General features: G+C 48.5%; 1 protein-coding gene and 1 long non-coding RNA gene across 3 annotated transcripts in view; both read right to left on the reverse strand.

The window, feature by feature from the left end:
- Nucleotides 1-6,423: 6,423 nt before the first annotated feature.
- Nucleotides 6,424-58,900, reverse strand: Arfgap3 (ADP ribosylation factor GTPase activating protein 3). The gene is made up of 16 exons (XM_036208799.1): nt 58,731-58,900; nt 51,728-51,846; nt 46,277-46,349; nt 43,817-43,948; nt 41,529-41,612; nt 35,614-35,701; nt 32,907-32,966; nt 29,222-29,268; nt 28,330-28,469; nt 20,951-21,079; nt 20,098-20,220; nt 16,431-16,562; nt 15,351-15,474; nt 14,307-14,397; nt 10,725-10,846; nt 6,424-8,971 (listed from the first exon to the last, which is right to left on the reverse strand). Exons 1-16 carry the CDS (start codon nt 58,797-58,799, stop codon nt 8,954-8,956), a joined length of 1,551 nt encoding a protein of 516 aa, XP_036064692.1. The 5' UTR covers nt 58,800-58,900; the 3' UTR covers nt 6,424-8,953.
- Nucleotides 58,901-63,413: 4,513 nt separating this feature from the next.
- The window catches only part of LOC118597057, a 16,168-nt gene continuing 7,806 nt past the window's right edge, over nt 63,414-71,775 (reverse strand). Inside the window, exons 3-4 of one of the 2 annotated variants that reach the window (XR_004946776.1) lie at nt 67,542-70,057; nt 63,414-66,985 (exon numbers count right to left, since the gene is read on the reverse strand). This is a non-coding gene — a long non-coding RNA (uncharacterized LOC118597057). Of the gene's footprint in view, nt 70,058-71,775 lie in introns of both variants that reach the window. The other variant, XR_004946775.1, reaches the window with a different exon arrangement.

The raw sequence follows: 71,775 nt of genomic DNA on the forward strand, positions 1-71,775 counted from the left end.
AGCCATTTGGAGCCATATCAGTCACACTATGAAATGCACCTTCGTTCTGGAGGACATCTTTGCCTCCTTTCCTTCCTTCCCACTTTCCTTTCTTCCTTTCCACTTTCCTTTCTTCCTTTCCACTTCCTTCCCACTTCCTTTTCTTCCTACCTTTCTTCTTCTTCTCCTTCTCCTTCTCCTCCTCCTTCTCCCCCTCTTCCTCCTCCTCCTCTTCCTTTCTTCTTCTTCTTCTTCTTGAGACAGGGTTTCTCTGTGTAGTCCTGGCTGTCCTGGAACTCGCTTTATAGACTAGGCTGGCCTCAAACTCAGAAGTCTGCCTACCTCTGCCCCCCATGTGCTGGGATTAAAGGTGTGCCCCATCATCACCCAGATTTCTTCCTTTTCTTAAATGTGTTTGATCTGCAAGAAGCGTGGAGAGCACACAGCGAGCGCTCTCGTGTTTCCCCAGGTGCCTCTGTCTGAACTGCCCCCATTTCCTACTCGGCTGGTTCTAGGCTCTATCCCTATCTCAGTTACTGCCCTATTGCTGTGAAAAGACACCATGGACAAGACAACTCACAGAAGAAAGAGTTTATTGGAGCTTATCATTCCAGAAGGCTAGAGTCTATGGTCATCTTGTCAGTGAATACGGCAGCAGGCAGGCAGGACATTGCAGCAGGGCTGAGAGCTTACCGCTCTATCTGCAAGCAGAATATAGATAGATAGATAGATAGATAGATAGATAGATAGATAGATAGATATAGAGTGATACATAGATAGATGATAGATAAATCAAATTAAATAGATGATAGATATAGATAGATAGATGATAAATATAGATGGGTGACAGATACAGATAGTTGATAGATGATAGATAAATATAGATAAATAGAAGATAGATATAGATAGATGATAGAATAGATAAATAGAAGATTGATGTGATAGGTAGATAAATATAGGTAGATGATGGATATAGATAGATGATAGATAGATATAGATATGATAGACATTGATAGATGATAGATTAGATAGAAAGATAGATGATAAAGGAGATAGATAGATAGATAGATAGATAGATAGATAGATAGAGGAGATAGAGACAGACAGACACTGGGAATGGCGTGGGCTTTTGAAACCTCAAAGCCTACCCCCAGTGACACACATACTTCAACAAGGCCACACCTCCTAATCCTTCCCAGTTTCCTCAACTGGGGACCAAACATATGAGCCTATGGGGGCATCCTCACTCAGACCCCACAATCCCCCTCCAGCTGTGCAGGGAGTCAGGCAGATGTGGGTCCTATCTGTGGGATGTCACAAACCACAGTGAAGTTCACACTGCTGTCTCTCTGGAGGGCCACTGGGCTTAGTCCCCATTGAGCACCCATGTCCTAAGCCTCAGGGCAGCTTTGTCCTCTGTGCACACAGAGATGAGCCCTAAGAGGCAGCTGTGTCTACTCTGCCTGCCGTGTGTGTGTGTGTGTGTGTGTGTGTGTGTGTGTGTGTGTGTGTGTGTGTGCGCGCTCTCTCTCTCTCTCTCTCTCTCTCTCTCTCTCTCTCTCTCTCTCCCACTCTGCCGAACACCACAGTCTGTATCTGAGGCTTTACCACAGACTCAGAGCACCTCTGCTCATGTTCGGAATTACACAGGGCAGGCCTGAATCATGGGCCTGAGCACGTCTCCTCTGACCTCCTTTCTTTTTTTCAAGTCTGATCAACACTTGTCAGGCATAACCTCTGCCCACAGTTCCACAGGAAAGTTTTAGGACTTCCTGACCAAGTGCCGTGATACCACCACTGAGCGGGGCTGGGGGTGAGCTTGTAAAGTTCCCAGACTTGAATTTTGAAACATCAGAGGCATCAGCACTGTGTGTGCGTGCTTGCATGCACACATGTGGGAGACCACACACCAGGCTTTTAAACTATGCAGTTTCTTTCGATTTTATTTTTAGGATGTATTATTATTTTACATTTGTGTGTGTGTGTGTGTGTGTGTGTTGAGGGGGGATACACATGGATCGCAGCCTGAGTGTGAAGGCCAGAGGACTTCTGGGAGTTGCTTTCCACCATGTAGGTCCTGGGGATTACATTTGGGCCATCAGGCTTGAGGGCAAGTGCCTTTCCCCCCTGAATTCTGTGCTCTTGACAGTTCTGTTTGTATCCAATTTTATGCTTCGAGTTCTACTTTTTGGTTTTTTCCTACGGTCTCAGAATGCCTTCCTGGGGAATGTCAGTACCAGTATTATCCACACCCAGGGTACTTTCCCTTTTGGGGTCGTGGGGTCCGTCACCATCTGGAAGAAGTCACAGGAAGCCTTTGCTTTGATTGAACCCAGTGGGATGCTATCCAAGGGCTGAAAATTGGCTTAGCCACGAACCCGAGTTAACCAGCCCTGGCAGCCTTGGCCTGGCAGCCCCACCTGGCTACAGACTCACTTCCTAGAACCAATGATGCTGGCTGTCCTTGGTTGCTGTCTGTCTACTGCTGTGTAAACATCAGGGCCAAAAGCAACCCGGGGAGGGAAGGGCTTATTTCAGCTTGAGTCCATCATGAAGGGCAGGGCAGGGCAGGAACTGAAGCAGAGGCTACGAAAAAATGCCGCTTAGTGACATGATCCTTATGATGTACTCAGCTTATTCTCTCTCTCTTTTTTTTCTATTTAAAGTCTTTGTTATCATCATCATTATTATCTTATGTGTATGGTATTTTGCCTACGGGAAGCCTACATGAATGTCTGGGCATCATAAGTGTGCGGTGCCTGTGGAGGTCAGAAAAGGGTGTTGGATCCCCTGAAACTGAAGTTACAGATGGTTGTGAGGTACCATGTGGTTGCTGGGAATTGAACCTGGGTCCTCTGGAAGAGCAGCCAGTGCTCTTAACCATTGAGCCATCGCTCCAGCCCTTGGTTACAACCCAGGACTACCTGTCCATGGCAGGCACTGCCCACAATTGACTGGGTCGTCCCACATCAATCATTTGTCAAGAACCCCCCCCCCAGACTTGCCTACACATTTTCCCACATGAAGTTCCCTCTTCCCAGATGACTCTAGTTAGTGACAAGTTGACAAAAACCTAGCTAGCACAGGGACCCGGAGGTTACTGCTTGGTCAGGTTCCACTGTGTTCCAGCTGCTTGTCCTTGGATGGATTGATGAGAAACTGACCCATCGATGTTCTGTAAAGCCAAAGGGGGACTTTCCAGCATGCTCTGCTGGCAGCGAGGAAGGTCATTTTAAGAAATATATTTCCTGTTTATTGAAAGTCTAACACATGCATAGAATGTATTCCAATTTTATTCACCCCTTTAACTCCTTCTGGACTTTTCCCAACTTCATGTCCTCTTAGGGAGATGGTATTATACAGAATGCAGCCACCTGCTCCTTCCAGTTCCTCCAGGCCTCAGCACCCAGCTGCCTTTCACTGGCCTCCACCTCTGCATCATCACCTCTCAGAATCCGTCTGCCATCTGCCAATTTCTGACCCTTCTGCTCCAGGGCCAGGGGGTCTGGGTTTTCGTATCCCCTACTGTGTGGGCTCCAGACCAGTTTACCCAGTCTGGGCTAGGTGAAGCCCAGGAAACAGACTTTGCTCCTGCAAAGCCTGCAGACCTGGCTCATTTGGGGCCTGGCCAAGCCCTTTCTTCTCCAAGGTCTGTTCCAGATCATGTGGTGGGGTAAGGCACAGAGACTACCCGGTTCCAGGCCAAAAGGAAAGGGCCATCAAAGTTCCTGCAGATCAGAGCCCACCGGGCTGGCCTTTGAGGCCCTGGGCACAATGGTTTGTGGCCGGGAGCCAATACATCTTGGCTCAAGTCTAGGAGATGGGGGAGGGGAACCAGGGAGGTCTCTGAGGCTTCTGGGTCTGTCAAAACTGATCTGGTCAGCTGGGTGACCATGAAGAAGCATCCTAGTAGCTGGCTACCTCAGTTTCCTCAACCATAAGACACAGTTATCTGCACTGTCTCCTCAGAACTGCTGCAGGCAGTGGGACTACAGGAATCCATTCCTAATACCTGTTTGGCTGGTATGCATGTATGTGTGCATTTGCCTGTGCGTGTGTGTGTGTGTGTGTGTGTGTGTGTGTGTGTGTGTGTGTGGTATATGAAGGTGTGTGAGGGGGTGTGTGCCTGTGCATTTGGGTGTGGAGACTAGCAGGTGTTTTTCTCTTTTGCTGTCCACCTTATTTATTTATTTATTTATTTATTTATTTATTTATTTATTTATTTAGCTAGCTATCTATCTATCTATCTATCTATCTATCTATCTATTTATTATCTATCAAGACAGGGTGCCTATCCTGGATCTCACTCTGTAGACCAGGCTGGCCTTGAACTCACAGATATCTGCCTGGCTCTGCCTCCAGAGTGCTGGGATTCAAGGCATATGCCGCCGCCGCTGCCGCCCGGCTCCCACCTTATTTTTTAAGGCTTTATTTATTTACTTACTTGTGTGTACATATGGGCATATGCATACCTTGGTGCACCCGTGGCGCTATGTTAGAGGACAGCCTGCAGCAGCAGCCAGTTCTCCCCTTGTACCCTCTGGGTCCCAGGGATTGAACTTCTCAGGTTTGGTGGAAAAAGCCTTTACTCACTGAGCAACCTTCCTGGGCCTCTATTTGTTTAGATTTATTTCTGTGTATGGGTGTTTTGCTTGCATGTGTGTCCATACACCATGTGTATGCCTGGTGCTCTTGGAGGCCAGAAGGAGATGTGAGGTCCCCTGGAACTGGAGTTGGAGACCATTGTGAGCCTCCGTGTGGGTGCTGGGACTGAAACCCAGGTCCTCTGCAAGAGTAGATGCTCTTAGCCGCTGAGCCATCTCTCCAGCCACCACCTTATTTTTTGAGGCTGCCACTTGTTGAACCTGGAGCTCACTGATTGGTCTAGACTGGCAGCTAGTGAGCCCCTGGGATCCATCTCTATGCCCGAGGCTGGGGTTGCAGATGCCACGCCGCTCTGTCCTCCCCTGCATTTGTCTGCTCTAGGCTGGGAGCTGAACTCAGGTTGTCATGTCTCTCAGTCCCCTGTTCCAGAAGAACTTTATGTCTGCAGAGGGGCAAGGCAGGCAGAGTTTCCTTCCTCCTTAGAAGCTCAAAGTGGCAAATTGTGGCCACTGAGAGGCAAAGGTGGAGGCAGGACATCTCATGCAGGCTCTTTTCTCCCTTCTTCCTGTCCACATTTGCAAACTCCATGGCTGAAATTAGGGAAGCCATTTTGAGAGCATGTGAATCAAAGTCACACCATGCTATTGGCTGAGATGGCGAGCCTGATTAGGGACCCGATCAGGAGTCTGATCTCTGATACCATTGTGGTACCATGTTTGCTGTGAAACAGAACCCCAAGCATATCTCTATCTTGATGGCTGCTTCGTGCTGTTACAGCAATTGAACACAAAATTACTTTGTTTTTGAGACAGGGTCTCATGTAGCCCATGCTCTCAAATGGACTATGTAGTGGAGGGTGACCCTAGTCTTCTGATCCTCCTGCCTCCACCTCCTGAGTGTTTGGATCATGGTATTCTCAGGTGTGCACCACCAATGCCCAGTTTATGCTGTGCTGGGGATCAAACCCAGAGTGGTATGTGGGGAGGAAGCATCATTGGATATGGTGAGCTGAGGGCCCATTTGGGGGGTAGTGTCTCTAACAGGAACAACCCAGTTTGGTGTCAATGGCTGGGTGCCCAAACAAGTAGGACTCTGCAGAAATGGCTATGTCTACTGAGGTGCAGGAAATGCCTGCCAGCTTCCAGTGGTGCAGATGAAGGCTGCTGGAGACAGAAAGAACTGGAGTCCTGTGGTGCAGGGGTTCCTCAGATGAAGTTTGTGTTCAGTGGCTAAGGATGTGGCTCAGTTGGGGGAAGAAAATCATATTGGGTACAGGGCCAGGAAAGGCTCCAGAGCCCAGACTCAGCCCCAGGGCTCAGTTCAACTAGGCCAGACCCATCCTTTCTAGACAGTGCCCCTGTATCACCCTAGCTGCCTCAGTAGGACCAGCACAGACACTGAGCACAGGGGACCAGAGAAGAGCCATTGGATGTCCTTCACTGGAGGTCTAGTCCCTAGAGTTACATCATCATTTCCCTCCTTCTGGGCCCTTTGTATCTCAGTGGAGCCAAAGTTCACAGTGCTCTCTCTTCCTGGCTGGCACTGACCTTTTTGTGTTGTTTGGATATGTGGTCCTGACTGTCATGGAACTCATATAGACCAGGATGGCCTCGGACTCACAGAGACCCACCTGCTTTTGCCTCTGCCCTGTTGGAATTAAAGGCATGTGCCACCACACCAAGCATATCCACCTTTATTTGTATCCATACATACTCACTCTCAGCAGACTTGTGGGTTTATTCTTATTAGTGTGTGTGTGTGTCACGTGCATGAGGGTGTCTGAGGTGGCCAGAAGGGGGCACTAGATGCTTTGGAGCTGGAGTTGCAGGTGGTTGGGAGCCAACGTAAGTGGGTGCTGGGAACAGAACTCTCCAAGAGCAGCAAGCCTCTCACTAGCTGAATTGTCTCAGTCCTCCAGGATTTACTTTAAAATGCTGCATTTTCACTCTGAATTTGTCTGGAGAAGGTGTTGCTCAGCAAAGGCCCTGTCCCCGGGGCTTTATCTACCAGCTCCCTCTGCACAAAGGCTCCAAGAGGACTCCCCAGACTTTCCTGGCTTCACACTCAGAAACTCCTCCCACAGCCCCAGGCCCTACCTGTGTGTTCTGGCAGCTCCTGACATGGGTTTCTTCTGTCTTTTCTAGGCCCTGTGTATCCCAGCAAGTGCTCTGCTGCTGAGCTACACTACCATTCTATTTTACTTTAACACCTTTGGGTGTTTTGCCTGCGTGTATGTCTGTGTACCACGAGTGTGCAGTGCCCGAAGAAGACAGAAGACGGTGTTGGATCCCTTGCAGCTAACAGGTGCGTACTAGGAATTGAACCCAAGACTCCTGAGTGCTCTTAACCCTTGAGCTGTCGTTCCAGCTGCTCTGCCCCCTTTAAAAAGTAAAGACCCCAAATGTGTTTCACTCAGCCAACATGAACAGCTAGCTTTCGGTACTGGTGGTGAGGTCTAAGGGGGCACGCCGCACGGCCACACCCTCTCGCGTCCTCTCCCTCTTCCCTTCCCACAGCAGAGACCTCAGACAGGGACTCTGGACAGGCAGTGCTGGCCACCAGCCGAGTGGACTAGTCCTGCACACATAGCACTCAGCCCTGTGTCCTCACTGAAATATCTGGAAACACTGACTAGAAGGTTCCAGAAGACACCAGCAAGCCTGCTGTCCAGTAGGGAGGCCCTATGGTCAGGGAGCAGATGAAAAGAGCGAGGTGGGACAGGGGCCCAGCTGCCCGGGGATGAAACAGGCAGAGAGCTCATGTGGCACATGGGGATGAGCACAGGGCTCACCGTGGGCTGGGGTGGACGGAGCTGTCCCCACTACTGAATGCCCTTGTGGGCTGTTATTGTTTGATGTTCCACATGAATGTTCAGAATGTGAACAGCTGCAGTATTCCTCATGGACGGCTGGTCCTCGGAGCATCCCTGTCAAACGATGGGCTGAGTTCTCAGTACACTGTGTATTCAAGGCCCAGGTTCCCACCCCAAGACGGAAACAATCAGTAGAAAAGGGGGCAGCACCCCTTCCCAGCACGTCAGTAATCAAGGCCGCTGGGAAAAGCCACCCTGAGGGTGCCTTGACCCTGTCATTCAGCCTACAGTACGATCCATGGGCTGCAGCTGCAGGCGTGTGCTACTGCGCCACACTCCCATGTGTGGAAGCCTGTCTGTCTGCCAGTTGTGTCGTGGAAGCCTGTTCCTCTCCCAGAGGCACCCACTGGCCACTGTGCTGTGACGATGACATCTGCCAGCCCCAGCCATCACAGGGGGCATGACGGGAGCTGGAGCCATCCGATGCCCAGTTTACACTGAGTCATTCAAGCTCTGGTGAAGAGATAGCCCAGGAACAGAGTCTGCTGAGCTGTCCGCTACATTTAGAAGTCTACAAATTGGATCTTTTAAGAACGATTCACCGAATAGTCATCTGAAATCCCAGTTTTGGTTCATCAAATTTCAAATATATTTTACTGTGCTGAACAATATATTCTGGTGCCGTCTAAAACACAGCCAAACAACTTTATCGATTTACATCTATCCTATGACTTTTGGAACATCAAGGTCAAGATAAAAAATATTAACAAAACCACCCAATTATAATTGCCATTTCCCCGAATCTGAGTTTCATCCAGAAGCCACACCGCCGCCTCACTCAGCTGGAGCTCCTGCACGCTGCTGATTTCTAGGTGCACTTGGGAGCCCTCAGCTGGCCCTGCAACACCTGTTACCAAATCCAAATGAACTCCCCTGGCACCATGGAAGCTCAGGTTGGTTAAAAGAACCGACTGGGGAACGTTTTTCAGTGTAGAGAATGTACAAAATAATGTACAAAGTGACAGATGGCTGGAAATGCTGTTTGAAATCTCCTCACTGTGTGGGGGCACCCAGGAAGCAATCTGTCAGGGAGAGGCCAGGCACTTCTGATCTTGTTTTGGTTGTTTGCACCTTTGCAGAGAGAAGTGTGTGCTGTGGCTTTATTTCCCTGGCCCATCCAGCACCAGCTAGCTCTGGCAGCCCAAGCCCACAGTCCATGGAGACTCTCCTGTGCCCCAGGTGAAGGCTCCCAGTCCAAGGAGAGGTGGTGGGAGGAGCTGGCAGCTCAGGTTACCAGCTCTCAGAACAAAAGATTCCACAAAGATAAAGCAAGGACATGCTGACTGACACAGGGCACTAATCAGAAATGAAAGCAAAGCTCCACTACATAGAAATGGGAGGCCTCGAAGGAAACGTGAAGAATCAGAAGGGTGCAGGGGGCCTTGCCAACTAGTAGAACCTGCCTGCACAGCAGCTGAGGCTCCGGTGCAGCCAGATGTGGTCCCAGGTCCATCTGAAGTGGAGTTGTACCAGGTTGGACACAGCCCGGCACCCAGATTAAGAGCCATAGCGATCCTAGAGAGAAGCAGAGCAATGCTTATTCCAGTACACTCCATTTATCTCCTCCTGGGCACATGGCGCGATCGCTGTTGACGGGCATCCAGCTCTGGGCACTGGCCGTGTCTCGGCATGAAGAGCAGAGGAGCGCTGCCCACACTGCTGCACCTCTCTATGGCCAGGATGGGGAACGGGGTTTGGAGACCTGCCTGGGATTACACCTTATGTGAGGTGCACAAGGCCTAGAGCTCCCAGGCTGTACTAAGAATTGCAAGGCAGGGGCCAGAGCCATGTCCTGAGCTGTCCAGGGAGCAAGTGGGAAGCACCGAGGGATTGTCTGAAGTTGGAAACCTAGATTTCGGTCCCTGCTCATCTTACAGAGGTTTAGTCTCTGTCTCTGCTTCTTCACTTTAAGATGGGAGTATTCTAAAAACAAGATGGCTACCCACAAAACAGGGATACTGCCTGTCAGCAGGAGAGCAGTAAGCCTCTGCAGCCTTAGGCTTCCTTCGGGGGGGGTGGGGGGGGCTTCCCCACATTTCCATCGAGGCCATAGCAGGGTCTGTCTGCAGATGAAGAGCCTCCACAGATCAATAAGAGGTAATGCCAATCTAGTTGACTCCTCAGGGCCTCATTTCACCCAATAAGATGCTTCTCAAATGACTTCACATAAGCAAGAGGATTCCAGAAGCAAGCCATTCCCATACTCTGAGAAGGCCTCACTGTCATAACAAACAGGGTCCACCTTTGCCTAAGTAAGTGAATTAAGTCCAACACAGATAAATACTTCTATAATACAGAAAAGCACGTATGTGCACACAGTGTAAAGCCAAAGCAAAACTGTCTAGAGCCCACGAGGACCAAGTTGAGGGGCAGAAGCGAAAGGTAGAGGTGTGGAGGAAATACGCATCCAGTCAATCCTATACATTTTGAAAATGTTCTTGGGGCCAGAGCACACACTAATAAAAATAAGACTCAGAAAGAGGTCAGAGTACAGTGCATTGCCAGTGTGTGGAACAGGCAAATGCGTGTTTTCAGCCTGCAGAAGACGGCTTCTGGAGAATTTGTAGTTCCAGAGAGCCGCTCAGAACATGCCACTGAGAAAAGAAGATACAGACACACAGTAATAGGGTTCCCTGTCATTTAAAAGATACCCAGCCACCAGTGTGGCTGAGCACGCCTTTAAACCCGGTGCTCGGGAGGCAGAGGCAGGTGGATCTCTGAGTTTGAGGCCAGCCTGGTCTACATAGTGCCAGGACTACATAGTCTAGAAGTAAACAGAACACTACATGTGTTATCTCAGAACAGGAAGATGGTGGATGGTTTTCATCTTAAGAATTCTCTCTTCTGTGGGGCTGGGAGATGCTCAGCAGTTTATAGCACTTGTTGCTCATGCAGGAGAGCTGGGTTCAATTCCCAGCACCCATATGGCAGCTCATAACCATCTGTAGGGCCAGGCATGCATACATATGTACAGACATGCAGGCAAAGCATTCATACCTATAAAATAAAATAATCTAAATAAAAAGAATTCCATGGAACTGGGGAATTATGTGACTCCCCAGTAAGAACTTAGAAAACGTTGTCTTGAGGCAGGGTCTCAGCCCAGGCAGGCCTTGAACTCAACACCTTTCTGCCTCAGCCCCCAGGGGCTGAGATTACAGCAAAAGTACAATACGCTTAGCCGCCCCAGGCTTTCATGTTGGGGCTATTCTGTGGCACAGCCACAGCCACAGCCCAGTCCCCTGGGAGCTCTAACAGCTTTACTCACCTGAATGGACGTCATGACCCCATTGGCAAAGACAGAGAGTTTTCCAGCAACGGATCGCACGCCTTGCTTGAACTGTGCCATGTCCGGGGCATTGGGCAGCACGTTTGAGAGGTTGTAGTTTCCTGCACACAGAGAAATGCCAGCTTGCCCATCTACCAAGGACAGGTGTAGCTCCGTGAACCCACTCCGCCTCTCGGGCCTCCTCCCACGCAACAGCTGTGTCCAGAGTCACGGTCACGCAGTGGGGCAGGGCTTGGTGGGATGTACTGGTCCCACCGCACAGTCCCTTCAGTCACCACAGCAAGGGGGACACAGCACTCTGTACAGCGGCTCTCAAGGCTCAAACTGGAATCAGAGATATTATCATGGCCAGCACTGGCCGTGGGGTACTGGAGGTACTGGGAAGGGCTGTGGGTCCTGTGCTGGGCAGCAATCAGGCTCCAGGCTTGGAGGGTACCGTGTTCATTCATCAACAAACCTGCAACAAGGGCTTTGTCAAGGACCAGGGGCACAGAAAAGAGAAGATAGGGCCCGCTGAGGTCAGCTCATCAGGTGGCCATGAGGTGGTAGAGGCACAAGCATTCGAGGCCTGAGGAGTCCCCACAGGCCCAGGACAGCTGGAGGGAGGGAGAGCTGGGGAGGCCACAGGAGCCAGGCTGAAAGCCGGTGACCAGGCAGGAGTGTAACACATCAGCCGAAGGGCGAGGGCTCCAGGGTGTGCTGAGTCTGCTCCGGCAGAGAAGAGACGGCACGGGGCAGCCAGACGAGGGATGGGCAGAATGCATGTAGACAGAAAGGCCTGCACCATGGACCTCTGCAGACAGAGGAACCTGGGGGACACCCAGAACACAGGGCTCTGTCCCTCCCAACCTCCAGGGGAGCCATGGATCTTCTTTAATGAGATATTATGAACCAAATTCTCAGAAATGGAGACAAATCAAGAAAAAAGTCCAAGATTTCAAGACTATCGAATCTAACAGCTACTTCTCTGAGGCTGGCGCTGTAACCACCGTGTTGACACCAGAGGCTACTAAGAGGAGCCGGGTCTCAGGGTAGTGCGGCCTGAGGGATGTGGGCTACAACTGTGCAGGCAAAGGCCTGGGAGCACATTTGGTCCAGGTTTGCAGGCCTGCATGGCCGTGTAGGCTGTGCTCCTGGCCCCGGAGCCAACTTTACAAGGAGGCAGCTCAGCACTAGGGTGGTTAGGGTGTAGAGCTTAGGAGCCATGGGCTACACTGAGGGGCTGCAGACACGGCTCTGTGGGTGAAGTGTTCATCAAGTGTGAGGGCCGCAATCAGAGCCCCAGAACCCATACAAATGTGACAGGTGTGGCCGCCCTTCTGTAATTCCAGTGCTTCAAGGGTGGAGCTAGGGGTTCCCCAGAGCAAGCTGCTGATTAGACCAGTCTGCTCTGTGAGCTCTGGGTTCAGTTAAGAGACCCTGCCTCACAGAACAGAGTGATGAGAGATTTCCATTAGTGTCCATCCTCCACACGCATGCATGATGCATGCACAAGTAGGTGCACGCCTTCACACACACACACACACACACACACACACACACACACACACACACGCTTCTCCCTCAGTCCCTCAACCTTCTCTAGTGGGGATCAGCCTTGAGTACCATCCATGGATGTTCAGTCACAGCCCATAGAGGACCTAGTTCACAAGAGGGCTATGGACCATCACTTCCAGATGGCTTGACCTGACACACGGGAGTGATCAGGATAAGGCACAGGTTTGCTTCTCACACTAGCTTAGCCTCTTTGCTGAAGCACATACCTAAGAATGAGCCCTTTGAAAGGCTGGCCAGCCAGCTCAGGGTGGTGGCTGCAGGTGTCCCCAGGGGAGTGGTGGTGAGGTCCAGGTGGGCAGCCACAACGTAGCAGGGGCAAGCTCTGCTCAAGACAGACCACCAGCTATAGTCAGGGGGTGGCCTGGCACCCTAGGGAGCATCTCATAAAGGCCCCCCGAAATTGCTATGGCCCCAGTATCAGAGTTCAATGGACCTTTGTTTTTTGTGGTGGGACAGGAGGCAAGCTGGAGCCAGTCAGAGCTCTGTAAATGTGAAGGGCGTGTTCGCTTCAAAGAGTTTTCTTTTTTCTTTCTTTCTTTGTGTGTATGCGTGTGAGTGTTTGTGTGTGTGTGTGTGTGTGTGTGTGTGTGTGTGTTTAACAAACAATAATGTTTCAGAGTAAATGTTCCAGGAAATTGAATTTAGAAAGCATGCAGATATTTCAACAACCTGGGTCTTGGGACTGACCTGCCCAATAGTCTCGGGACTGGCTCCAACATGCAGAGCCAGTACCATTGGGGAATGATCCCTGCTGGGAGACGTCAGGGAAGGCTGGGGGCCTTTGTGCCAGGGGTGTGGTATATCACAACAGGAAGCCAGGCTGGCAGCCTGACAAAAGGCCAGGGTGTGGAGATCAGATGGGAAAAAGCAGCAGATTGCTGGCTGAAGCCTCACTGGGCAGTGACTGACCATTAACAACAGCCTCTGTATCTGTGGGCAGGAAGGATGGGCACAGGAGCCATGGTTCTACCCAGCCTGTCAGGCCACAGACATTTCTCTCTGAACACAGTTGTCTACCTGACAGCCCGTGCCAGCACATGCCATCCTAGAACAGCCCTCCCCATGTAAGCCAGCAAGCTGGCAATGCCACTGTTATCTCAGGGCCATAATGACCACACATGCCCAAATGCACAAAGAATGTTCCAGACAGCTGAGACTACCCTACACCTTCTCTGTTGGGGCTGCATCCACTCCATATGTCTAAAAGGCAGTGTGGCTGCCAGGATGGTCACCCTACACAGTCTGGCTGTGAAGTAAATGCTGCAAACCGAGGTACAGAGCACTCAGCCTGCAGCATTGGCTCCTGGGACCTCTCTCTTCCCCTTGGTTCTTTTCCTGAAGTGACCTCAGAGGCTGCTGCATTTCACACTCACACTGTGGTGGAGGCCATGTGGGATGCTCACACAGGCCTTCTGGGACAGGGAGTGCACAGGAAAACGCAACAGGCATAGTTCTGTGTGGGCAATGAAGGGCCTGCTCTGGGACTTGCCTCATAGACTGCAGCCCTGGGATGAACAGACACCGGATGTAGGATGTACATGGGGCAGCAGAGATGGACACCTGCCCATTTCCAAGCTGCATTGGATCTTCCCTAGAGTCACTCAATCCTTAGTGCCTCTGTGTGTCCTCAGGGCTGAGGGGCCGAAGTGACTCTTGGGTGCTGGAACCTGACTGGTTGGTACCTTACACTTTATCTCAGGTCCAACTACCCCACAGGCAGGAGATGGAGGCTAACCATGCCATGACCCCAGCTAGAGAGTGGCTGGCACCTCCCAGGAGCCTCTTGCCTCCTGTATGAACCAGGTTCTGGATACTAAACTGCCAGGTGACAGGGTGCGTGGCATACTCTTCATGTCTTGGTCTCCTCTCCCAGGTCATCTGGAATGTCAGCTTCAGTTCTCACTCTCACACAGGGACAAGGGTGTATGGTGACAGGGCATGGAATCTTGGGAAGGGAAAGGTCCTGTGGAGACGCACGTGCCGGGGAGCCTCATGAGCCCTCACCTGCTGCCTGCTTCCTCTGCTCATCGAAAAGGTCCGCGGAGCTTATGGAGGAGCTGGTGGAGAGCCTCTCTAACCGCGCCCGGGTCTCAAACTAGACAGAAAAAGGCTGAGTTAGACTCTGAGAACTGCTGAAGAGAGACTGGGATGGGTTTGCTCCCCTGGGCTCTCTACCTCCCATGTCACCCCCAGCCAGGCCCTGGAGATGGAATAAAGGGCGTGTTCTGCAATGCTATAGGCCTCGGGTGGGCAGGGCAGTCTCCCACATCACTGTCAATGTGGTCAGTAGGAGGGGCAGCCAGAGCTCATGTACTGCTCTCAGCCGCTCTAGGAAAACCCCTCGGTGCTTGGCACCCCACTTAGTCCATCAACTTGAAGTCTTCAAATTTCTCCGCGCACGCACGCACATGCATGGGTGTGTGTGGTACTGGAAATAGAACCTAGGCCCACAAGTAGGCCAGGCAAGGGCTCTTCCAGGAGCTGTACTCCAGACCATCATGAAATTTAAAGTAAAACCAAGTTGAAGGGCTGGCGTCCCCTCTGGCAATGAGGCCTCGGCTATGAGACAAATTAACACTCTGGGAATGACTCCTCAGATCTGCCCCCACCAGCCAAGCCCTCTGCACTTGAGCACTAGAAAGAAGCGGGCTTAGCCCCAGCTTAGCCACTCCCGGATGAATGTGCTCATTTGTGAGGCAGGAGACTGCTGGCTAATGAAGATTCCACCCACAGACATTTCCAGGCTTCATTTAACATTGTTAAACTGATCAAAAGCAATCGCTGCTGCATAAAAACCTGAATTTGCTCAAAAGCTACTGACTGGTGGCCTCTCCCCAGAGAGGTGGGAGAGCAATGAGACTGGGTTCCTGACTCCACAGCTGCCCAGGGTGCTCAGGCAGGCCTGGGCTCTGGTCCTGCCTCCAGTGTTATCGTCTGGGGGCTTCTGGCCAGATCCCTCCTCCCTCAGCAGCCCATCCTCTCATGGTCCCCACAGCTAAGCTTCCTTCCTGGTTCTCGGGGCCCCTTAGGAGCTCTCAACACCCTTACATCCGCCTGGGCTTGTCTGCCAAAGTACATGTCTGAAGAAATGGCCTTGACGTTGCCAAACTTCTTCTGGGCTTCATCCGTATTGCCAACAGGCTCATAATCTGGCTTCCGGCGAGCACTGGGTCTACAGGGAAAACAGCCAGAGTTGGTCACACCATGGGTGGTGAAGCAGACTGGTTCACACCTCCACTTACGTGGAGTCTCCCATCTCAGCCGAGTCAGACAGCACCGCCCACATTGTCACACAGTGTATAAATTGCATGGGGTACAGGACACCCCGGTTACTAGGGCAACCTTGGGTTACGCGTGTAGAGTTCCTTGGTGGGGACAATAAATATGAGCTCCTCTTCCAACTGTAGAGGAAGCGCTTCAACAGGGGAGCTGTGGAGCGGAGGCCACCTCAGCCTGAACCGCGATAGTCAGGCGACTGTGGAGCTCAGAGTTCAGGGCAAGGTTACAGGACGACCAGTCCACACTGTATCTTCCCACATGGGAAGATTAAAAAACAAACAAACAAACAAAAAAAACAGGATAGCAGGGGCCAGGGGCTGAGGACAGAGCAAGGGACTTGGGAGAACAGAACGTCCTGAACTTGTTCTTAGTGGTCATTATATGACTGCGTGTTAGTCAAGATGATGAGACTGTCCCAGGTGTAATCTGAGACAGAGGCAGGAGAATCTCGAGTTTGAGGCTAGCCTGGGTAACTCAGTGAAACACTGCCTCAAAATAAAACAATAAAATTAAATTCGAAAGGGCGTATATTGTAGTTCAGTGTAGTCTGCTTGCCAAGCATGCTTCAGGTGCTGGGTTTAATCCCCAGCACCACACTCCCCACCCTACAAACAGGGACTCATACAGTTTGCAAATAGTCTTCAAATGGGGGAAGGTGACTCATTCATGACTCATTCATTGTTGAGAATCCCCAGGGAATCGCCTCACACCTGCTTTCTATCAACCACAGGTTTCTGGCATGCACCCCCAATGCACAGCCACTTCCTACAGCAGCAGGACACTGGTGACCCAGCTGTCACCCGCTGGTCCTCTGACAGAGGACCTGGCTCCCTAGGCTGCAGCTCCCACCTGTCTGAAGAGCCTGTGCTTTTCATGGCAGGCTCAGGCTCTCTGCTGCTGTCTTTCTTCCAGTAGGAATCGGCACTGTCGTCCCAGCTAGAAAAGGAACTACCTCTTAACTCCATGGGGTCGTCAAAGTACCTGTTGGAACAGGAGGAAAAGGTGACCAGGGAGTTCTTAGGGCACTCGCTCCTTTTGAGGGAACCTGACCTCCCTGCCCGGTCTTGTTCTGAGATCAAAGACAGGCATGACCCCAGCTGTGGCCAATGAACATGAGCTGATGTGAGGGTCCAAGGTCTTCCCAGCAACTTTGTCCCAGCTGACCTTGCTCTCTGAGGGCTTCCAGGAAGAGGTAGGCCCTTTCCTCTGTTGTAGCCTCAGGCTGCTGAGACTGCCACCCCCCTGGACAGTTACCAGGTCATAGGGCAGAGCCCAGAGGCTGGCTGGGCCCCTCAGAAGCACATGGGGGTAGTGGTGTCAGTACTAGATGGGGAGGGGCCAGGATACTCAGGTTCTTCTCAACAACGGTGCTCAGTGTTCTGGAGATCACACTCCAAGATATGGGCATTCTTCACAACCTTATCTGGACTGGAGAGGCATTGGGGCGCCTTTAAATTATAAAAGTAGATGCCGCCTGCATGGGTGCCCCGAGCAGTCTACACATGGGGACCTTCTACTTCTCATTCACTCACAAGAGCCTCTCTGTGCCCTGGCACCCTGTAGGGGATACCTAGTCACTCACAGGCAACACTATGCCAGCTAGCCTGCACAGCCATCAGTCCCATGCCAGGACTCAGCAGCTCTCCCCATCACTGACCTTCACCTAGCGTGGGCTCTGATTTCTGGGTCCCATTTCTCCATGAGCTTTCCTTCATGCTAGCCCTCATACTGCACCTTCCTCACCTCTGAACATATCCCTGCAGGTCCCTGGGGAAAGCCTTCAATAGCACACTGTCCTGTTGTCAGTCACTGCCCCCCCCCCACCAATGGCCATTTGGACTCCATGGGGCTCAGCAAACAGTCCAGTTTCATTATTCTGAATGCACTGTTATAATAATGCATCATTTATAATTTGGAAATAATGGAATTCACTATAAAAAGCCATGCAAGGATATGTCCCCTGGCTTAATAGAAACAGCATTCTTCCATAATTCATAATACGCAAGTCCTAATGGCTGATGAATAATTTGGAAGCAGTAAAAGCACTCTGTGGTACTGACATGTGGCTTTCAGGGTGTGTTCACCTCACCTGCCAAAGCACCTACCCCAACCCTGCTCTGTCACTGTGGTCATCAAATGAACTAGAGGGATGTTTCTGTCCCCAGATAACCTGCGGGTCACCATCTACATGGCACCAAAATCTTGCTGCTCTACATCTAAACAAGTGAAATTGGTCCCCGTCACAGTGGCATTTGGGACTCAACCTTCTGATTGAGAGAGATTCCTGGAGGCTCCAGGCACATATAAAGGTTGATCCTGACTGTAGACAGTACCAGGTTATGAGGCCCTGTACAGAAAGTCAGTCTGGTGCCTATCCACTCCAGGTCACCATCCACATGGCATCAAAGTTTTCTCTGCTCTATATCTAAACACCATTTGCCCCCAGGTTTCAGACTAAGTAACTGGTCCCTGGCATAGTAGTCTTTGAGCCTTCAGAACTGATTCTTCTGACTGAGCCAAGGAAGAGGTGTTTCTGAAAGTTCTAAGGCACATATAAGCCCCACATGAGTTCCTCCATGAGCTGCCTGAGGCTGTGGGAATGGGAAGGGTCCTACTTAGCAGGCGACCTTACCCAGAACCCTTTCTCTCTACCCGAGCACAGAACTGGTGCTCCACGGAAGTGATTCTGTCTTTTCCTACACCACCCTCCATGGGCATCACTAAGGAACAGGGAAGTCAGCAGCAAGTTGGGAGAACGCAAGGGTCCTCAGACCTCAGCCCAGCCCTCATCAAAACTGTATGTGAAACGACCTGATGTGTGCTTTCCAGGGCCAGTCACAAACTTGACTTTCTCCTGCGTAACAAGTATTTTGGTTTTCTCAAATGGTACAGTATGGACAGACCCGAGTACACTACTGAAGCCTATGGAGGCTGGAGACGGGGAGGCAGGGAAGCAGGCAGTCTCTGACTGTGCCAGCAAGGAGCCACAACCAGCTCTTTCCAAAGTACTGGGACTAGGGTAACTTGGAGCTGTGCTTAAAAAGAGCTGTTTGCACAATTCCTTACCTAGGAGCTTAGACAGGAAAGGCAACAATTAGTTGACTCTAAATAACATAACCTCTGCCTGTTCTACCTACAACAGCCATGTCTTTGGCCACGTGACACCACATGACATCACTGACAGATGTGTCCCATCCTCACCAACTCCAGATGTGAAAGGGTCCTTGGTGTGGGCTAAGGCAGCTGCCCAACTGGCCACTCACTGAGCACATGTCTCTGGATGAGTTCCTAGGCTACAGTAGAAACTAGTCACAGTAGAGCTATGCACTCTGTCCGTAGTGCCTCCTATGGGCCCTGCAGGGCAGCCGCCCCCAGGACCCTTCACTGACCAATGAGGAGGCTGCAGCGTGGGCATTTTAATAACATGGCCATTTCCATGCAGTTCTTATGTGGTACAGCCAGCATTCAACCCAGGTTACTGGGTCTCCGAACTTACATGTTATGTCAAAGCCATCCCAAGTTCCTGTGAACCCGACAACATGACCCTATTCAAGATGACACTAGTCCTCACCACATTCAGCCTGTTTTGCCCCAGCAGACAGCAGACACAAAAGAACAGAACCAGGCTGTCCTAGTACCATGGGATCCCTTCAGAGAACAGTCATGGCCTTCATGAATAAATACATACACAAATACGATTTAATACTGGATTCTTCTGGAAGCTGTCAGAAGCCAGTGTTCCAACACAGAAGCCGCTCAAGGTCTGGGCATGCTCCAGTCCTTGCCTTGAAGACAGGACTCTGCCTCTCTCCACTCTTCAGTACAGAAACATCTCATCTACCTCTGACTTTAATCCTTAGTTGCTGACTGTATCAACAAACACTTTCCTAGTTGTAAACACTGCCCCTTACACTGTTTCCCAGCCTTTGGTCCTACACAGACTTGCATCAGCCAAAGCTTTCAAACTGTGCCAGGCACTGATCTGTACTGGCTCTTAAGTGTTGTAGAATATTATTTTAAGATGTGTTACTTTGGTTTATGTTGCATTTGTTAAATTCTGTGAAGCTGTGTTACTTTGCCTGTCTAAAACACCTGATGGTTTAATAAAGAGCTGAATGGTCAATAGCGAGGCAGGAGAAAGGATAGGTGGGGCTGGCAGACATAAATAAATGATAGAAGGAGCTATCTGGGAGGAGAGGAAGAAGTAGCCAGAGAAGGAGGAGGACATCAGGGACCAGCCATCCAGCTACACAGCTAGCCATGGAGTAAGATCATAAGAAAAGGAAAAAGCCCAGAGGCAAAAGGTAGAAGGGTAATTTAAGGTTAAGAAAAGCTGGCTAGAAACAAGCCAAACTAAGGCTGGGCATTTATAATTAAGAATAAGCCTCATGTGTGATTTATTTGGGAGCTGGGTGGTAGGCCCTCCCAAAAAGTAAAGGAAAAAAACCCCAAAACAACCAACAACATTTAAGGCCAGCCCCTAATGCACCCATGGCCGCAGCTAGGCTCAGCCCACCTGGAGCTGGAGGTGAAGTATGACTCCTCAGGGTCCTCTTGGTACTTCCTCCTTGGCTTTGCCAGTGTAGGGGACTCCTGCTCGATGGTCTGCATGTCTGAAGTCACAGAATGGGAGATGCCACTTGGGGACAGAATAAAAGAGGAAATATTACATCATTGGCCTTCTAAAGGCTTTTGTCTTACCAAACAAAAGAATGCTTTAAGCTGATCAGGAGGGCTGGGAAACCCATTGTGAACTAGAAGTCATTCTGAGGGTAGGACCGGAAAGAAGACAGCCATAAGCATGGGGTGTGCTGGGGGCATCCACTCCAGTGTATACTTCATGGAAACTCAGATCCATTTCCTTCTCCTTCTCTTCAAGAACCATGTGTGCCATCACACACACACACACACACACACACACACACACACACACACACACAATCTCATGTAGCCTAGGCTAGTCTTAAACTAGCTATCTAGCCCAGGCTGGTCTTGATGTTGCTGATCTTTCTGTCTTTACCCCTGAGGGCTAGGATTAGAGGCACACACCACTATACTTAGCTTTACCCCCAACTAGTTTGTATTTGTTGTTTGTTTTGAGACAGACAGGGACTCTTGCAGCTCAGAACGACCTTGGGTGAACCCCCAATCTTGGTTTCTATGGTGCTGGGGATTCAACCCAGGGCTCTGTGCACATCCGCCCATGAAGCCCAGCCCCAGCCATAATATACCAAATACTAAGGCAAAGACAGACAACTAGGAGGAAAGGCACCCAAGAAATGCCTCTGAGGCTGAACCGGCCTTAGACCCCTTCACTGTGAGCAAAGTGCACCAGGCTGAACCGGGCTGAACCGGCCAAGCGGACCTACCTCCTGCAGCTTCCAAAGCCCATGCCCAGCCTCTCAGCTTCCGCCTTCTTCTGGCCGCTCAGGTTCAGTTTTTCATCCTTCTTCATGTGAATGTCGAGATCCTTGTAGGCCAATCGTAATGACGAGACGCTGCTGGGAAAAGCACAGGCTCGTAGTTCAGCTTTAAAAGCACAATCCAAGCTTAAAACCACAGGCAGAGCGGAGACACAAAACTTCTCCTTCAGCTCCAGGTGTCACCTGTCTTCCCCCAGGCAGCACACTTGACAGAATGCTGCCTTCAAGTCTTTCTCAAATACAAGTTCAGGACTTTCTGGCTGCTCGTCTGATTGTCTGGTACCATGCCGAGTGTCTCGGTTACTTCCCAGGATTCTTCCTTTGACTGACATCTGATTACATTTCCCTGAGACATCTCAGTGTGTGAGGTTAGGAAACTTGTCTACTGTGTCATTTAAAATGAAAATATGGTCACTCCAGGCGATCTGATGCCCTCTTCTGACCTCTATAGGTACCTAAACAAACATGCAAACTTCTACATAAAGACAGCACATATGCAATTAATTTTTTTAATTTAAAAAGATAAATATATCTAAAATTGATTTCACAAATATATAAATCATTAACCATAGTTCAAATAATTTCCTGTAGTGTCTCTTTATTTATCAGGCTACTGAGAACATTTGAAATGAACAGTCATTACCCATCCAGCCACTGTCTCTAGCTTTAAAACCATTTTTTTTATTGTGTGCACACATGTCGTGTATGGGATAGGGGACATATATATGGTGTGTGTGTGGAGGTCAGAGGACAACTTACAGAGTCAGTTATCTCTTCCCACCAAGGGTTCCGGAGATTGAACTCAAGTCATCTGTGAGCCATACCCCGATTTCTATTAAAGAGGGTACCACTGGGCCTGGTACCACTGGGCCTGGAACTTGTGTGCACACTGCCCTTGCTCCCAGGCTTCCACGAGCATAAGCTGTACCTAAGCTCATATAGAAAGTTATGCCCCACCAGCAGGACATTTGGTGCCATGAGAAGTGACATGCCTACCATCTGCCTCCCAAAGTCCTGGTCAGCGCCCGGGACCGCTCGCCAGCGAGCCATCAGAACCCTGTGCAAAGGTGACTCCTGTGACGTGGCAGGAGACACACCAGGGAAACTCTACTCCTGTTTTTGCTCTTTTCTTCTTGTAACGAGACGTGGGGGTTTCTCGGGTCAGCTCTGACCTGGCAGGTGTCTCTTCTTTAACTTGCTCACTATCATCTTCCTTAGCAAACCAACAGGGAAACACCAGTTTTCTTTCAAGTCACAATCTCAGAAACTGCAGTGGCAGCAGGGCCTGGAGATGAACGGAAGAACTAGGAAGACCCTGGGAGGGGCTCTCTGAGGACTCCTGACAAGGGACTCCCCTCACTCCCAAGCCAGCAGCCTAGCCTGCCAGGATGAGGCGCTACAAAGGGCCTTAGCTTCACATCCTGACAGTGCAGGACATGCCGACACTCTCCACTGATTCACAATCACTAGAAACATCAGCTTCCAGGCTTCATCTTCACTTTTCCCTGGTGAACACAGAGCTAGGACAGGGTGAGACAGGTCTGCACAGCAGTGATAGGCAGTCAGTTGCATGATGTCCTGGAGAAAGGCAACAAAGCTGCCAAACTGGGTTCCCGAGTCAATCATTCTTTCCCTCCCCACCATGCACCTCTGCACAGAGGCTTTCTGCATGTCTGGCCAAGGCTCTACCCACACATTGTGGGATAGTTGTACACTGTGTGAAGACATGTTGCTGTGATTGGTGTAATAAAAAGCTGAATGGCCAATGGTGAAGCAGGAGAGTATAGGTGGGACTTCTGGGCAGAGAGAACTCTGGGAAGAAGAAAAGGCAGAGTCACCAGTGAGACACAGAGGAAGCAGGATGTGCAGTATGGAGATGAGGTAATGAGCTACATGGAAGATCATAGATTGAAAAAAAAAAAAGTTATAAGAGCTAGTTGGTAACAGGCCTAAGCTAAGGCTGAGCTTCCATAATTAACAATGAGTCTCTGTGTTGTTATTGCAGGCTGGAAGCCCAACAAGAAAGTACTATCGCACCCACAAGCTGCAAGCCAAGCCCTTATTGATGTGTTTTCAATGAATCCTAAGGACAGCCTCGTGGAAGGTGTGGCCAGTAGCCCATGCTAATCTCCCTGTGTTCTGCTTCTCCAGCCTCCTGAGCACACAAAGGAGGGTGTGGGTGTGTCCCACAGCTCTTATCTCACCAGGCTTTTGAGTTTACTTCAAGGCCCAGCAGCACAAGCGGAGTCACTTCCAAAGAGCTGCGCTAACCTGTTTCTGCCCTGGTCAGGAAGCAATGAAAAGAGAAACTCAAGTCTGACACTCCATACCTGTCACAGAGAAAGTGTGTCTACACAGGTCAGTGCTGCCCCTGGCGTTCTGAGAGCTCAACAGGGAAATAACAATCTCAAACCATCTGGGCTTAGCTGAGTTTCACTCAGCAAACCAACATCAGCACGAATAGGAACAAGTTGCACTGGCCAAGCACCTACTGTGTGCCAGTTGACTGACTGAACTCCTACTGTGCTCCAGGTACTGTGGTCAGGATTTTAATAAATGTCATCTGTCATCTAAAGTGTACCTTGAAAGAACCTCACAAAACAGGGTCATTTATTTTGCTCACTATACAATGGACTGCAATTCCAGCTAAAACAGATAAAAAACACAGGAAGACAAGAGACCCCACAGAAGACAGTCCACATAGAAATAAGACTCCATGGAAGACAGTCCACACAGAAACAAGACTCCACAGGAGGTAGTCAACACAGAAACAGGACACCACAGAAGACAGTCCACACAGAAATAAAACATCACTGGAGACAGTCCACACATAAACAAACACCACAGAAGACAGTTCACACAGAAATAGGACATCACAGAAGATGGTCTCCACAGAAATAAAACATAACAGGAGACAGTCCACACAGAAACAAGCACCACAGAAGACAGCCCACTCAGAAACAGAACACCACAGGAGATGGTCCACACAAGACCAGGATATCACAGGAGATAGTCCACAGAGAAACAAGTACCACAGAAGAGAGTCCACACAGAGAAAAGATTCCACAGAAGACAGTCCACACAGAAAAAAGACTCCACAGAATATATTCCACACAGAAAGAATCACCACAGAAGACAGACCACACAAAACTAGGACATCATATGAGACAGTCCACACAGAATCAAGAACCACAGAAGACAGTCCACACAGAAAAGAGACTCCACAGAAGACTTTCCACACAGAAACAAGCTGTCAGAGAATATATTCCACACAGAAACAATCACCACAAAAGACAGCCTACTCAGAAACAGAACACCACAGGAAATGGTCCACACAAAACCAGGATATCACAGGAGACAGTCCACACAGAAACAAGTTCCACAGAAGAGAGTCCACACAGAAAAAAGATTCCACAGAAGACAGTTCACACAGAAAGAAGACTCCACAGAATATATTCCACACAGAAACAATCACCACAGAGGACAGTCCACATAAAACCAGGACATCACAGAAGATGGTCCACACAGAAACCATCACTGCAGAAGACAGTCCACACAAAACCAAGACTCCACAGAAGACAGTCCACACAGAAAAGAGACTCCACAGAAGATACTCCACACAGAAACAAGACTTCAGAGAATATATTCCACACAGAAACAAGACATCACAGGAGAAAGTCTACACAGATACAAGTACCACAGAAGATGGTCCACACAGAAACAAGACATCACAGGAAACAGTCCACACAGAAACAAGATTCCACAGAAGACACTTCACACAGAGACAAAACATCACAGGACACAGTCCACACAGAAGCAAAACATCACGGCAGACAGTCCACAAAGAAACAACCACCACAGAAGACAATACACACAAAAACAGGGTATCACCAGAGACAGTCTACACAGAAACAAGTACCACAGAAGAGAGTCCACACAGAAATAAGAATCCACAGAAGACAGTCCACACAAAAACAAGACTCCACAGAAGACACTCCAAACAGAAACAATCACCACAGAAGACAGTCCACACAGAAACAAGCACAAAAGAAGACAGTCCACACAAAAACAGGTTATCACAAGAGACAGTCCACACAGAAACAAGTACCACAGAAGACAGTCCACACAGAAATAAGAATCCACAGAAGACAGTCCATACAAAAACAAGACTCCACAGAAGACACTCCAAACAGAAACAATCACCACAGAAGACAGTCCACACAGAAACAAGCACAAAAGAAGACAGTCCACACAAAAACAGGTTATCACAAGAGACAGTCCACACAGAAACAAGCACCACAGAAGACAGTCCACACAGAAATAAGAATCCACAGAAGACAGTTCACACAAAAACAAAACTCCACAGAAGACACTCCAAACAGAAACAATCATCACAGAAGACAGTCCACACAAAAACAAGCACCAAAGAAGACAGTCCACACAAAAACAGGTTATCACAAGAGACAGTCCACACAGAAACAAGCACCACAGAAGATGGTCTACACAGAAACAAGACTCCACAGAAGACAGTCCACACAAAAACAAGACTCCACAGAAGACACTCCACACAGGAAAAGTCACCACAGAAGATAGTCCACATAGAAACAGAGAACCACAAAAGACAGTCCACACAAAAACAGCATATCACAAGAGACAGTAGACACAGAAACAAGTACCACAAAAGACAGTCCACACAGAATGAGAACACCACAGAAGACAGTCCATACAGAAACAGAACATCACAGGAAACAGTCCATACAGAAAGAAGACTCCCTGGAAAACAATCCATACAGAAACAGGACTCCCTGGAAGACAGTCCACACAGAAACAGAACATCACAGGAAACAGTCCACAGAAAACAGTTCACACAGAAACAATCACACAAGACAATTCACTCAAGAACGAGACTCCCCAGAAGACAGTTCACACAGAAACAAGACTCCCTAGAAGACAGTCCATACGACAATGAAACTCCCCAGGACACAGTCCACATAGAAACAAGACTCCATAGAAGACAGTCCACACAAAAATATGACTCCACAGAAAACCATCCACACAGAAACAAGCAACACAAAAGATGGTCCACACAAAAAATGAGACTTCACAGAAGACAGTCCACACAGAAACAAGACTTCACAGAAGACAGTCCAAACAGAAACAAGACATCACAGGAGACAGTCCACACAGAAACAAGCACCACAGAAGATAATACACACAGAAACAAGACATCACAGGAGACAGTCCATACAGAAACAAGTGCCACAGAAGATAATACACACAGAAACAAGACATCACAGGAGACAGTCCACACAGAAACAAGCACCACAGAAGATAATACACACAAAAACAACACATCACAAGAGACAGTCCACACAGAAACAAGCACCACAGAAGATAATACACACAAAAATAATATATCACAAGAGACAGTCCACACAGAAACAAGCACCACAGAAGATGGTCCACACAGAAACAAAACTCTACAGAAGACACTTCACACAGAAACAAGACATCACAGGAGACAGTCCACACAGAAACAAGCACCACAGAAGATGGTCCACACAGAAACAAGATTCCACAGAAGACACTTCACACAGAGACAAAACATCACAGGACACAGTCCACATGGAAACAAAGCATCCCAGGAGACAGTCCACAAAGAAACAATCACCACAGAAGATGGTCCACACAAAAACAAGACATCCCAGGAGACAGTCCACACAGAAACAAGTACCACTGAAGATAATCCACACAAAAACAAGACATCACAGGAGACAGTCCACACAGAAAGCAAGTATCACAGAAGATGGTCCACACAAAAACAATACATCACAGAAGACAGTCCACACAGAAATAAGACATCACAGGAGACAGTTCACACAGAAACAAGCACCACAGAAGATGGTCCACACAGAAACAAGATTCCACAGAAGACACTTCACACAGAGACAAAACACCACAGGACACAATCCACATGGAAACAAAACATCCCAGGAGACAGTCCACAAAGAAACCAGCACCACAGAAGATAGTCCACACAAAAAACAAGACATCACAGGAGACAGTCCACACAGAAACATGTACCACAGAAGATGGTCCACACAAAAACAAGACTGCACAGAAACAGGACTCTTCAGAAGACAGTCTACAAATAAATGAAACTCCACAGGAGACAGTCCACACAGAAACAAGCACCACAGAAGATGGTCCACATAGTCCCCCGGCGAGTGGGGGAAGGGATTGCCTGGTGTGACAGCCTGAGTTGATCCCTGGACCCCACATGGTAGAACCAGAGAACCTACTCCTGCCATGTTGTCCTCTGACCTCCACATGTGTGGTGACTCTGTGTGTGTGCATACACACATAGGGTCCTGCTGCCTTTCCCTCTGCCCTGGTGGCACGTGCTCTCCCTCCTCGGCCTCTTAACTGTGATCTGCTTGTTGGACATGTGCTGTGGGGAGAACCACACTCTGTGTAGTTAGTTGTGCGTGTGGCTTCTTTCTTTGCTTAAACTTTCAATGTACATCTGTGTATTCATTCTTTTCTCAGCTCAATCAAATCGCACTGTGAGAACACACCACATCCCTGTGAGACACATCCGGGTTCCTTCTACTCGGCTATGAGGACGCATGCCATGTGAACGCTCTCATATACTGTAGGCAAGTGCTCTACAACTGAGCTACAGCCCAAGCCTCAGTTGCCTTCCCATTGCTACCAACAACCCTACAACGGCTGTGTCCTACCTCCTGACAGTCTTCCTGTGCTAGGCAAAGACTGCAGACCCTCATGCATGCAAAGTGGGTCCTGTGCCACTGGCCCAGAGGTTCTCAACCTTCCTAACACTGCAGCCTTTTAATATGGTTCCTCATGTTGTGGTGACCCCCCAACCATAAAATTATTTTCATTGCTACATCATAACTGTAATCTTCCTGCCATTATGAATCATAGTGTAAACATCTGTGTTTTCTGGTAGTCTTAGGCGACCCCTGTGAAAGGGTGGTTTGACGCCCAAGGGTTCAAGACCCACAGGCTGAGAACCTCTGCTCTAGCCTGTCTTTTCTGTTGCCTTCCTGGATAAGAGGTGGCATCTCCCTGACACTGTGCCGCATCTGCCCTTCCTGCCCATGGCTCTCTAGGGCCCTCTGCTGCTCCCCAGAGCCACTGGTCCTGTCCCTTCTAATCCACATGCCCGTGTGACACAAACTTTCAGGAAACTACACCCTGCATAGCACGCTCACCCAAAATACAAGGTGTTTGGAAAACACACCAAGTCAAATACAGACAACCCCGCTCCCTACAGTGTTAAGAAAACAAAGGAAGCTCACATGGACTCCTCCTTGGGGGCGGTGCTGGCCAGGCCTTCCTGCTCCTTCCTCTTATCCACGGCCTGGGCTTGCTTTTCGATCTCTGTGAAGGATGCGTTTGTCAGCTTCTGGGCTCCCAAGCTTCCTTTTTTGGCTCCAAGCTGGAACATATGTAAGATTTCATTCTACCCAGAGTTAAAAGCTGTAACTGCAGCTGTAGACTCTGAGATCCCTGGCCTGCCAGGCCTGTGACAAGCATTGCCTTAGTCCCCTCAGTGAGGCTGGCATTTTGAAGGAAGTGCATAGGATTCATGGGATTCAAGGCAGTGGCCAGGACCTCCTAGTGAGGGGAGCAGGGGAAGTGGGGTGCTCCCCCCCCAACCCTCACCTGCAGGGGTAACACTGCAGGGCATTGGCAGAATGGAGACTTCTTCATAAAACCACCCTCCGGTCCTCACAGGATAGAGATGTCCCTCAGAATCACTGGCAGGAGAGAACTCTCAGGGCTCCTCAGCTACAAGTTTTTCCATTTGGTCATAGACAGAAAACAAGGTTCTCAAAATACCAAGTATAATACTCATTGAACAGAAAAGCCACATTTATTATATTATGGCTCAAAATAAGTGAGAATACTCTCTAATTAGGGTGAGACAGGATCCCAACATAGTTTTTTAAAATTTTTCTTTCTTTCTTTTCTTTTTTAAGACAGGGTCTCACTATGTAGCCCTGGCTGGCCTGGAACACACTCTGTAGCCCCTGCATCCACCTGCCTCTGTCTCCTGAGTGTTGAGATTAAAGATATGTACCACCATACTGGTTTATGAAAGCCAGTATCCATGTGTAATGAGTATATTCCAGTTAAAAAGAAAGCATAGAGCCCGCTCCTGTATTTTTTACATAATATAATACTCACTCCTTTTTTTGCTTGATTTGGTTTCTTTTTTATAATAGATGAAATTTCTGCCAAAAATAAATCAGTAGTAAAGAGTCAGACAGGTAGAAATCAGACATCATTTTCTTAGCCTAGTGTGTCTTATAAATAAGATGCCTTGTCTACGTTCTAGAAAACTCGGGTCTCGGCATGTTCTCACATTGCCAGCACTTCATCAGTATGGAGTCAGGGTACGACTGTACACCACCCCAACTCAGAGCTCTGAGTTCCACACTAGAGAAACAGAGTCTGAGCTTGTCCCAGGACCTACTTTTCCACAAGCATGTAAAAACACCCTTCTGTGAGATGGTTCAGTGAGTAAAGGTGTTTGCTGCCAAGTCTGATGACCTGAGTTTGAATCCAGGATCCTGCAAGTTGTCCTCTGATCTCCATACACATGCCACAACATGTACCTCACTCCGCAGATAAATAAAATGTAATAAAAATAATTTTAAAAGGAATAAACTCTCCTATTGAATTACATGCATCAAGAACTCTACAGCACATCTGTCACCCAGGTGAGAGGGGGCCTGGTCTTGGGGTCCTTTCTCTGTGTGCTATAGCTTGATGTCAACCCTTCAACAATTACTGTCCTGCTCCCCCATATCTGCAAGGTCCCTGGACCCCTTTCTTGGGGGAACCATTTTTAGCAAACTTCCTTATCAGACCTGAAGAGCTGTGACATTCAAAGATTATATGGTTATGTTCCAAAGCACCTGAGAATCCAAAAGTCCTTCTCTCAATAGGTGAGAACATGTGACCTCTTGATGCCTGACACAGAAATCCAACACCCTTAAATAAACAGTCTGCACAGATACAGACTGTACGTTGCCTGTTTTGTTTTGTTCTCAGAGCCTCTCTCCAGGATGATCCACGGCCCCAGCCCGACAGCAGCTGCACATTTCAAGCTGGCACTGACCAAGGTGCCTTTGCTCTGAGGTGCCTTCTCATTTACTCACTCTCCAAGAGGCAGCTGAGAGTTCCTTTATCTTTCTCAGCAGAGAAGCCAGCCTGCTCCTGTGCTTCCTTTTTTCCATTTTATGTGTGGGTGATAGCGTGCATGTACCATCTGTGTGCCTGGTGTTCACAGGGGCCAGAAGAAGGCATCCGATCATCCGAGACCAGGGTGACAGACTGGGAACTGAACCCAGGTCTTCTGCAAGAGTAGCCAGTGATCTCACCACTGGATCGATCACCTCTCCAGCCCCTGTTCCCTGCATGCCTTCTCGGCCTCCTGACGTCTGTTGCTACCTTGAGCCTTGTTTGCTAACTGTGGCCCCTGGAAGCGCTGCCCCACCCTGTGCCATCTAAGCTCTGTCCAGCCTTGGGTTCCAGCAACATTCTGTGATGGGTTTTGGTCACCTCTGTCATTTGCTCCCAGATGCTGCTGCCAGGGATGACAGTGAGAGCCTGGCATCCCTCCAACTTCAACCTTCAGATCACTCCTATGTGATTAAAAACCATGGCTCTCCGGCCCCAACTCCGGCAGACTTTGTCCATTCTGTGCAGTCTCATCCGGTTAAGGAGAGGACTGCATTGTCTGGGGCAAGGGAGCTCCCAGAGCTGGGCTAGCCTGCCAGGTCACGGCCTCAGGCAATGAGCCCACTCCTGTCAAGATCCTTTCCTCTACTCCAGTGCCCTGACAACTAGGCAGTGACTGTGCCCGTCTTTGGTTTTCTTTTTATTTAAAGTTTTGGTGCTGGGGAGTGAACCAGGGCCGCAGGAGTACTAAGCAAACATCCTATTCCTGAGCACATCCCTGCTCCTTTCTCTGTGTTGTTATTATTATTATTATTATTATTATTATTATTATTATTATTATTCCATTTATTGCTTTGTTACTAGGGTTAGAACACAAGGCCTTATATATGCTAGGTAAGTGCTCTGTCACCAAGTTATAAAAACACATTTTTGCCAGGCAGTGGTGGTGCACATTTTTAATCCCAGCACTCGGGAGGCAGAGGCAGGTGGATCTCTGTGAGTTCGAGGCCAGCCTGGTCTACAGAGCGAGTTCTAGGATGGCCAGGGCCACACAGAGAATCTCTGTTTTGAAAAACAAAAAACAAGGGGCTGGGGATTTAGCTCAGTGGTAGAGAGCTTGCCTAGCAAACACAAGGCACAAGGCCCTGGGTTCAATCCTCAGCTCCACATACAAAAAAAAAAAAAAAAAAAAAAAAAAAAAAAAAAGAAAAGAAAAGAAAACAAAAACAAAAACAAAAACCCAAAACATATTCTTACTATCATCTTTACCTCCATCACCACCACCATTACCACTGCTGCTTGGTCTTGAAACTGGAGGTTGGAGAGATAGCTCAGTGATTAATAGCACTGGCTGCTCTTGCAGAGGACCTGGGTTTGAAATCCTGCACCCACATGGTGGCTCACACCCACCTGTAACTCCAGTTCCAGAGGATCTGACCCTTCTTCTGGCCTCCGTAGGCTTCTGCATGTATATAGTGCACAGACATACATGCAGGCCAAATACCCATACACATAAAATTAAATATATAAATACTAAAAAAAATAAAAATAAAAATAAAGTGAAAAACAGGAAATGGCCCAGCATTGTGATGTAACTAAAGCTTGGGCTGGGCTTTTCCTACTGACTTATACACAGATCTTATCACCCAGCCACTGAGACACAGAAGTATCCTGTGATTTATAATTTCCCAAAAATACATATCACTTCTGAGGTTTTTGTTGTTGTTTGTTTTGTTTTGGGACAGGGTTTTTCTGTGGAGACCTGGCTACCCTGGAACTCACTCTGTAGACCAGGCTAGCTTTGAACTCACAGGGATCCACCTGCCTCTGCCTCCTGAGTGCTGGGATTAAATGCGTGTACCACCACTGCCCAGCTTTTCTGGTTCAGTTTCAACACACAGTTATATATTCTGGTTTTAGAATTATGTTTTGGTGACCCAGGGAGAATAAAGCCTTGGGCTGGGGGTACAGCTCGGTGCTAAGAGCCCTTGCCTAGTATACACGAAGGCCTGGTTCCACTCCAACACACACACACACACACACACACACACACACACACACACACGCACACGCACACGCACACGCACACGCACACGCACACGCACACGCACGCACACACACGCCTCTATGGTGGGGGAAAAGCATGCAAATCCCCTGGTGCAGCCGACTGCAATCTCGGGCCCTAGGAAGAGACTAGTGATAGACATCTAGTGTGAAAGGATATTTCGGGGGAGAGGGGGGAGCACGGGACAGACACTCTCTCTTTCCATTGCTCTGCTTTAAACTCCTGCTGCATCTGTCTTAGAGCCTGTTCCTGCCCCTGAGGAGCTTGATGGAGGATGAAAAGGACCAGAAGGTTTAGTTATTTTTCCATCAGTGTGGCTACTTTCCAATACATACAAATGTAAAACACATCAATATCAGATTATAATCCCTTGAAAATGAGACACTGCTTTGAAGTTCAGAACACCGAGAAAATGCCGAGTATCTGATGAAGGATGGTGTCCAGGCTCTGAGCTCCGCTAGCATGGGCATGTTTGTGAACCAGCCTTTGCAAGGTGCACAGCCACAAGGGCTGCATGGAATAGCAGCTTTGCCTGGTAAAGTTCAGTTCCGGGTTCAGTCACAATGTTACAACTGAGGCTGACAGAATTCAAAGATGGACCCCGGGCCCTCAGCATATTACCTACTGCAGCCTTTCCTGGGGCATTCAGACCTTCCACACTTGGCCCTTGCTCTGGTCCACCTGAAAATGTAGAACACTCGTGTTAAAGCAGAAAACACACCTGGCAAATTTGCCTTTGAGTGTGAGATATTTCACGTTGCTCAGGCCTGGGTTTCGCACCTGGGTATGTCAATCACCTTGCTTTTCAGCTCTAGGATCTAGTTCATCATTCTATTTTTTACTGTGCACGTGGCCAAGCTCTACCACTGAGCTACATCCCCACCCCTTCCATTTTCATTTAAAGACAGGGTTTCACTATGTAAACCAGGCTGGCCTCGAACTCACAGAGATCCGTCTGCCTCTGCCTGAAGTTAAAGATGTGTGCCACCTTGTGGACCTTCATTTTTTTAAAAAATATTTTTTTCTTTTCAGTTGACATAGAATAATATTTATGAGACACACTGTGACATTTCAACAATGTGTACAGTGTGTAGTGGTCATGTATCATACCAAACACTACCACCTCTCTGTGGTAGACACATGTGAAACCTCTCTACTATAGGACAATGTGAACAGCTGTAGTTAAGGGGCTGTAAAGCATGACAGTCATTCCCTATCCAACTAGACCCCTGGATCCATTACCAGTCTCCCTACAACCTGCTCCCTGTCACAAACAATGTGACTGAAAACTGCTGGACCAGCTGGGCATCCTCCTGTGCTCCCAGCACGCAGGAGGCGGAGGCAGAACAATCAGAAGTTCAAAGTCATCCTCAGCTACACAGCAAGTGTGAGGTAACCTGGGCTACTCAGGTCCCTGTCTTAAAAAAAAAAAAAAGACAAGAAAAATCCATTAAAATGCAAATGCATGTTTAAAGCAAAAAATGAAATTTAATGATCTTTTCAACTGCTACCATTTAGAATTCTACTTTGTAATTTTTTAAAATTTTTTATTTTATTTTATTTATTTATTTACTTTGTTTTGTTTTGTTTTTTCAAGACAGGGTTTCTCTGTAGCTTTGGAGGCTGTCCTGGAACTCGCTTTGTAGACCAGGCTGGCCTCGAACTCACAGAGATCCACCTGCCTCTGCCTCCCGAGTGCTGGGATTACAGGCGTGCGCCACCACCATCCAGCTACTTTGTAATTTTTTTGGACAGGGTTTCATATAGCTCAGGTTGGCCTTGAACTCCCTTGGTAGCCAAGGATGACACTGAACCCTGACCTTCCTGACTTTGCCTCTTAGTGTGTGCAAGGCACTGAGTTACCTGTACTACACACGGTACATGTCCTATACAGCTCTCTCTCACTGGACACATGTCACATGCAACCCAAGGGGACACAGCAATCTCTAGACCAGGGTGTATGTGCTAACAGGGAGACAAAGTACAGAAGGCAGTGTGCTGGGCGTGGCCGATGGCTGCAGCTGGAGCTGCATCCGCAGGAGAGAAGGAAGGGCAGGAATGGGGGAGGATGCCAGGCTGGATTCCCATCTTTCTCTAAGGCTTCTCAACCACAGGACACAAAAAAGAAATCCACGTAGCCCGACAGTGGTGGAGCACATCTTTAATCCCAGCACTCGGGAGGCAGAGGCAGGGGGATCTCTGTGAGTTCGAGGCCAGCTTGATCTACAAAGTGAGTTCCAGGATAGCCAGGGTTGTTACACAGAGAAATCTTGTCTCAAAAACAAACAAACAAACAAACAAACAAAAAACCAAAAAGGAAAAAGAAAAGAAAAAGAAATGCATAGGTTGTAAACCATAAATAGATGAAAAGTAGCCATGCTGGGGTTATCTTAGAGCCATGACTCACGGGCTTCTGGAATTGTTCTCTCCTACCACCCTACCTATGACAGACAGTACCAACTTTAATCCTTGAAGCAGAATCCTTTTCCAAATCGCCTTATTGCACCCCAACCCAAACGCTGGTGCTGAGCCCCCACAAGCCAGCACATCTTTCCTGGGTCCCACACCTCAAGTTCTCTGCTTGACTACCAGAGTACATTTTATTGTCAATTTACTGCAACATTTGGGACGATGAAAGATGATCAGTTTTAGAACACAGGACTCCTAGGTCATTTCTAATGCGTAAGTGATTGACATCATATTTACAGTAAGAACACAACCAGGTATGGTGGAGCACACCTGTGATCCCAGCACTCAAGAGGTAGAGGCAGGAGGATCAGGAGTTCAGTGATCCTCAGTGACCTAGTGGATTTTCAGATAGCCTAGGCTACATGAGACTACCTCAAAACACCATCAAATAAATAAAGTTCTACAATATAGTCACCAAGTATGTATGACTTATTAACTGTGAAATACTTATTAACAGTTTTAAAACTGAAATCTTAGCCAGGCACGGTGGCACATACTTTTAATCACAGCACTCCAGAGGCAGAGACAAATGGATAGCTGAGAATTTGAGGCCAGCCTGGTCTCAGGACAGTCAGGACGACAAAGTGAGACCTTGCCTTAAAATTTCTTTAAACTAAATTTAAAAAAAGAACCCTGGAATCTTGTTTTCTACTTTAAAAGTCCACACTTCAATACTGTATCTAAGCAAAAACTAATCATCCAGTTATCCTGTTCTGTAGTTAACATCTTGGTGGGAACCTTCTAGAATGTCTTTTGAGTCCATCAGCTAACACAAAAGGGTTTCTATTTTAACTTTAGTAGTTTCATCTTGGCCACTAGACCACAGAACAGCATTCTCTGTTGACTTCATGAACCCCACCTTCATCTTTTTCTGGAGTGGTTTCCACGGCCCACGGTGTTACAGCAGCTGGTTCTGGCTGTGCCGATGCCTGCATGGTACCAGTGACCTGCACGGGGTAAGAGAAGTCATTAGCAGGAAAGCAAAGGACTCATCACTAACAGCAAACCACATGGGGGGCAGCAGTGCGGGAGCCCCTTCTGCGCATGTGCTAGTGGCTAGACACAGCCATGACTCACGTTCAAATGTCTCACTTTACCCACCATTTTTTTTTTTTTTTTACAGAATCTCATGAGTTCCAGACTGGCCTAGAACTTGGTACTGTGGCAGAAGATGATCCTAAACTTCTGATGTTTCTCCTTTCACCTTCCAGTGCTGGGATTACAGATGTGCAAGGCAGCACCTATTTATGAGGTCGGGATAGAACCCAGGGCTTTGTGTGTGCTCTGGCAAGCACTCTACCAACTGAGCTACATTCCTAGCCTCTTCCCTTCTAGGGTGTAAATTTTGGAATTTTTGTTTTTGTGAGACAGGGTCTCATTATGTAGCCCTGGCTGGCCTCAAACTCACAGAGATCTGTCAGTCTTCGATTCATGGGTGCTGGGATCAAAGGTGTGTGCCACCACACCCAAGTGGAATGATTTCAGATTTATGCAAAATTGATCCAGATCACACAACACATTCTATGTACCCAGGCTCCTCTGCACACCTGTCAAAGCAGGACATCATCAGTCATGGCAGGCTCTGCAGGGGCACTGCATCCATGACAATTTCCCTTGGGGCCGCTCAGGGACCCAACAATGGGCTCTCAAGCCTCTGCAGCTTGTGACCATTTCTGCTGGCCTGGAAGCTTTGGAAGGATGCTGTCTAGTGCTTCTTTGTAGCTTGGTTTTCTCCTTGCCTGCGTCAACACGACTCAACACTGAGTTGGTGAGGTGATGTGGGCCGGTTTCTTTCTCCAGTCTCGGCAGGTGTCTCCCAGCCCTACCTGCCCTTGAGGAAAGGCCAGCAGAGCTCCATGTCCTGAAGATTCCACACACAGCTTAGAATTCCAGAGGAAGGCCTGGGCCTCCCCCACCCACGCTGTACTCACTGAAGTCACATGGACTCTTGGTGACAGGTATTCTTAGGGTGGTAACAACACTGATTTTGTGGTTCGGACAGCCCCAGCTTTGACCACCAGGGGCTCTTTCAGCCTGCCTATGAGTCCTTCAGACAAAGCCCCATCTGTTCTCCCCAGAGCACCTCACTTTCTAGCTCTAGCTCTACAAGATGGTCTGCACATCTGGCTCAGAAGCCTCAGTGGCCATTTTCTAAAGGTAGCCCTGGCTCCTCTGCTAGAAAATGAAATTAGAAAGCAGGATCTGAGGGGCTGGAGAGTGGTTAACAACACTGGCTGCTCCTGTAGAGGACTCAGGTTCAGTTCTCAGCACACACATCAGGCTGCTTACAACTACCTGGAACTCCAGCTCCAAGGGATCTGACGTCCTCTTCTGACTTCTGCAGGCACCAGGCACATACATGCTGCACACATATACATGCAGACACTCACACATACATATAAAGAAGTCTTTAGAAACCAAGGTCAGATGCTGAGGGTGTTTGCTGAGCTAGGTTGTCACTGTCTCTAGACATTCTTTGTGTGTGGGGTAAGCTAAGTGACACGTGTGCACATTTATCTAGTCTCCGTCTGCACATCTGTCCAGTCTCCATCTGCACATCTGTCCAGTCTCTATCTGCACATCTATCCAGTCTCCATCTACACATCTGTCCAGTCTCTGTCTGCACATCTGTCCAGTCTCCATCTGCACATCTATCCAGAGTCTCCATCTGCACATCTGTCCAGTCTCCATCTGCACATCTATCCAGTCTCTGTCTGCACATCTGTCCAGTCTCCGTCTGCACATCTATCCATCTCCATCTGCACATCTATCCAGTCTCCATCTACACATCTGTCCAGTCTCTGTCTGCACATCTGTCCAGTCTCCATCTGCACAGCTATCCATCTCCATCTGCACATCTATCCAGAGTCTCCGTCTGCACATCTGTCCAGTCTCTGTCTGCACATCTGTCCAGTCTCTGTCTGCACATCTGTCCAGTCTCCATCTGCACATCTATCCATCTCCATCTGCACATCTGTCCAGTCTCCATCTACACATCTGCCAGTCTCTGTCTGCACATCTGTCCAGTCTCCATCTGCACAGCTATCCATCTCTCTGCACATCTATCCAGTCTCCATCTGCACATCTGTCCAGTCTCTGTCTGCACATCTGTCCAGTCCTGTCCATCTGCACATCTGTCCAGTCTCCATCTGCACATCTATCCATCTCCATCTGCACATCTGTCCAGTCTCCATCTGTACATCTATCCATCTCCATCTGCACAGCTATCCAGAGTCTCCGTCTGCACATCTGTCCAGTCTCCATGTGCACATCTATCCAGTCTCCATCTACACATCTGTCCAGTCTCCATCTGCACATCTGTCCAGTCTCCATCTGCACATCTATCCAGTCTCCATCTACACATCTGTCCAGTCTCTGTCTGCACATCTGTCCAGTCTCCATCTGCACAGCTATCCATCTCCATCTGCACATCTATCCAGAGTCTCCGTCTGCACATCTGTCCAGTCTCCATCTGCACATCTATCCAGTCTCTGTCTGCACATCTGTCCAGTCTCCGTCTGCACATCTATCCATCTCCATCTGCACATCTATCCAGTCTCCATCTACACATCTGTCCAGTCTCTGTCTGCACATCTGTCCAGTCTCCATCTGCACAGCTATCCATCTCCATCTGCACATCTATCCAGAGTCTCCGTCTGCACATCTGTCCAGTCTCTGTCTGCACATCTGTCCAGTCTCTGTCTGCACATCTGTCCAGTCTCCATCTGCACATCTATCCATCTCCATCTGCACATCTGTCCAGTCTCCATCTGTACATCTATCCATCTCCATCTGCACAGCTATCCAGAGTCTCCGTCTGCACATCTGTCCAGTCTCCATCTACACATCTGTCCAAGTCTCCATCTGCCATCTACCCAGTCTCCATCTGCACATCTACCCAGTCTCCATCTGCACATGCTGTCCCAGTTCTCTGTCTGCACATCTGTCCAGTCTCCATCTGCACATCTATCCAGAGTCTCCATCTGCACATCTGTCCAGTCTCCGTCTGCACATCTATCCATCTCCATCTGCACATATATCCAGTCTCTGTCTGCACATCTATCCATCTCCATCTGCACATCTGTCCAGTCTCCGTCTGTACATCTATCCATCTCCATCTGCACAGCTATCCAGAGTCTCCGTCTGCACATCTGTCCAGTCTCCATCTACACATCTATCCAGTCTCCATCTGCACATCTGTCCAGTCTCCATCTGCACATCTACCCAGTCTCCATCTGCACATCTGTCCAGTCTCTGTCTGCACATCTGTCCAGTCTCCATCTGCACATCTATCCAGAGTCTCCATCTGCACATCTGTCCAGTCTCCGTCTGCACATCTATCCATCTCCATCTGCACATATATCCAGTCTCTGTCTGCACATCTGTCCAGTCTCCATCTGCACATCTGTCCAGTCTCCATCTGCACATCTACCCAGTCTCCATCTGCACATCTATCCATCTCCATCTGCACATGCGCAGACACACGCTACAGAGATGACACAGATACAGGAGTTCATCTTGGACTACCCAACCCGAGACACACCGCACTGCTCCTGGCTCTCTCTTCCCAGCCTATCTTTTTACTGATTCCATCTCTCAGCTACTAGTCATAGATATTCAGAGTCTATTCTGTATCTAGTGCTATGTTAAACAACAGCAACATTCACCCACCACCCAGGCTGGCCTCAACTCACTCTGCAGCTCCTGTTGGCCTCAAACTCACTCTCGATCCTCCCCCTAGCCTCCTGAATGCTGGATTACATATCTGTGCCCCCCATCCCCAGCTTCTGGTAACTACTTATTATGTTGTCAATAACAACATATACATATGATGATAGCAAAAAAGAAAAAAAAATCAAGATTTATCGTGTGTGTGTGTAGTATAGTGTGCATACACGTTTACAGGTGTGTGAGTGCAGGTGTGTGCAGAGGCTGGAGGATGACACTGGATGTCTTCCTTGCTCCCTCTCCCTTTATTTACCGGGACAGTGTTTCTTGCTGAGCCTGGAGCTTGCTGACTCAACCAGTCTAGACAGGCAGCTTGCTTCAGGGATCCCACCTCTGACTCCTGAGCACTGGGATTACAGGAAGGCTGCCACACCTGAGCAGCTTTTACACCATTCCTGTATCTGAACTCCAGCCCTCATGCACAGGAAGTGCTTTACCTACTGAGCCATTTCCCCAGTGGGTTTTGTTGTTGTTGCTTGCTTGCTTGCTTGCTTTTTAAATTTTGATTCTCAAGACAGAGCCTCACACTATGGCCCAGGCTGCTCTGGAACTCACTGTACAGTGAAAGCGGACCTCGAACTTGCAGCGGTGGGCCGTCTCAGCCTTGGCAGTGCAGGACCACATACGGATAGTACTTGCACCTTGCTTTGGCTTTTAAATGTCCTCCAGAAGCTTAAGTGTCACTCACTTGGTCTCCAGCCTGCAGCAGGTAGGTTCTAAAGGGGTATCTTAGGGCCCTTAAAGGGAAAAAAAGGGACCCCAGTCCCTCTGGCCAAAAGCAACAGAAGGAAGAAAGTTAATTTTGGCTCAGGGTTTCAGAAAGAGTCCATAATGGTGAAAAAAATTTTCCCAGCAGGAAACGAGGCCAGCCTGACCGTCAGGAAGCAGAGAGAGGCCAGAAAGTGGGGTGAGGTTATAAGAACTCAAGGCCCACCTGAGTGACACCCTCCAGCAAAGCTCCACCTCCTAAGGTGAGCAATCTTGCTTCTCTGTATGCTCACCACCAGTGTCCTAATGTTGAGCAGGCCCGGGAGCTACAGGACCAGCTACCCCAGACTGTACCCTCCAAACCCACATCACCATAAATCTCTCTTCATCATCTTAGGTATGTGTCACCATGACAGGTATGAACACATAATTTTAAAACTAAGCAAGTACCAGCCCCTCCTCAAAGGGATTGGGAAGACCAGGGAGAATCCAGAACATGGGGCTCCAAGCCAGAGGTCTGCAGGTATGCTTCCCAGGACCTGTCAGGGTTTGGGGTTTCACAGGCTCTACCTTCCTTAGCAAACTGACTTGAGAAGAGGCCAGTGAGGCACTGTGGACGGTTGTCACTGTTGCTGGGAGCTACGCACGCCACCTCTGAACACTGCTACGCTGGCTCTAGCTGTTTCTACTTGTGCCATTTAATTCTCACAGCAAGCCTGGACAAATATGGTATGTGCCCCATGAAATCAGGGCACTCAGATTTACCCCCATGACAACTGTCTTTATTCTTCAGCCACCAAGCCCTGAGCTGGATAAGAAGGCGCACCCAGTTTCCCCAGAGCTTGGTACAGAGGTGACCACATTCCAGCCAGCAAGACAGGAGCAGTGATGTGGATGCCACTTCCAGACTCTCTGATACAGGACAAGGGCCCTTGCTCTCCTGGACATGCATCCCTCCCCTATGAACTATGAAAGGGTGTACTTCTGGGCCCCAGGTTAGACCCTAAGCCAGAAGTCATGAATGGAGAACAGCACAGGAAACTCATCAGGCAGCCTGTCTCTTACTGAAACGTCTCAAAAGCATGCTTGCTATGACTTTCAGAATAAGTACATTTCAAAATTATGTAAAGCATGGCCAGAGAGACTGCTCAGTGGTTAAGAGTTTACGATGCTCTCAATCCCAGTACCCATTGGGGCAGCTCACAACTCCCTGTAACTCCAGCTCCAGGAGTTTGATGCCCTCTTCTGAACTCCATGGGCACTGCACTCACATGCACATACTCCCATACATATACACATGATCTAAAATAAACCTTGAGAACAAAGCAGCAAACTTACCTCCTGAGAGACGTGAGCAGCAAAAAAATCCTCCTCCTTTGGGGGAGGGGACACAGGTGGAGCTGCACAGCTGTCAAGCCACAGCTGGAAGGAAAAACAAAGCAGAGCTTAGTAGGGAGTTTAGCTCAGCTCTCCTCTCCCCTCTGGAGTTTGCAGCCAACACTGTGTCTATCTAGTCCCTCACCCACAACACCGGAGTGTCCATACAGGGCCCTGAGCACACTGTGGAAAAAGCTGTCACTCCAACAAGTTCCACACCCTGAGGAGGTTAGGAACCCCGGCTCCTGAAACCCTTTTAGATGTAAGTACAGGCTCTAAACCACAGTGACCAGGCCCAGCCTGGATTCCACACCCAGAATTTCCATCCTCACTGAAGCTGCTGGCGACCTCAACACTCCTGATGTCTTCAATCCATCTCCAGACACGCAGCAAAGATGAGCTGTGGGAAAAGCATGTTCCTGGCCGAAGTTGAAGCAGGCATACTGCCCTGTGCTTGAGTCCTTAGACTCGCAAGTAAATGCCTTTCCTGTGCTCCCTCAGGGGATGCCCTCCTCTCTGCCATGCTTTTTATTCTACTAATGGTTTCCATGTTAAACATGGCCCCAAGGGTAGGGCTGAGCAGCTCTCTCGGGCTCCCAGGCTCCCAAGGGCTGTGATGTGCCTTCCCAAGAATCCCTCATCAGCCCTAAGCTATGGCCACTATGGGTGCAGTCAATGCTCACACGTCACCAATATATATCAAAGTTGGCAATTAATGAATTAACTCTTTTTAAGCACGAAGCTGAAGCCCAGGGTCTCTCACATACTAGGCAACAAGCACTCTGTCACTGAGTTTAAGCCCATTAAATGAGGTTATCCTTTTATTTATGATTGACTGATTTTCATTTCTATGACCCTGACTGGACTAGAACTTACTATGTAGACCAGACAGGCCTCATAATTAAAGTGATCCTCCTGCCTCTTCCTTCTGAGTACTAGGATCCTAGGTGTGAGCCACCCTTTTGGTTTATTTTTGTTTTCTGAGATGGGGTCTCACTGCCCTGACTGGGCTTGAACTTGGATTCCTCCTGCTTCTGTCTCCTAAGTGCTGAGATTATATGTGTAAGCCAGCACACCTAGTATTAAAATGAGGAATCTTTAACTGGAAACATACATTAAGCGAAGGAATGCATTGACTAGTTAATGGAAACATGACCTGTGTGCCCCGAGGCTGGAAGGAGCCTGAAGTCTCCAGCAGTGATCCTGGGTGCCCATGTGTACCCGTGTGCTGAGAGCTGGGCTGATCTGGAGAAGGAATGTGGCTCCTTGTCTGCATTACTGACAGAGCCAGAACAGCATGGGGCCAGGGCCTTGGGGGAACTGTGACTTTAACCTGAGGACTCAACTCTTGTCCTCTAAAGGGCTGTGGTTATCAGTCCCAAGGCTGCTGTGTGCTCTATCTGTGACACACTTGAGATACTGTGTTCCCTTTGCATGACACTGCTTAATTAGCTTCCTGCTGACTTTGGACCATTACATGATAGTGTCCTGCTGATCCTCTCGAATTTCCCCTTGCAAACTGTATGTAAGATGCTCTTCTTCTTCTTCTTCTTCTTCTTCTTCTTCTTCTTCTTCTTCTTCTTCTTCTTCTTCTTCTTCTTCTTCGTTTGTTTGTTTTTTGTGGTTTTTCGAGGCAGGGTTTCTCTGTAGCCTTTGGAGGCTGTCCTGGAACTCGATTTGTAGACCAGGCTGACCTTGAACTCACAGAGATCAACCTGCCTCTGCCTCCTGAGTGCTGGGATTATAGGGATGCACCAACACCACCCGGCTTGTTTTGGGTTTTTTTTTTTTTTTTAAGATTCATTTTAATTAGATTTATTATATATACAGTGTTCTGCCTGCATGTTTGCCTGTATGCCAGAAGAGGGTGCCAGATCTCATTATAGAGGCTGTGAGCTACCATGTGGTTGCTGGGAATTAAACTCAGGACCTCTAGGAAGAACAGCCAGTGCTCTTAACCTCTGAGCCATCTCTCCAGCCCCGACCCTGTACTTCTTAATAAACTCGCTTATATGAGCCATCAGCTTGTGCAAGACCTCCTGAGCCCAGCTTCCTATCTTCTTTAGCCTCTCATCTCCTGGCCCTTTGGACCCTGTCACTGAAGAATGACCTGTGGATGAACAGAGCAGAGTCCTTCCAATAACGAGGGTCCACCATACCCTGGCTCTCCACAGGAGACCTCAGACACAGTTTTACCACTTGGGACTGAAGACACTTTTTATGGAATGAACTCCATTGAAGGGACTCACGTCAGTTCCATGCTTCCGGGTGGCCTGCGTGGCCAGAGACTTGACTTTCTCCCTGTAAAGCTGAGCCGCACGGCTGTTGTACTTGGCGTTGGTGTCATTGGTGGCACACCCGTGTTGGTGGAAGAAGGAAGACTACAGAGGAAGGCAGGCAAATTAACAGATAGCACGAGACCTCTGACCTCACGCCCAGATGCTACTGAATGAGGGGCTTAAAAAGTACAAGGGGAAATGAAAATAATTAGACACCATGAAAGGTCTAAAATACATTTTCCTTACAAAAGGGACTCCTTTGGGCCAACAAGATGGCTCAGCAGTTAAAAGGCATTTGCTGCAAAGTGTGACATCCTAAGTTCAATCCCCAAGCCCCAGGTGGTGGGAAAAGATTCATCTCCTGACAGTTGTCCGTTGACCTCTACATGTGCACCATGGTATGTCAGCACAAGCATGTGTGTGCACACACAAAGACACAAATGTAATAAGAAGTTTAATAAGAAAATCCCTTCAAATACACTGACAATATTTATTTATTTATTCTTATGGCACTATGTTTTGCCTGCATGAATGTCTGTTTGAGGGTGTCGGGTCCCTTGGAACTGGAGTTACAGACAGTTGTGAGCTGCCATGTGGGTGCTGGGAATTGGACCTGGGTCTTCTGGAAGAACAGCCAATGCTCTTAACCACTGAGCCATCTCTCCAGCCCCCAATATTTTCATTTTTAACATTTATTGATTGATAGATGGACGGATTGTTGGGGGGGGTGCATGTGTGCATGGGGAGGTCATATGACATCTTAGGGGACTCTTAACTTCTTCCAGAAAGTGGGTTCTAGGTGTGGAAGTTAGGTAACCTGGTTCGACAGCAGGCTGAACCACCTCAGGTCCTAATGTTAATGTTTTGATAAAAATAGACACAAGACTAGATATGAGAATGAGTTCATTGGCCTTTGTATCTGCACCAACCACCTGTGACAACTTGAAGGTCACTCTGAGGAGGGTCTCCTTGGTGAGAGGCAGGGCCTCACTATGTATCTCTGTGAGTTCAGACCAGCCTGGTCTACACAGCAAGTTCCAGGACAGCCAGGGCTGCACAGTCTCAAAAGAAAAACCAGGCGGGACAAACCCGTCTTAGAGAGTGAATGGCAACTCTTCATTACAGGGTCTCACGATAGAGCCCTGGCTCGCCTGAAATTCCCCCATGTAGACTAGGCCGGCCTTGAACTCACAGAGATCCGCCTGCCCCTGCCTGTTGGGTGCCAGGGTTACAGGCGTAGCCACCGCATGTGACCACATAGGACTTCTTTTTTTTCTTTGAGACAGGGTTTCTCTGTGTAGCTTTGTGCCTTTCCTGGATCTCGCTCTGTAGACCAGGCTGGCCTCGAACTCACAGAGCTCCGCCTGGCTCTGCCTCCCGAGTGCTGGGATTAAAGGCATGTGCCACCACCGCCTGGCTCACATAGGACTTCTTACTCCTGCTGAACAGCACCTCTGAAAGTGCGCCAGTCACCAGTCGGTACCGTTTGGAAAGGAGGGGAGTGTCAGTGTCTCAAAAGGCCCTTTGGGCTAGAATTTCTTCGTTGTTGACAACCTCATGATGTGTATCATGTGTTTGGGTCATCTTCACCTTCTATTGTACTCTCTCCATCAAGCTGCTTACTCCCACAAGTCCTTCTTCTTTTATGCCTGCTGCAGGGCTTGCTTTTTCGTGTGACCCTGATGCCTGCACCAGCATGGGTGCAGGCTACTTACTGGAGCCTGTACAACTACCCCATGGCCACACCACTGAAGAAAATGACCCCCCAACACACACACACACACACACACACACACACACACACACACACACACACTAGCTACTTTGAAAGGGTTTCTAGTCTACCACTTGAGAGACCTGATTCTCTCTAATTAATGTAAATATACACACTCCAGTGTAAGGACAGTGGCTCCCCATTCAAGGGTAAAAACCTCCTTTTTATTTTAAAGATTTATCTACTTATGTATATGAGTGCTGTATTTGCATGTATTCCTGCAGGCCAGAAGAAGGCATCTGATCCTATTATAGATGATTGGGAGCCGCCATGTGGGTGCTGGGAATTGAACTCGGGACCTCTGGAAGAGCAGCGAGTGCTCTTAACCACTGAGCCGTCTTTCCAGTCCCTTCTTTTGTTTTTTTAAGCATGCCAGTTCTTCTAAATTCTCACTTGCTTTCAGTTTCCTTAAAGCACTTACACTCCAGTATATTCTTGTCAATTTGTTTCTTCAGTTGTGCTTCAACTCTGCCACAAGAGGGGTAAGTTGGCTTGTTACCAGACACACAGCATCCAGCCTAACAGGTACTCTGAATAAAAACACCTTTGATGCTTCTGGCCTTTGAGCCTGTTTTGCCCCGCCCCGCCAGAGCCTCGCAAACACATAGGGCTTGAACTTCAGTAAAGAGGAGGAAAGGGCAAGTCTGGGGACTTACAGCATTCGAGTTCCCTCCAACTTGCATGCATCGAAGCTGAAACCAAGACCAGTTCGAATCCAGCTCTGTGGATCTGGGAGGAAACAAGATCCCGCAGTGTGAAAACTTTCCTTCTATGGCATCAACTGCTAACTAAGCTTTCAAAAGGCTTCCTAGAGCTCTGGGGTTTAGGGAATTCTGTGCAGTCAGGGACCGTGGTGTGTACCTGCAATCCTCACACCCAGCAGGCAGAGGCAAGAGAATTCTAAGTTGGAGCCTTGCCAAAGTTCCACATGAGCCTGTTTCAAAAACCCCAAAGGGTGGGTGGGACTGAGCTCAGGGTGAGCACTGTGGCTGCTACATGTGGTGCTTTACCTGCATGTGTGCCTGTGCATCATGTATGCCTGGTCCTGTGGAGGCCTGAAGAGGGAGTCTGATCCCCTGAAGTCACACACAGTTGTGAACCTCCACATGGGTGCTAGGGAACCAAGCCTGGGTCCTCTGGAAAAGCAGCAAGTGCTCTTAACCACTGAGCCATCTCTCCATCCCCTTCCTTTTTCCTTTGAAATTTATTTTATTTATGTACATGTGTGTTGTGTGAGTATATGTCACATAGATGCCTATGGATCCCCTGGAGCTGGGGTTACAGGTGCTTGGAACTGGACCTGGGTCTCCTGCAAGAGAAGCAAATACTCTTAACGGCTGAGCAAGCTCTCCAGCTCCTTTAAGCATGGATCTTTAACCGGGTTAACAGAAATTCCCCTGGAACCCTGGATTCCCACAACAAAAGGTTCTGATGGTGGAGGCCTGAGCACCATCTGCAGGAGCTCTGGGCAGCACCTACTCCCACAGGAAGAACTGCCACCCTGCATGGAGTCCTATGAAAGCTGAGTGCTGAGGAAAAAGTGCTCTTGTTAACCAATGGGTAACAAGAAGGTGGCAGGAGGTTAAGGAGACAGTGGTCTCCCTTGCTATACTAATGGCTACTGAACCCAGCACTTTTGTAAGGAGAGTATTTAAGTCGATTCTGGAATGTGTGTCAGAATGAATGCTAACGAAGACTTCCCACAGTCACCATGGGAAGGAACCCCAGGACAGTTCCAAGGAGTGCCATGGCAGGTCATTTGTTTCCAGCGTGCAAGCGTGCTCCCTTCAAGGCCAGTGTCTCCTTCCATGCTAGTGTCAGGCCAAGGCTCTTCCCTTGAGTCCTTTGAGAGGCACCAAGCTGAGGATGAGAAGCTCTGTGAACAGCCCCACCATGGGCGCTGGGCAGGGCCAGGGCAATTCCAGCCACTGCTAATGCTGGGCCCCAAGTATCATGCCTGGTGTCTATACGTACATTCCTAACTTGCTTCACTGGATGCCGACCAAAGACAGGTTAGAAATTATTTTGTCCCCTGTAAAAATCACGACCTTGAAATGCAACCTAGAAACACAAACTCCACTTGGTTAAATATACCAGCCATGGCACACTATTCATGGTTGATCACGTGCAAAAGCTCCGATTGTCTGGGTGTGTTGGTACTCATCAGTGTGCACGTGTGCGGCTGGCTGGTGGAGAGGAAGGAGGAGGGACCCAGAGCAGGAGCTTCCACGCCTCACTTCCATATGTGGGTGCTGCTTAGACTTTTCCCTTTTGAGTTGGGATGTGAGGTTGTTTAGGCTGGTCTTGGACTTATGAATCAAGTGATGCCCTCTGCCTCCCCAGGGCTAGGATTCCTTGTATGTGCCACCTTGCCAGTCTTGTGATGGTTTGCTAGTTTGATTTTGAGACAGGGTCTTTTTGTGTAGTCCTGGCTGGCCTGGATTTCACTATGTAGACCAGGCTGGCCTTAAACTCAGCAGCGATTGTCCTGGGTAACAAGTGCCCTGGGCTTTCTCCTGTCCACAGCCTAGGTAGTGGCCCTTTGGCTCGGTGCTTTTTAGTTGTTATTTTTTGAATTGTCCATCAGTGTGACTCATACCGTTACATTTATCTGACCTTTAAAAGGACATGGTTGAACCTGCATAGGCCCAACAGACCTAGCTGCCCAGGTTCCTGGTCCAGGCCAGTTCTCCTCCTACCCCAGTTCCTGGAACTATGTACATGGGCATGTGCCTTAGAGGTGAGTAAGAGGACAGGCCAGATGATAAGGAGAGGACCTGGAAAGCAGAAAAGGACAGAACAGCCCCAGGCAGAAGGAGGGGCCTTCCTCTGCTCTGGACAGGGTGTGGTATCATATATGAACAGCTAATGACTGATCTGGGAAAACTTTTTGTTTTGTTTTGTTTTGTTGAGACAGGGTTTCTCTGTAGTTTTGGAGCCTGTCCTGGATCTCACTCTGTAGACCAGGCTGGCCTCGAACTCACAGAGATGGGAAAAACATTTTTAAAAGTAAATCTGGTGGTGCTGGTGGCTCACATATGTGGTCTTAGTGCCTCAGGAGGCTGAGGAAGGAAGATCTCAAGTCCAAGGCTAGCCCAGGCAAAGTATAAAAGCCTGGCCCAAAATAAAAGTGCAAAGAGGCTGGGGAACAATTGCCTAACATTCATTGGTGTGGCACTGTAAACATGTAAGGTCCTTGGTTCTGTACCAAGGGGGCTTGCACACCAACAAACACACACACAATATTATATATTTAGCTATTTCCATAAACAAAAATTAACTCATGCCTTTAATCCCAGCACTCAGGAAGTAGAGGCAAATAAATCTCTGTGAGTTTGAGGTCAGCCTGGTCTACATAGAGAGTTCTAGGAATAGCCAGGGCTAGACAGTGAGACCTTGTCTAAGAAACAAAACCAAAACTCAAAACTGTTAAAGACAGAAATGTAAGACTTAAAACTACAAAACTATGGGAAAAACAGGATAAAACCTCATCGCAGTGGGTTCGGTGCTCGTTCTTTGAGAAGGATCTGAAAGACTCACACTAACTGGACTTCAGGAAAGTTTCCAACAGGTGTATCAAAAAACAGACTACAGAAACATTCATCCAATGGGAGGAAACAGTTTCAGATTGTTTCTGTTATAGGGGATCAAAATACAGCAAACAAAGAGAACTCTGAAAACCCAACACAGTAAACAACTTAGTCTAAACCAGGCAAGAACTGGGGCAGGAAGTCTTCAAAGACGACACTCAAATGGTCCACAGTGCATGAGAAGACGCTCAGTGCTAATCACAGGGGATTCACATCATACCCAATGACTGTTAATTTAAAAAAGGAGGGGGCAGCAGGGAGAGAGGCAGGGAGGGAGGGAGGGAGTGCCGGCCTAGGGTCGAGCATGCATGAGGCCCAGGTTTGGTCTCTGGCACCACAGAAAAGAAAAAAGAGCAGGACCAGGAGAAGGAAGAGGAAGAAGATGAAGAGGAGGAGGAGGATGGAAATGAGGAGGAAGAAGAGGAAGAAAAGAGGAAGAGGAAGGAAAGGAGGCAGTCGAGTGACAAGATGAGCAGAAATTGGAACCCTGGTGCATTGCTGGTGGGAAGGTCAGATGCCCAGCCATTCTGTGAGAGGAAGGGCTTCCTCACAGTGGGAGGAACGTGACCACCACCTGAGCCATCAACAGCACTTCGGGTACTGCCCCAAAGGACTCAGAACAGTTCCCAGTGTGATGTGTGTACTTTAAGGCAGCTTTACTCAAGAGCTACAATGTGGGAGCAGCCCAAGAGTCTCTCCATAGCCGGACAGAGAAGCAAATCAGTGTTTGCTGATGACTGGGATATTATTCAGTCTCATCAAAGGAGCGGAGCCCTGACTGTGAAAAATGGATGAGCCTTGGTAAGAGTGAGCCAAGGGAAATGAGCCAGCAAAAACAGGCATCCCAGCTCTGCTCACATGAGGTGTGGGGTTTAGTCAGGGTCCCCTCAGGCGCGTGCGTTAACGTCCTTGGTCCTAGCTGGTGCTGCTGCTGCTGTCGGGGGAGGCTATGAGGTTTATGTAACCCTTAGGAGGTGGAGCTTTGCTGGAGGGTGTCACTCAGGTGGGCCTTGCGTTCTTATAACCTCACCCCACTTTCTGGCCTCTCTCTGCTTCCTGACGGTCAGGCTGGCCTCGTTTCCTGCTGGGAAAATTTTTTTCACCATTATGGACTCTTTCTGAAACCCTGAGCCAAAATTAACTTTCTTCCTTCTGTTGCTTTTGGAGATGGTTTTATCACAGCAACAGATTAGAAACTAGAACAAGGAGCTATTAAAGTCGGCAAATCATAGAGATTAAAGGTAGCAGGGGGAGCATTAAGAAAATTCACCACAGGCTTGCTCACAGGCCATTCTGGTGGGGGCATTTTCTGAATCAAGGTTTCCTCTTCCAAAATGATGCTAGCTTGTGTCAGGTTGACATAAAACTGGCCAGCACAGCTAGGCCTTTAATCCCAGCACTCCGGAGGCCAGAGGCAGGCAGACCTCTGTGAATCTGATGATGTCAGCCTGCTTTATAAAGCGAGTTCCAGGAGCTTGGGGAGAGGGTGCTGGAGAGAGAGCTCAGTGGTTAAGAGCACTGATTGGTCTTGCAGAGGACTAAAGGACCTGGGTTTGATTCCCAGAACCCACATGGCACCTCACCTTCTGTAATTCCAGTTCCAGGGGAATCTAGTGCCTTCTTCTGGCTTCCATAGGCACCAGACACATACAGGATGAACAGACATATATGCAGGCAAAATACTCATAACACATAAAAATAAATAAAAAATTTAAAATGTTAAAGTAGATGGGTGGAGGGCTGGGGCTGCAGTTCAGTGGTAAAGTGTTTCCCTTGTAAGCATGAGACCCTAGGTTCAATGCCCACTAATGAGAAAGCAAAAATAATTAAGATAGGCATGACAGTCACAGGTCAAGACATTTAAGAACCCTGAGCTGTATATGAAGAAACACAAATTACATATCTGTATGCTTTGTGTATCTTACTACAGTAAGAAAAACTGGAGTAAATAAATAATAAACAAACAAATAAATAAATTTGACTGGCCATTAGCTCCCTCAGCATTTAAGGAAGAGATAAGGGGCCAAGCATGGTGACACCTTTGATCTCAATCCTTGGAAAGTAGAGGCAGATGGATCTCTGTCAGTTGCAAGGCAAGCCTAGTCTACACATAATGAGACCCTGTTTCAAAAAATAAAAGTGAACTAAGTAAATAAAATAAAAAAACAAAAAGAAGCTGGGTGGTGGTGGTGCACACCTTTAATCCTAGCATTTAGGAGGGCGAGGCAGGTGGATCTCTGAGTTCCAGGCCAGCCTGAGCTACAGAGAGAAATCCTGTCTCGAGAAACTAGTAATAATAGTAATAGTAATAATATCAATAATAAAATAAAAAGACAAGGACACAATCGCACATTCCAAACATCCTGGAGCCAGGGTCTCAGACGAAAGCAGATGACTAGCACTTTCTCCTTTCAATTATTCCTGCCAATATTGTGTTTCAGCGGGGAGACAAATACCGTATACATGCATGCAACTGTGCAATTTCCCCAGCCAGCGAGGGAAAGAAAGTTCACTTACCGAATAAAACTCAAGTGGACACCAAGTGACCGGTGTGACCCTGAACAATCGATGCAAAGAAACACCCCGTAGGTTATACTTGCCCAGCTGGGATTTTTGGCACCGCAGTCAAAACACACCTGAGAGAAAAAAACATTAGATGTGGTTAGCAACTAATTGACATCAGCGGATGAGTCATCCAGGAGGCCAGCGTGCAGGCCTGACGGAGGCAGCTCAGCCTTGAGACCTTCCGCCTTGGCTGTTAGAGGCTGGGAAAACTTAGTCCATAGAGTGCTGGCCTTGCATGAAGACCTGCAGTCCATCCCTAGAGCCCACAGGGGGCGGGGACCAGCTGGCTGTGGTTGCATGCTGCTAGGGAGACGAGACACTCACCTACTTGCCAAGTTGCAAGCCAGGGAGAGAACCTGCCTCAAAGAAGCAAAATGGATGGCACTTGAGGGATGACAGCTGAGGCTTTCTTCTGGCCTCCACACACACGTGTACACATGTGCCCACACATCACATGGCCACACATACACAGGAAAAGATGTCACCTAGGTTTTCAAAACTCTCACATTCCTTTCATAATGATAACAATAATAATAGTGATAGCGATATATAACTACACTAATTAAATCCAGTAAAGAGACTATAGATTCTCAAACACCACTTATCTCTGAACTCAGTCAGAACCCTTGGCACATAAACACACGCCAGTGAGGAATGTGACTCTGTCTGGTACCGTCACCTGGGCAGCGGCTGAGTCCCACATAACAGGCTTCTGGGTGTGACTCCCTCTCTGCCCGAGAAGGAGGGTACACTAGCCAGATGCCTGATCATCCTCCACCTCCTAATACTCATATCCTGTGCAATCTCTGCCTCACTTTACCAAGGTGCCTTGTAGCAGGAGGCGGGAGGGTGATCTACCATTTCTGAGGTTAGGCTAAACACTCTGGCCTCGTGGCTAAGGGTCACTGCCTCTGGGAGAAACCAGATACACTTTCTCAAGGCCACTCAGCCCCTCGGACAGGCTCAAGTGGCAAGGAGCTGGACGAGGCCCTAGCTGAACAGCTGTGGAGAGTGGAGGCCTGCCCACACCAGCAGATGGAGCGATTGCTCAGATGACTTCTACAGCATCACAGACATGACACACCCAGCCAGTCAAGTCACTCCTGGTTCCTGACCTCAGAATCCATGGGGGCGAGCATGTCTGTGGATGGAACATGCTAAGTTTGGGAGTTACTCCAACACGCTGCTCTGAAACATGGCAACCCCCTATCCAGGTCACCTTGAGAACTATTAGACACACAGGTCACAATGACAGAAAGTGTCCTCTGCTCTGTGTGTGGGCACTGGGCGTCCCTACAGGGCCGGGCCTTCCCTGTCACCTGCTTTCTCTAGCACAGGTGTTTAGTGCTGGCTGAACAGCTCTGGATATTTGGCTCCCACGGACTGTCGTGAAGTAGTCCTTTCTCATAAGCACTCAGGAGATGTTTGTTAACCGAGTAAACAGCACACCAACTTATTGCCAGCTCAGAAACTGCCGCCAGACCCTTCAACGACGACGAGAGAAAACACTATCTGGTAACATGCACACTTGAAGATACACAGTGCTGGGCCGCCAAGAGGGCTCACTGGGTAAAGGTGCTTGTTGCCAAGCTCGATGACCTAAGTTCAATTCCCGGATCTTACATAGTGGAAGGAAAGAAATGAATCCCTCAAGTTGTCCTCTGTCCTACACAAGCAGGCCATGGAATGCATACCATGGTACTCGTGTGACCCCCACCACAAAATAAATAAATAATTACACAGTGTCTTCCACAGAATTTAATGTTTACAGTTAATTCAAGTCAGAACAGCAACTACAAATTTTCCACAAACGGGAAATTATCTTTAATTTTTTTCAGCTCCCCCTCAACACACTTGAGACACATTTTACAAAGTAAAAACTACCCTCAGGAAAAAAGCTGCTTCTGGCCTTGGGAAACAAGAGAAACTACAAGCTGCTGAAGGCTGTGAGCACGCTGGACTCAGGCAGCCCAAGGATAGTGGGTGTGGATTGAGAGCGGGCACCGAGAGTGACTCACTGGGCTACGTGTCAGACACTGTAACAGAAGCCAAGGTACAGAGGAGTAGAGGGCATCATCAATCCACCAGTGCATACTGAGACCTGGTCCCCGCCAGGCCACATGCTGGCCTGGGAGGGGCTGGTTGCATGGGGAGAGATGGACACAGACATTAAACAGCGCTGGAAGTAAAGAGCTTCTCGGAGGGGACACCGAGTGGCCTGGGCCTTGCTCACTCGCCCGACTTTACTGTGCACTTCCTACCCTGTGCTGTCTTCCGGCCCCCACAGCCTAGTAGGCAGGACAGCTCATTATGTGATCGTATGGCTTTAGGTGATCGTGTAAGACAAGGTTTTCTGCGCAGGGTCAAAGACAGGACATGGCCCCCTGGAGAGCGGTGGCAGCAGAGCTTTGCTGTGAACAGTCCGGGGCAGGCAAGCTGAGACTCATACATGGGAGAAGAAATGGGATCTGGGCTGTGCTTTGATATGTGATCCCAGACAAAAGCAGAGATGTAGTTTTCTAAGGAGAATTTGGTGCACAGCGGGGAGAACAAGAAACACCTTTTGGCTGATAGTGTTTGGCCTGATGATGAGAAATTTCTTAGGGAAATACTGACAGCCATGCCAATGCCTTCACAAAATCTGTCGGAAGGGGTGCATCGCCTCAGCCGCTCCCCTGCCTGTAACTCCTGGGAAGTCTCCGGCCACTTTAGCGGGCTTGTGGCAGGCTGAATGTGTTAAAATTCTTGATGCTTTTCAAACAAGGGCATGACCTCTCTATTTTCTGCATTTTACAAATTAGTAGCTGGCCTTCACCATCATTACAGAGAGAATAAGGAAACAATCAGAGCTCAGACATAGGAGCCAGAGGAGTGGTGGGGCAAGCCTGGAAAGCGGAGACCGGGGATCAGAAATTCAAGGTTGTCTCAGCTGTACTGGACCCTTAGTGGTTTGTGCTCTTGACAACTACGCCTAAGGATTTAACCAATGTCTCCCGTATCAGTGAGCACAACACATGAAGTCCTTCATCTACTTTTAAACATTATTTTATGAATGTCATAGATATGTATCTGTGCACCATGTGTGCCTGATGTCCTTATAGGCCACAGAGTGCACTGGATCCTCTGGAACTGGAGTTATGGGTGGTTGTGACACCTTGTAGGTGTCAGGAACCAAACCCAGGTCCTCTGTAAGAGCAATAAGTGTTCTTAACCACTGAGCAATCTTCCCGGCCTCCCCCTATGTACTGATTATTATTATTATTTTTTTTTTTTTTTGAGACAGGGTTTCTCTGTGTTGCCCTGGATGTCCTGGAACTTGTTCTACAGACCAGGCTGGCCTCGAACTCACAGAGACCCTCCTGCTTCTGGCTCCTGAGTGCTGGGACTAAAGGTGTATGCCACCATCGCCCAGCCCCCCATCTACTTTTTAAAAGATATATTTTATTTTTAATTGTCTGTGTATATATGCATGAGTAGTTGCCCTCGGAGGCCAGAGGCATTGAATGCCCTGGGATTGGTGTTACAAGCGGTTGTGAGCCAGCTGGCATGGGGGCTGGGAACCTTCCTCGGGTCCTCTGCTAGAGCGGCACTCGCTCTTCACTGCCGATCCATCTCTCCAGCCCCACTTGTTTTCCATCCCCTACTGCAGGCTCCTCGAAGGCATGTGTCAGGTCTACACCTTCAGAGTGAATGTCCTCAGTGCCTTACAGGGCAATGGAACACAGTGCTGAACAACCCCGAGAGCAGTCTATGTAACCCAGAGGAGCAGCTTGTGAGCCGAGATCATTCACCCAAGTAGACTATCATCCTATCCAAGGGAATTTGGACAGCGAATTCCAGTTAAGTAAATCTAGCTGCTTCCCTTTTGTCTGTTGTGACTTATGTATTTTAGGGCTCCTTTAAAAAAAATAGCCTCTCCCCTTTATAGACAGTATCCTGGAACTCAGGATGACACTTATTCTGTAGCTATAGATGACTTTGAACTCCTGATCCTCCTGCCTCTCCCTCCAGGTGTCGGAATCAAAAGTATACAGCACCATCAGGCCGACAGCCCTACAAAGCAAAGTTTACTTATAGGGCATGCCTTACAAGCTCAGATGAATCTTTACATATTGTACTTATTTATTTACTTTTTTAATTTTCATTTGTGAAAGGACCTTGCTATGTGGTCTAGCCTTACATTTGCCAACTCCTGCCTCAACCGAAGCATTTTAAAAAAATGTTGTTAAACCAGGAATAATGACATACTCTTGTAATTTCATCATTCAGAAGGCTGTGACAGCAGGGATGCAAAATTCGAGGCCAGCCTGGGGATACATAGTGAGTTTAAAGCTAGCTACACAGAGAGAAGCTGTCTCAAAAACAAACAACAACAACAAAAATGAGATGGAGCTACAGTTCAACAGCAAGGGCTTGTGTAGAACACACAAGGCCCTAGGTTCAAACCCCAGCATTACCCCTAAAGGGAGGGGGCTTATTGTTGGCCAGTCCTTATCGACCATTAAAACTAGTTTTCACCATTGTTCAGATCATGGCTTCAAGCCATTTCATCGTCAACGGCTTCAAGCCAAGATCACAAAGGAGAGCCAAGTGCAATGAGACATGACCAGAAGCTACTCTGGCATCTTGCTTTAGAAATCATATTACAAGTTGGGCGGTGGTGGCGCACGCCTTTGATCCCAGCACTCGGGAGGCAGAGGCAGGTGGATCTCTGTGAGTTCGAGGCCAGCCTGGTTTACAGAGTGAGATCCAGGACAGCCAGGGCTACACAGAGAAACCTTGTCTGGGGGTGGGGGGATCCTATTACAGAAGATAAAATGTCCACAGGTGTACTCTCTAGAATAAGGGCAATGGCTGCATTCCTGGGGGTTAGTGTCATGCCAGACTTTTCTCGATCATCTAATCTAATCCTCATAACCACCCTTTCAGTTAGAACCAGTTCATAAATTCTCAGACAATGAAAACAAAGTGCAAAGTGAACAGGGGATGTGCTTCAGGGCAGTAAAGCTAGGACATAGCAGCCCTCCCCCCATATACAATGTGGGTGTACATTTGGGGGCAGGTCTCACTTTGTGACACAGAGTAACTAGAAAGCCACCAAGTAGCAAGCTGTCCTTTAACTATCGGAAATCCAACTGCCTCAGCCTCCCAAGTAGGTACCATCATGCCCCGTTGGACAGTAATTTTCATTTTTTGAGAGAGAGTCTCATGTAGCTTAGGCAGGCCAGAACTTGCTATAGAGCTGAAGCTGCCCTTGAACTCCTGATCTTCCTGCCTTCACCTCCCAAGTACTGGGATTACAGTAGGTGCCATCATGACCAACTAATATGGAGTTTAATATGCAAGCAAGCCCACGTGGGTTCCTTAAAAAGTGTCTCTTGGTATCATAACATTGACTTTTTATTTAAAAAGGGCATCTTCCCCTTTGGTTTTTGTTTCTTGCTTTTGATTTTCCTTAGTTAGCAGAGTCTTTTTGAGGAATTCAAAGAGAATACATATTGGTGTGATTAGGAGAAAGAGCAGTAGCATATGTATTTCTCCACCCCACCAGCTCCAGATCCAAACTTGTGTGTGGTAACAAGCAAGTCCTTGATATACACAGATCAATCTAAATTTGAAACAAACAAACAAAAAATCAAAGTAGTAAATAGTAAAGCTAGTCTCCTCTTTCTTACACCCACCAGACATTATCACCCCCAATTAACCATTTCCTTCACTAGAAGGCTATAAAAATTAGGAGTCCCTTCCACCATCAAGACCTAAAATGCCTGAATTTTGTAAAACACTAGAACTTTCTATGCCACCAATTCAGGACTCGTGGCTGTGCTCACTAACAGATGTTTCCTTGGAGGTGGAGGCAGAGACCGACCAGACTGAACTCCAAGAGGGGTGGGGAAGTCCACAATGACACGACAGCCCTTTGTACTTTCCAGGTTCCACCCTACTCCGTCATCCTAAGGAAGTGGTCACCTTAACCCTGTGTATCAAAACAACACTGCCAGCCAGCCACATGCTAAACGTTATGAGGCACAGTGAGGGCGGGTGGGGACACTTACGGGAGAAAAACTTGGAGGGGCGGACCTCAACCTCCAAAGGGATGAAGGTGAACTTTGGTGGACTTCCTTAGGAACATAGAAAGCTGGTAGCCAGGGCAGAGAACTTTTAGCTTTACTGGACTGGGAAACGGGATGCCACCAAAGGACAATGGGGACCAGGATCCAACAGGTCCCCCAGCCTTGAAGAACACTCAAGACAAGGTCCATGGTGGGGAGAGTCCTTCCTTCCCAGAGCCCAGAACATTTAGTGTTCTGACCCCTAGACATGCTTCCCCCTGGGTCTAGGTGTCTGTAGGGTTCATTCACCCTTAGCTCACGGGAGTCAGAGTGTATGCCTCTCCAGCTTTCTCAGAGCCCAACTATCCAACGGTCAGACACGCTTCCACTCCCTGCTCCATCCACTCCACCTTGTCTGTGATTTGGGGTCAAGGTGCTCTGGTCTCCAGACCTAGGCACCCCCAGATGCCATGAACCAGCTCTCTCTCTGAGCCCCCAGGTACTCTGGTTCTGGACACCCCTAGAGGCCCATACCCCACTCTTCTCTCTGCCCCCAGATGCACTGGTCTCCTATCCTAGACATCTCCAGATGTCCAAGCCCCAGCACTCTCTATGTCCCCAGGTGCTCTGCCCCTTTGGGTTCTATACATCCTCCAGATGTCCACGTCCCACGTCCTCCCTGCGCCCCTAGGGCCTCTGGCCAGGCTCTCACTGGACCCAGTACTCGGTTGCCAAGCCCCTCGTGTGCACCCCCTCTTCCGCCCCTCGCTGGCGAAGGTTGGGGAGCGGCGGCTGCCAGGCCCACAGTGCGACGTGTCACAGGCCGGGCGGCTCCTCCCACGGCCGTGGCCACACCGGGGTCCAGCGAGCCGCGGGGTCCCGAGCCCGCCTGCGGCCGTTACCTTGTTAGTGGGCACCGAGCGCAGGCGCTTGAAGATGGCCAGGATGTCCTGCTTGCTGGGGTCCCCCATGGTCACCGAGAACCGAGGTGAGGCAGTCCCCGACAACCGGGAAGAGACAAGGAGAAGCGGTTGCCGCCTCCCGGAGACCGAGGGGCGGGGCTGCGCGTGACGAAGGCCACGCCCCGCCGCGCCCAGGCTCCGCCCACAAAGCGGGCGCACGCGCTGTTCTCCCTCCCTCTGACGCTCCAGCAAGCACTCTTGAGTTGCAGCCTGGAGGCCGGGTGTGGCAGGCGCATGTGCGAAAGCTCGCGCACGGGTTCTGAAGTCTTTAACTCACAAAGCTAGTCAGGGTCGTGCAGTGTGGAGCAGAAACGCTAGGCTTTTTTGCGCAGGGAGCACCGCGCTTACCCACCGCACTCGCCAGCATCTCGCTGCCGGCTCCTCCCACGGCCACAGTGTCACATCCTTCCCACAGGGTGGCAGAGCCAGCGGGTCCCCTCCTCACGGGATCCTGGAGAGAAGCAGTGGAGGAACGTTGTACTCTTTCTCAGCTCAGGCCAAGCCCTGAATGAAAGTCTGCTGGAAACCGCTGTATCATTTCTTTCCCCTCTCTCTAGTGAAGCTAAACTAGTTTAGAACCTACTGTGTAGTCCCCAGGCTGGACTTGAACTGGAGATCTTCCTGCCTCAGCTTCCTGCGTGCTGGGATTACAGGTCTGCACCATGCCACACTGCTTTGGTAATCTTGTAACTCTACGTTGTCTGTTCTGTCAATGAAGAGAGAGTGCCCACCTCTAGGCATCAGGTTCTGTCAGGATCAGAACTAAGAAGTCTAGAAAGACCAGAAACATGACCGTTTAGTGCTTGGGACGCCTTCTAAACCTTGGATAACGTTAGTATCTAGAAGATTTGAGCTTGGGAGCAGCAGGTTCCTCTTTTACAAGGGTCAGCGTGGAGCAGCTGGCAAACATGGCCTCAGGTAGGGCACAGTGGAAGAAAAACAGGTTTTGGTGTCAAGTGCAGTGCCCCAGCTTCTTCCTGGTTCAGCTGGCAGCTTCTTAACCAGGCAGCTTTAGTCATTTCCTAGCAATCACTTTCATGAGGGAGTTGGAGACCAAACATGTTGACCGGAGGGAGCAGCACAGCAGTTTCAGTGACCTTATGGGAAGGGACTTGGTGTGAAGGTAGGAATACTCTCCTACCTATCTGCACACCCTCGGGGAAGTTGGGACCTCACAAAGGCTGTGCATTCATCAACCCAGAGCTGGACTAAAACAACCCCCAAACCCACAAGGATCAAAGGAGACAGCTGAAAGGAGACCCAGACAGGGTGGGAACAGTTGTGTGTCAGGCCTCTTTGTTCAGGATGGAACTCAAGGCCTTGCATATGCTAAGCAAGCACACACTGCCCAGTGAACCACATTCCTGTTCCAGTAGGGTCTGCTCAGCCATGTTCTCCCATCTCTCCTACAACTTCGTCTTTCCCATGCAATGCTCCTTGCCATCTCTCTGGCCCGGTTCTGCATGCTGTCAGTTCCACATCCCTTCTCTAAATAGTGAAACAGTCATTTCCCCCACACACTCCCATTCACTGTTCTCCCAACTGCTGACTGTGAATTGTGTAGTTGAACCGCTGATGCTTTTTAAACTACATTTCATTTGGAATGTGTATGTGCATGCACACGTGTGCCATAGAGTGCTTGTGGACATTAGAGGACACGTTTAGGGACTCATTCTTTTTTCCCACCATATGGCTCCCAGGGATCAGGTCTTCAGGCTTAGTGGCAAGGGCTTTTATCCACAGAGACATCTCACAGCCTTCACTGGTGTCTCAAGTGTGCATTCCCTTAATAACTGACTCTACCTACTGTCTATCACATTCGGAGGTATTTTCTCCCTTCTTTTTGGGGTACCAGAGACTAAACCTGGGGCCTCACACATACTACGCAAATGCTCTACCATTGAGCTACACCCCCAGGCCTCAGCCATATTTTCATCATGCAACAGCCCTTATTTTTTACCTAGTTACACAGCATTTCATAGAACTCTACATTTAAGACTCCTGGTCACCTTCTGGATGTCCTTCTCACTCTTCTAAGTAGCTCTCCAGAAACCCATCTCGGACAGCCATGCAAAGCTTCTGTCCCTTCATGCCCATGTCCAGTCACACACTGACTTCTGGCCCTTTTACTCATCTTCATCCTCAGCCTCTCTCTTTCCTCCTCATTACTCACTCATGTGATGAGCTCTCCTTCCATGCTGTTCCAATTCCTGGTGCCATTGCTTTCTCCATGGCTAGCCAGCTCTTTGGCAGGCCTGTTTTGTTCTCTGCAAGTTCAGATGCTACCAGTGTGGCCAGACTGCTGGAACCCACCACCTTCTCTTTCTGAACATAGTAACTGTGTGTCTTCCCTTGAGTTAATCCCATAGCAACGGGCACAACCCGATTTCCTCTCCCTTGTATTACTGATAAATTACTCCTTTCTTTAGTGGTATTTTCTCTCTCCAAAATTTCTCCATGGGGTGGAAATGCTGAGGCTAGACACGTGTCATCTGTTAAACAGAGATGACAGGTTGAAAGTAATCAGAGAAGATAACCAAGTCTTTTTTTTTTACCTCTCAAGTGACCTAAATCCTTGGCCACCGTGGACGTTCATGGGAATGGTGGAAGGCTCTGTTTACATCTCTTTCTCCATTTCCCTCCTTCAGGGTAGCTCTTCTTTGTCTGGCGCCACCACTCTCAAATGCTGTCACTTCTTCCAAAGAGAGTTCATTCCAAACATTTCAGCTGCTCCTTGCCACAGGCACTTTACTATCCAGTTTTATGCGTCTAGGTTCACTAGGATTGCACTCAGACACCACCACCATATTTAGTCCTAACCATGACCGAGTCTGAGACTTTTGATGTCGTCTAAGTAATCTTCATGGTGAAGTTCCTTTTAGATCCCACCATTACCACTTGCTCAGTATCTGCTTCTCTAGCCATCTTTCAGCTAATGGCTGCAAGTCCACCTCTGCCTCTTTGGTTTTGCCCTAAACATGCTTTTAATTCCACCCTTTCCCCCAAAGGATCTAAACTGCAGATCTCTGTCACCCCTAGGTGGACCATCAATATCCCTCTTGACTTCTAGCTGTCCTTCATAACACTCCAGTGACAATTTCAGCATCACTCAACATGTTTAATCAGTGGTACTCAGTTTTTCTACCCACATACCCTAAGTTGACTGTTCTCCCATTTGCCAGTCATCTTCTCTCTTTAAAATCCATTTGCTGATGACCACAGAGGTCTACAGAATTTCCATCTGCAATGCTTACCAGTTTAAAACAAGATAAATTTTTATATTTATTTTTGTATATGATTGTTTTGCCTGAATGTGTGTATACATGCATCATGTGCATGTCTGCTGCCTCAGAGATCAGAAGGTATCAGGTCCCCCATGCCCTGGAACTGGAGCCACAGTTGGCTGTGGGCCACCACATGAGTACTGGGAACTGAATCCAGGTCCTCTACAATCACAGCAAATGCTCTGCAGCCCCTTAGTTTAAATATGTATGATTGTCTATTGTGTGGTTTTATACATAAGGATAATACCTGTAGAGACAGAAGGCATCAGATTCCCTAGAGCTGGAGGAGTTACAGGTAGTTGTAAGCTGCCCAATGTGGGTGCTGGGTACCAAACTCAATATATTCTCTTAACTGGTCAGCTACCTTTCCAAACCCACAAAATCCCTTATCATCCATAAATACTTTTTTTCTTTTTCTTTTCTTTTCTTTTTTTTTTTTTTTTTGGTTTTTCGAGACAGGGTTTCTCTGTGTAGCTTTGCGCCTTTCCTGGAACTCACTTGGTAGCCCAGGCTGGCCTCGAACTCACAGAGATCCACATGGCTCTGCCTCCCGAGTGCTGGGATTAAAGGCGTGCGCCACCACAGCCCAGCAAAAAGATTCTTATGGAGCTACAGCAATTGCTCATTGGTTAAGAGCCCTGGCCGCTCTTCCAGATGACCTGGGTTTAATTTCCAGCACCTACTTGGCAGCTCACAACCATTTGTAACTATAGTCCCAGGGGATCCAACACCCTCCATGGGCACTGCAAACACATGGTGTACAGACATACATTCATGCAAAACACCTACATGCATAAAATTTTTTATATAGATCATACCTGTACATTTCTCCATATTGCTTTGCCTACTTAATTTCATTTTTTTTTTTCTGTCTCTCTCAGTACTGGAAGTTAAACCAGAGTTCATTTGTTTTCATCACAGTACTAGGGTGGTGAAGACGAGTTTTGTATTAGGTTAGAACTTTCTTCCTTAGACAAAAGAGGGAGATGTGGGGGTGGTTGTCTGTACTTTACCCTGAAGTACCGCCGCTAGTAGGCAGCAGGTAACTGCCTAGGTACCTGCCTCCTGAAATGGGGACCCCTTAAGACCTGAGATGAGTACATGCTCAATCTCTCTTGGCTACCTCGTGGCCTTGGATGCTGGTCTGTGGATCAAGGCAGAGTTCTCCTGAGAACTGTGTTGAACCGTGCCCCACCCCTCCTGGATTCTGCAACCAACTCCTTTCTGCTTGTTGTGAGTTAACCCAGAATAAATCCCTTTGATTATCAAATAGACTCTGTGGAATTTCCCCATTAAGAGTGTCTGAGTGGTAGTCACTGGTGTGCTTACCTCACAATAGTTTCTTTGATAAACAAGGGTTTATTTCTAACTCAGTTTGGTACAATGTACACAACATAATATGTAAACATACAGTATACATGTAGATATATAATATACACCTTTACATTCATATAGATAGAAAAAGATTAGCCATATGTGTTAGTATCTACTGTTGTGCCCAAATACTTGATACAACTGAAGTGAATAGACTTATTTTGGCTCATGGCTTCAGTCCATGTTTCTTTGGCCTCATCACTGTAGGCCTGAACATCATGGAACACTTGGCAAAGCAGACTGCTTACCTCATGATAGAAAGGAGACTGGGTTAAGATACACCCCTTCCAGGGTACTCCTCCAGTGTCCCACTTAGTGCAAACAGGCCCCATGGTCTAACTGCCCATTCAAATATGAAATAATTAACAGACTAATCCACTGATGTCATCACTCTTACGATCCAATCATTCCCCAACAGTACCACTAGCTGAGGAACCTTCCACCTATCAGAGCTTTGGGGGGACATTTTATACCCAAACCCTAAAACCACAAGGTATGGGATAACTGGCCACAAGTGTCACACAAAGTTCCACTGATAATGCTTCCTTGACCCAGGGACTAACCATGGCTGCACTTGAGCTGCTGTCTGGCTAGCCCTTTATAAAGCAGTCATTTCCTAACACCTTTCCTTTTGGCCAAATATGCACTGGCTCTCAGTCAGGTGCCTTGGTTCTTGTTAGATCAATTTTGGGGCATATTATTGAATTTTGAATTACTCTGAGGTGGCTGCCACAAGGTACTGACTTTTGTCTATCTTTTCTCCCTGCTGCCCAGGGTCTGAGGTCATCCTCCCTGAAACTTTGTGTCTTCCCTCAGCTGTCTGGATCACAAGGTCTGTAGGCCTAGGGGTTTGTCAGAGGAGGGTCCTGGTATGATTTCATAAAGGAGTGGGTAAAGAAGTCTCTTTTCCTCCCTTCAAGAAAATGCAGACCCATTGTCCAGCCAACTGGCCATCTAATCTAAGTTATACTGATGTCGGGCATTGCAGTAAGTTCTTTTTCTTGAACCTCTTGGGTCTAAATGAATGTCAGCACCCAGACACCCATGGGGTGATTCCCAGGCCTACCCTTTAACCAGGAGACCAAAAAAGCAGTAACATGTGAACATGAGAAGCAACTAGCACCTCAGGGCTCTCAGAGCTGCTTTTCATGGCATCCCTGGAAGGGCTAGGATGGGACCTGCAGACAGGGTGTGAGAACTGGAATTATAGGTGCTCACAAAACAAAGCCACACCAAATCAGATATTAGAAGCCAAAACCAAGTGTGAGAGGGCGTTGGACATGAACAGAGCACATGCGGTGCGAGTGGTTAGTCCTACCTGACGTCTCCCTTCCCTTTTCTTCTTTATACTTTTGCAGACAGGTATCACTTTGTAGCCCAAGCTGGTCTGGAACTCACTATGTAGCTTGGGTTGGCCTCAACCTGGCAATGCTACTTCTACCTCCTAAGTGCTAGGATTGCAGGCATGAGCCACTAGACCAGTTCAGACGAAAATTTCAGAAGCCAGAGTCTACTGGAATAGAGTCAGCAGAACAAAAAGACAAAGCCTATAGATTGTTAGTGCTGCAGCCAAGCAGCAGTCCAAAGGGGAGATTAAGCCAGAGACAGCTGGTGAACACTACAGAATACAGGACGGATGAGCAAAGGAGGTTGCATTCTGGTGAGCAGGGGTACACACTGTAGACTGTCAAAGAAGAGCCTACTGGCTGAAATCAAAGCTCAGGTTCAGGCAGGTTCAGGCAGCCACAAGGCAAATTTGCACCAACTATCACCAGGGCTGGTCCTCCTCTTCTTTAGCACTCTAAGAATCCCCTTGTGGTCATCAAAAATGTCAGCAAATGGTTGAGGGGTCTTTTGCTCAATGCAGATAAAAGTAAAAAATGTCGAAGTGTAGGTTTCTTCTTGCTAGCAGTTCTGCATTGCTGCTGCCTCCGATAGAGGACAAAGCAGAGAGACAGACTGGACAGCCAGCCAGGCAAACAAACAAACAAAAGCTGTTGGCTAATACTGTGAAGAACCTAAGAGGGCAAAGATGAGAACAGACCCACTTTTCTTTCCTGGGAGACCTTCAGTGTTAATGCCTGTACCCTGGAAAGTCCACAGCTCAAAGGATGAAACACTGAGTATTTTGATTTTCATTCTAAATTAGCCAATGGTATTCTCGTTTTTTAAAAATTCCTAACTTAAATGTGGAAAAAGGCAGTCAAAACTCAATATACTCTCGACAAAGCAGGTAAGAATCAGGTTTTGCTATCGAAACTGTCTCTACCAGGAACTGAACAAAGCTACTTTCAGCTCCAGCACAGCTACTGAGCTGTAGGACTCTGGCAGATGCAGTGACTGACTTCAGCTTCAGTTTCCTCATCTGTGAAATGGGGACAGTTATTCCTACTTGCTAGGGAATAGGCAACATTCAGAGGCTGAGACATAAGCATGCGCTCAGGAAGCAAGAACAATGGAGAGTAATATTCTTTCATGTGATGATATGAAAGCAGCCATTAGTTCAATGTCACCAACTATGGGAAGCTGTCCTGTCCCCTAAGTGAACATGAGATGTCAGGCACGCTTAGCCCTGCATTTTGCTAGCTGGCATCACTCTCTAACCTGCCAGCTGGTCTGTCAGTACCTGGCCTGGAGTTCTGCACAGAGAATCTCAGGCTGCTGATTTGTCTCTGTTGGTAACAAAAGCAGGGAAGCTTGCTGCTGTCTGGCAACACAGGGTGAGCATGGGAGGCTACACTGGCCTGTAAAGCAACAAGGGACAGGCTAGCCACTCCCAGGAGTGTCTGGCAGGTGGACAGTTACTTGGCAAGTACCTGTAGAGTGAGGTCCTTAGCTTTTTAAGTAGCAAGGAAACTATTCAAACACAGTAGTATAGTATAAATCAGGAAATTAGCCATCAAGAGTGACTAAGTGAGATTCTTTTCTGATGACTACTTGTAGTGACAGTTTATCTATAGTTTGTACCTGCTTCTTCATCTTGATCGTGTATACACACACACACACACACACACACACACACACACACACACACACGACAGCAATAACAGCTTTTAACACAGCCATGGGAGGTTTTGAGGAAATGAAGTGGTGTCGAGGTTTCAGAAAGCCCAGAGTCCTCAGAAAAGAATCTGAAAACGGGAGTCTTCTGCATGAAGGCCACTTGGAGCAATGCGGTCATTAGCACTCACTCTACTTGTAGGCAGAAGCAGCAGAGTGCACCGTATGACGTACAAACAGGAAAGGCTTGCCAGCTCCAGAGGCCAAGGAAGAGTGAATCGTACCTCCACCTGAGGCTGCAGATGGAACACTGAAGCGGCCATGTGCTAATGGACGCTCTGAAGGTTAATCAGAGGCTGGGGAGGTGTGCTGAGCACTACCATAGTACCTGCTTCAGGAAGAGTACCATGGACTTCTCCTGTGCATCCTTGAACACCCTTCAGTTGTTAGAGACACGTATGGAAAGCTCTGCAATAAAAAGGTATTCCCAGAATCCAGCTGCCCCTACGCCCAGGAAGTTCCTGTCACCAAACAAAACTGGAATCACAAAAGCAATAGATTAGCATGGCATGGAGGGTAGGGTACGCAAGCCTGGGTAAATGTGGTCTCTAAGCCTGAGCACACCTGTCAAGTGTTCACTTTCATCATGTCCTAGGGATTTAATACATTCTGTCCAGAGACCAGTTTAAGCAGGACCAAACTGCTCTTAATCTATCCTTTTACCTTATTGCCCTTCCTACAGATATCCTTGACAAAGAGGCTGCATGGACAGACTAGGAATGTCTAATCCATGTAGCTTTGTGTGGGTTGCTTAAGTCTCAAAATACTATGAAGCAGGAAGTATTCTCATTTTCTGATAATGAAAGTGAGGCTCAGGACCATTTGTCCTTAGGACAATGACCTTGTCTCTAAGGTACCACAGCTGCTGGGGCCAGATCTAGGCTAGAGTGGTGCACAGCACAGCCCTCCCCACTGACAAAATGAACACAGGCATGCAGTGAACAAAGAAGGCAGCTGTGCTCACAACTATGCCACCAACGTAGATGTATACTTGGGATCCAGGACACTGAGTGTCAGTGTCACCATCTCTCACCTGTATCTACCTGCGTGGTCCTTGCTCCGGGGAGAGGCAGAGCAGGCATAGAGTGACTTGCCATGGAGAAGCATAGGAGCTGGACTGGACTTGGAGAATGCCAGGCTCCAGAACTTCTGCTCCCACATTTGGGATCTGGGAGGCCTGAGAAGAGTGGGGCACGTGGGTTGCACAGAGGTGGGCTGGAGACAAAGCTCTGTCTGTGGCAATTTTTACACAGACCAAGGACAAGTATGAGAAGGCCCTGAAGGAACTTGACCAGACCACGCCCCAGTACATGGAGAACATGGAGCAGGTGTTCGAGCAGTGCCAGCAGTTTGAAGAGAAGCGTCTGCGCTTCTTCCGGGAGGTTCTGCTGGAGGTTCAGAAGCACCTGGACCTGTCCAATGTGGCTAGGTAAGCTTCCCTGAGGCAGAGAACTCATCAGTGTGAGTCACAGGGAGGCTGGGGGTGGGGCGCTCACCCACAGGGCTTTGCACACCACATTCCGGAGGCCCAAGAGGGCCATGGAAGGCTCCATGCTGCCAGCTCCAAAGGGGTCTGGACAGGAAGGGAAGCTGTCTGATCTGGTGCCACAGCCAGGACCAGCCAGACCCGGCATTCTGGAAATCCACCTGCACCGGTGCACCACTGGCCAGGCCTCGTGTCTTCTGCCCCCAAGGACAGTCCCTTGTAGAGGTCCTCTCTTCCCTGCTGCCAGCTTGACCGTTGACATCTTAGTGGCTGTAGTCCTGGGGAGGCCAGGCAGCAAGACCATCTCCAGTTTGACTCGTGACACAGCGTGCCTGCATCAGGAGAGAGCCAGATAACGGGACAGAGACAGAAATCCACTTCCTCCATCCTTCTGGCAGAAGCGTTGAGAAATGAATGTCAGGTCAAAGCTTGTTGTCAGTAGAAAATGACATTCCTTTTGTCTCTTCTAAAAAGATGGAAAGCAGTCATTGCACAGGGGCTCTGCTGTCATTTCATCTCTGTGACAGCCTGGAAAGTAGGCCGAATTGTCCCCATCTTCCTGTTGAGGAAACTGAGCTGCTACACAGCTTTTAGGGGACAGGGACAGGGACAGGGCTGGGACTGTGTCCTGCTCTTCTGTGTATGAGGTACCTTCCACTGTTTGTACTTGGCTCTGGCAAAGGCCTGAATCTCTATGTTCCAAGTCACCTCTGGGGTACATGGTGCAGTGGCTCCTAGGGCTGCTGTGACAGAATCTGGGTGGCATGGCAGACACCGAGGGACGCTCATCCCTCAGTTCTAGAAGACAGAAGTCAGAAACCTCGGTGTCGTCACACTCCCCACTGAAGGCTCCAGGCAGGTCCTTCTGCCTCTTCCAGCTTGTGGGTCTGCCACAGTCCTCAGCTTTCCCGACATCTGACCACTTCTCTCCAGGCCTCTGGCCATCTTTCCCTGAGTATCTAGGGTAGATTTCTCCTTCTTTCTAAGGACAGCAGCCCTGCCGCACTGGGGCCATTTTACTGAACCTGTTTTAAGCTGTTCACCTCTAAAAGACCCTGTTTTCAGAAAAGGTCACAACCTGAGGTTAGGACTTCAGCTATTGTATTTGGAGAACACAATTCAATCCTTAGAATAGGTATTATACCCACTCAGCAGAGAAGGAAACTGAGGCTCAGAAAAGGAGAAGAACCACCTATGTGGACAATAAGTGATCTATCAGGTCCAGCCTAGACCCGTGTTCTTGGTCGTAGGAGGCCGGACTGGGTCTTGTAGTTCTGGCCTCCTCCCATACTACCTTTCACATAGGGAGGAAAACGTCCAGCTCTCCTGAGAGAAATGGGAGGAGGAGGCACTCTGACATTCTCCTCTAAAGGCTTCTTCCTCAATATGACCTGACCCAGTGGGACTGCACAGTTGCACCCACAGAGCACACCCAGGATTTGATGCAGGGCAAGTCTCAGTGTGCCCCTGGTTTGATACAAAGCTTATTTGTTGGTGGGTCCCAGGTTCTAGAGGATGGTGTCTGCATCTGTACATGTGACACCAGGGAATGGCGTCCCTGACGTGTGTCTGGGAAACTGTGTGGCTGCAGAGACTATCATGCAGGCTCCAGGGCCTGCTGTGGCTGTGAGGAATGGTGGCTGGGCCCTGCTTTTATAGAGCTTTCTATCTGTGATTTAGCTACAAAGCCATTTACCGAGAGCTGGAACAGAGCATCAAAGCAGCTGATGGCTTCCGCCAAGCCCTGCCTGACTGTAGCCCAGATAGCAACAGACCTGCAAGGCTGGCCCAATTATGTCCTGGCTCCCCCTGCCTCTCTACACAATGATGGCCACCTGTCAGCCACTCTGGGTGTGAAGTGAGTGCTGGGAAAGAGGGTACAGAAGGTACTCCAGCCTGTAGTTCTGGCTTCCTGGTCCTGCAGCTCACAGTTGTCCGAAGAGCCTGTGCTTTTACCAGTGGTCTAGGTGTCTCGACTGCTTTCCTTATTCCCGTAGGAACCAGCACTGTCATCCCCGCTACCAAAGGAACTGTCTCTCATCTCCATGCGGCCATCAACACACCTGTAGAAATAAGAAGGCAGGGTGATGGTGGGCTGTTTACTTTTGTTCCTAATCAGGGTCTCTTGTTTCTGGGTATGGGGCACATGCCTCCCCAACCCAGGCATGTGCTGAGATAGATAACATCCACATGATGTGGCCAATAAACAGGAACAGATCTGAGGTGTCACTTCCAAGGTCTTTAAAGTGACTGTTCAGCCCAACCTATCTTCTCTTTGGGGGCTGTAGGAAAGAGGAAGTGCAATATCATAAGGTGAATAAGACCCTTACTGGTCTGGAGTTGGAGTGCTACACAGAAGACAGGACCTCCAGATCAATGGGCCTCAACCTTCCTAATCCTGCAACCCTTTAATACAGTTCATGTTGTGGTGCATCATTCACAAGATTATTTCATTGCTACTTCATAACTGTAATTTTGCTATTGTTATGAATCGTAAAGTAAATATCTGATATGTAGGACAGCTGACATATGAACCAATGCTATAGATAGTCACATGCACCCAAAGCTGACTTGCTAGACACAGGGATAAGCTGCTGTGTGCTGAGCCCCTGAGACTTGAGAATGCTTATCATAACATGACCTGGCCTATTTGCACAACACAGATGTCCCTCAAGTCATAGACTTTACTTTCTTCTAGTAATGTTACAGATTCTCTTAGAAGCTTCTGGCTGCCGATCTCTTCCCTGGTCAACATGTTTAATATGAATGATGTAAATGTCACTCACTGACTTCCTGGAGTTGGATACAAAGCCACAGACCACTGATCCCTGGACCCTTCTCTAGTGCTCTTGCAGTGTGGTCTAAAAATATCCTTGAAGAGATGCTGGACCTCTGGGTTGGTTTTCTCCTTGTCAGCTGAACATCATTAAGCAAGGTATCACTCAAAGAACAGCACTCATGCTAGCATTCAATCTGCAGACAAGGGAAAAAGATTCCCCAAGAATCTGAAGCACTGTTAGCCAGGTGGGACAGAGGAAAGATAGATGTCCATGAACTGTGATGATGATGCCATGACAGTCTGCGATACAAACAGAGCCCAGAGAGATGTGGATTTCAAGGGGATCTGAGGAGAGAGAGCCCACAGCTGAGGGTTTAAGGCAAGGAAGGGTGATGGGAGGGAATGCAGAGGTCTTAAATAATTTTGTCCCGAGTAAAAACTGGAAGCGAGGCAAGCACCAGGATCCATGTTACAAAGGGTCACATGAAGATGGACATGCCAGATCAGAACAGAGAGCCGAAGCCAGACAAGAGACCACACCTGGAAGAACTAGGTTAGGAACCAGGTGAGCCAGGAGCGTGGTGGGGGTGCTAATAACAAACACATTCTTTCCTGGTCAAAAAAAGCAACAGAGGGAGACAAGCCCAATGTCTGTAGCAAACAGGGAATTTCACAAGAAGCATGGAGAGAAAACAGAACTAAATGTGGCTGTCTTTTCTGGCAAGAAGGACATTAAGAACATGTCTGTTACACTATTCTCATCAACCCAAGTGAAGATGTGGTATTCAAAGCATCTCTGGTTTTAGCTAGAAACTCACTAAATGCTCCTTTGCAGCTGAATGGCTCAGCACCTAGGCCCTGGCTCTAACTGAAGAACAGAGACTAGAAATCTTGTTCAAAGAATAGAAACCAGGACAACCAAGGGAATGGAAATAAAATCAGAGAAGGGTTCCAAAGGAGTGAGTGGTGGCTGACCTTCACATGCTTCAGGGCTTATCTTTA

Source organism: Onychomys torridus, chromosome 16, assembly GCF_903995425.1.
Source record: "Onychomys torridus chromosome 16, mOncTor1.1, whole genome shotgun sequence".
In the NCBI taxonomy this organism is placed as follows: domain Eukaryota; kingdom Metazoa; phylum Chordata; class Mammalia; order Rodentia; family Cricetidae; genus Onychomys; species Onychomys torridus.

Coding starts and splice junctions, on each gene's coding strand:
- Arfgap3 (XM_036208799.1), bottom strand. CDS start 58,799: ATGGGGGACCCCAGCAAGCAGGACATCCTGGCCATCTTCAAGCGCCTG. Junction 32,967..35,613: donor CACTCCAGAAAAAGATGAAG/GTGGGGTTCATG, acceptor CTACATTTTCAG/GTGGACCAGAGCAAGGGCCA. Junction 29,269..32,906: donor CCCAGGAAAGGCTGCAGTAG/GTAATATGCTGA, acceptor TATTTTTGGCAG/AAATTTCATCTATTATAAAA.